This window comes from Triticum aestivum, chromosome 5D (genome assembly GCF_018294505.1).
Source record: "Triticum aestivum cultivar Chinese Spring chromosome 5D, IWGSC CS RefSeq v2.1, whole genome shotgun sequence".
NCBI classification, from domain to species: domain Eukaryota; kingdom Viridiplantae; phylum Streptophyta; class Magnoliopsida; order Poales; family Poaceae; genus Triticum; species Triticum aestivum.
Genome location: NC_057808.1, coordinates 251,778,474 through 251,850,562, shown reverse-complemented (window position 1 = coordinate 251,850,562; position 72,089 = coordinate 251,778,474).

The window sequence follows — 72,089 nt, the reverse complement described above, 5'->3', positions numbered from 1 at the left end:
ACATGCTACGCTACCCTAATGCAAGCAGTATAGAGAAGGGATAGGCGATATCTGGTGATCAAGGGGGGGTGGCTTGCCTGGTTGCTCAGGCAAGGAGGAGTCGTCAACAACGTAGTCGATCGAGGCAGCAGCGACGTCCGTCTCGTAGTCTACCGTAGAGAAGAGGGGGAAGAAATAATGAATACAGAGCAAGCAAAGCATCACAAAATATAACAAGGCAATACGCGGTGCTAGGGGTGATCTAACGCAGGGATAGGTGATACTTGTGAAGGGGGAAAACATCCGGGAAAGTATTCCCGGTGTTTCGCGTTTTCAGACAGATGAACCGGAGGGGGAAAGTTCCATGTTCGCTATGCTAGGGATGTGCGGCGAACGAATGGGCCGCGTATCCGGATTCGTCTCGTTGTTCTGAGCAACTTTCATGTACAAAGTTTTCCCATCCGAGCTACGGTTTATTTTATATTGATTTTAAAAGATTTAAATCACTTTTTAGCATTTATTTAATTATTTTAATCCAACATTATCCAGAACAGTGCACGCTGACGTCAGCATGACGTCAGCAGTCAACAGGGGCGTTGACTGGTCAACTGACGTGTGGGTCCCGTTAGTCATTGACTTTTATCCTAATTAACAGTTTTAATTAGTTTAGTTAGCTAATTAGACTAACTAACACAGGTTAATTAAGTTAATTAATTGTCCTAATTAATTAATTAATTATTATTTCAGACTTCATTTTTTTATTTTGTTCCTGGGCTGGGTCCCAATTGTCATTGGCCTATAGGCCATAGCGGGTATGCGGGTGCGAGCGAAGCCGCAGCCCGCCTGCTAGCAAGGCGAGGCCGGAGCGGGGCCTGCTCGGCGCAGCCGGTGCAGCCGGCCGGCGCGGGCGCGGCCGAGCCGTGGTCAGTGGCAGGAGGCAGGGCAGGCCAGTGCGGGAGGGGGCGGCGAGGCAATGGCAGGTCGGCGGCGCGAGGCGCGCTGCGGCGCCTGCAAACGACGGGACGGTGAGCGGCACGGCCACAGCTTGAGGAGCCAGCGGGGAGTGGGCGGAGCGAGGGCGGAGGGTGGGACGCGGCAGGGCTAGCACTACTAGAAAAAGGGCTATAGATGGGATTGACACTAATGGCGCACCAGACAAGCGGTGTGCCATTAGTATATACTAATGGCGCACCACCTTCTGATACGCCATTAGAGTTGAAACTACTAATGGCGCACCAGGCACAGGGTGCGCCATTAGTATCAATTTTTTTTTAACTAGTGCGCCTGTCCAAACATACTAATGGCGCACCACCAGAAGGTGCGCCATTAGTAACCTGGATTACTAATGGCGCATTTAGAGTTGGTGCGCCATTAGTAAGTGGGCAGCAACAAGATATTTTGGACAGCCTCTCCTACCCACACTCACTTTCTCCCCACTTCATTCTCTCCACCTCCTCCTTGTCTCGGGTGCCTCCTCTTTTTCACCTCATTTCCATCATAGATTCATTCAATTTAAGTGGTTAAATTACCTTGTTTTGATAGGTAAGTAAGGGGGGAAGCTATATTTATGTTGTTCTCCCTACAACAATGTGCACATGCACTTTTTATGGCCTAGCTAGATCTATGTATGTTCGTGGTGTTGCATATGTTTGTGGTGTTGCATATGTGTTTGTGTTTGGAGGTGTACCGGTATTTGAAATGCGATAGTTGCCAATATTTTGCCGGAATGTTGATTCATTTCCGTTTCGGCGAGAATTTTGGCATTAAGCATTCTTTTTGGTCCTATTTTTAGGGAAAGTCATGCCAAATTTTTTCTTGGTTCTAAAATATCGTTTTGCTCTACCCCGCAGGCGACCATGGTCCGCATGATGACCGAAGGCATCGTGAATAGGTTTTTGAGGTCCGCGAAGGCCGAGATGCTTCAAAAGAACGAGACGGAGATAAGATGTCCATGTCGAAGATGCAAGCTGAAGAGCCTTATTGCGGACCCGGAATCCTGGCAGGTGCGGGACCACCTGCTCTTGCGTGGTTTCATGGATGGCTATCGGTGGCAAGGTGATGAAGATGACTACGAAGTCGTCCATGGGGGCCGGGCAAGAAATGCGGAAGGGCAGCAAGACAACCACCGCGGCTCGGGCGGGCGAGAAGACGAAGAATCCCCAGGAGATGATCACGACGGTGATGCTGTACACAGTCATCATGTAGAAGATGTAGGACATGATGATGAGGAAGATGCCGGAGCAGACGACGGGCATGATCATGAAGATGATGATGCCGGCGGAGCAGACGACGCTGGACCATCGATGGGCTGGGTGCAGGACCCTCATATTCAAGAGTTGCTTCTCAAGCAGACGGATAACGCAAGAGCTACCGCCCGAGAGAAAGCCAAGATGGATCAACTTGAGTTAGACGCGGTTACTCCATTGTATGAAGGATGCAGGCCCGAGGATACCCGCCTGAAAGTAACGCTCATGGCTCTGGAGATGAAGGTAAAACACAAAATGACCGACGCATGCTTCGACGAGAACATGTCATTCTGGCACGAACGTCTTCCCAAGGGGAACAAGTGCCCGACCAGTTTGGAGGAGGCGAAGAAAATCGTGTGTCCTCTGGATTTACCGCACGTGAAATACCATGTGTGCATGAACAATTGCATCATTTATCGGGACGAGCACGCGGAGTCTACCATATGTCCGGTGTGCGGCGTCACTCGATACAAGAAGAGGAAGAAAGCTCCTCGAAAAGTGGTCTGATACTTTCCGATCACTCCTCGTCTGCAGCGGTATTTCGCGGACCCTAAGGTAGCAAAGCTCCTGCGTTGGCACGCGGATAGGGAGGAGAAGAAGCGAGAAGATGACGCAAATGATCCGGAGATAGATAAAAAAGACAAGATGCTGAGTCACCCTAAGGATGCGAGCCAGTGGCAAGCGTTGAACTTCGAAGACCTAGAATTTGGGAACGATCCAAGGAACATCATGCTGGGCGCGAGCACCGATGGAGTCAATCCGTTTGGCAGCCAGAGAAGCACACATAGCACCTGGCCTGTGTTTGTGTGGATGTACAACCTTCCCCCCTGGTTGTGCATGAAGAGGAAGTACATTCACATGAGTATGCTAATCGAAGGACCGAAACAACCAGGGAACGACATCAATCTGTATCTGGGGCTGCTAAAAGAGGAGCTTGACACGATGTGGAAAACGCCAGCCAATACGTGGGACGCCGCAGAGAAAGAATATTTCCCTATGAGAGCCGCGCTGCTCACGATGGTGCACGACTATCTCGGTTACGGATATGTCGCGGGGCAGGTGGTCCATGGATTTTCTGGATGCGTCAGGTGCATGGATGACACAACGTATCGCCAGCTAGATAGAGATCCCGGGTCTTCAAAAACCGTGTTCATGGGACATCGAAGGTGGCTTCGCGACGATGACCCGTGGAGAAAACGCAAGGATCTATTCGATGGTGAAACCGAACCCCGAGGACGCCCGCGTACGAGGAGCGGCGAGGAAATAGACGAGCTGTTGAAAAATTGGAAAGACTGCCCACTGCCGGGAAAGAAGCAAAAGGCGCCAGAGCCGGGAAAGAAGCGAAAGGCGCCAGAGCCGCTGCTGAAGGTATGGAAAACGAGGTCTGTTTTCTGGGACTTGCCGTACTGGAAGATCCACCGTGTGCCTCACAGCCTTGATGTCATGCATATCACGAAGAACGTGTGCGAGAGTCTGCTTGGTACCCTGCTCAACATGCCAGAGAGGACCAAAGATGGGCCGAAAGCAAGGGCAGACTTGAAATCAATGGGCATCAGGCAGGAGCTTCACGCTATATATGATGATGATGATGATGATGATGATGATGATGAGGCGAAGCAGGACACGGAAAGTCGTCGCAAAGGCAAAAAGGCCAAGAAGACTGGAAATGACTACCCTCCCGCGTGCTTCACTCTAAGTCAGGAGGAGATCGAGCAGTTTTTTACCTTCCTCGTAGGAGTAAAACTTCCTTACAGTTACGCGGGGAAGATAAGCAGATACCTAGACCTAGCGAAGCTGAAGTTCAGCGGGATGAAGTCTCACGACTGTCACGTGCTGATGACGCAGATACTTCCAGTTGCAATCCGTGGGATCATGGACGCGCACGTCCGTGAAACGCTATTTGGCCTATGCAACTTTTTCGACGTCATCTCTCGGAAGTCTATTGGCGTGAGGCAACTCAGAAGGCTACAGGAAGAGATCGTGGTGATACTATGCGAGCTTGACATGTACTTCCCGCCCGCATTCTTCGACGTTATGGTGCATCTGCTGGTCCATATCGTGGACGATATCATCCAACTCGGGCCGACGTTCCTGCACAGCATGATGCCATTCGAAAGGATGAATGGTGTCATCAAAGGATACGTTCGCAACATGTCACGTCCAGAGGGAAGCATAGCCAGGGGCTTTCTGACCGAAGAGTGCATCTCCTACTGCACGAATTATCTAGGCATCGAGAACCCCGTTGGTCTGCCCGTCAACAGGCACCTCGGCAGGCTCGCTGGATGGGGTCACCGTGAGGGTCGCCGCGAAATGCATGTCGACTTCGAGGGTCGACTCGCCGACTTTGAAAGAGCAAACCTAGTCGCGCTACAACACATAGACGTGGTCGATCCTTGGGTGGTAGAGCACAAAACCTTTATTAAGAAGACGTACAATGACCGAGGCCAACAGAGGATGGACGGAGATATACTCAAAGAGCACAACTCATGTTTCACGCGTTGGTTCAAGCAGAAGCTTCTGTCGTACCCTTTACATGAGGATTCTTCCGCGGAAGAACAACTCATATTCGCCTTGTGACAGGGCGCCGAGCACAACCTGATGACCTATGAGGCGTACGATATCAACGGCTACACATTCTACACCGAGGCCAAGGACATGAAGAGCGATGGTTATCAGAACTCGGGGTAACGATGGAATCCTACACCGGTAACGACAAGGACAGATACTACGGAAGGATCGAGGAGATCTGGGAGCTGAGCTACGCTGGAGAGAAGGTCCCGATGTTCCGTGTCAGATGGGCCAAGAGCGTCCTAAAAGAAGACCGGTATTTCACCACCATGGTTATACCCGAAGCCAAATCCAAGACCGCAGGCGCAAACGTCACCGCGAAAAATGAGCCATGGGTACTGGCTTCCCAAGTGGACCAATGCTTCTTCATTACCGACCCGTCAAAGCCCAGTCGTGTTGTCGTGAGGAGAGGCAAAAGGAAGATCATCGGAATGGATGGAGTAGCCAATGAGCAAGACTTCGTCAAGTACGGCGACCCGAGAATCGAACATGACGACGATGATGAAGTAGCAGCATACACCACAAGAAGAAGCAGGACCACCCTACCTAAAGGACGTCCGTTCCACAGAAGAACTCCATTTGCGAAAAAGAAGGGCAAGAAGATTGTGAACAGATAGCTAGCTAAGATCGATTGTATTTAAATCGTAGCCTTCATTTCTCGATTGTATTTCATGGGCACTTTTTGAACTATCATGAATATTTTTAAATTTCATGGACACTCGATCTCGATCCCCCTCCATCTCGATCGCTATCCCACCTCGCCAGATCCGGTCCCCCTCGCCGCCGAGCACCCCCCGGTCCACCGGCCCCCCGCACCCCGCGCACCCTCCCCCGCTCCACCGGCATTACTGTTTGATGATATTTTATAAATAATTATTACTGTCTTATAAAAAAAGATTACTGTTATGATTTAAACAAGTTTGAACATATTTAAACACAAATAAATATCAAACAGCATTTTAAATGCATAAAAAAAATTGTGGAGCCTGGGAATCGAACCCAAGACCTCCTGGTGTGAGAAGTGGCTGCTGACCAGTTGAGCTAGTAGAGGGAACTCGGTGTGGACCAGGTCATGTGGAAGATAACCTGTTGGCTCGAGCAGAAATCAAAAAAAAAATACTAATGGTGCACCAGGGTGAGGTGCGCCATTAGTATGGATGTACTTATGGCGCACCGAGGGGTGGTGCGCCATTAGTATTGTGCCCTCGCCCTCGCCTATCCCCGGCCCAAACCTATCCCCTCTCTCTCCCTCGCCCTCACCCTCGATCCCCTTCCCCTCTCCTCTCCCGACGCCGCTGCCCCGCCGCCTCGACGCCACCCCATCGTCCTCGTCTCCGCCCCGACGCCCCGACGCCGCTGCCCCTTCCCCTCTCCTCTCCCGACGCCGCTGCCCCGACCTCCTCCTCGCCCCTCGACGTCGCCCTTGATCCCCTTCCCCTCTCCTCTCCCGACGCCGCCGCCCCGTCGTCCTCGTCCTCGCCCTCCTCCTCGTCCGCGCCACCGCCGCGCCGCTCCGACCTCCTCCTTGTCCCCTCCGGCCTCCTCCGCCTCCTCAGGTACTGCCCCCACCTCTCCCTCCCCCTCCGGCCTCCTCCTTCCCCTTTGTAAATTTTAGGGTGTAGGGTTTGACTCTGAAGCTTCTTATATATGTTAGCAAGCTCTTTTATTCTACTTATGTCAAAATTGAGCACATCATCAAGTTGTGTATTTTTTTTCAAGTACCTGCACAAAGAGACACACAGGGAAAATATGGCTTCAGAGCAACAAAAGATCAAATGAAGCCCTTGTCCATGTCCAGAACTAGTTATATTGAATTTTGATGCTTCACCTAACATCTGACCACTTTATGTGGTCTAGGCGTTTACTGCATGAAGAAAAATAATCATGACTTTGTGCAAGACACTGACTGAAAATGGGTGTAGCTACACCCGGTAGTAGGATGCATTTTCCCGGTAAAAATAATCATGACTTTGTGCAAGACACTGATTGAAACTGGTTATGAATATGTATATATATATATGAATGTTAAAGAGGAAAATCATGAAGGGTAGCTGCCAAGAATTTTAGATGAAGCAAAGCAGTGTTGCCCTGTTCTTATGCTGCCAACAGTTAATTTGATTTGATGATTCCCCTTTGCAAGATTTTGATTTTGATTTTGAATTGCTGAATAGTGGTAGTAGTACTACCACATTGCACTTGGAATTGCATTTGGAGAGTGGAGAGTGTGATGATGATGATCAGGTAGCTAGCAATGTGAAGAGTGGGGTGTTGGTGATGAGCAAGCAGAGGATGAGTGTGTAGTGCAATGCAAACGAGTGTAAAGTGGCAAGCAAGCAAACAGGGGAGCAGGAAAAGGTATGGGGTACTGCTACTCCTCTCCTCTCCAGTAGGCATTGTGCTCACGTAAAGGGAGCTGTGATCTTCTTCCTCCTCCTCCTCTTCATATTCTTCTCTGTCTCTGTCCCTCTCTCTCTGCATCATCAGCATCAGCATAAGCATCATCACCATGGAAATAATCTAATCTGGGAGTATCTATCTATCTTTGTGTTGTGCAAGGGGAGTCAGAGAATATATTTGTATGTGTGTATGTGTGTGGTGTGGTTAGCTTGGGTATAGGTGGTCTGGCTGGCTGTTGCTCTACCACCAAGAAAGGAAGGACTCTCTCCCCACCCCTCCCCTGCTTCCTTTCTTCCACCCCATCACCTTCAAATATGCTCCCACATCTCACTCACTCCAAACAATCCTCCGATTCAAACCCCAAATCTAGCACCATTTTGTTTAGGTATAAAAAACAGTAGCAATTTTAAAAGAATAGTAGCAATTTTAAAAACAGTAGCAAAAAAATTAGGTATAAAAACAGTAGCAAATAAAAAAAGAGTAGCAAATATAGCTAGGGAAATTTTGTTTAGGTATAAAAACAGTAGCAAATAAAAAAAAGCAGTAGCAAATTAAAAAAATAGTAGCAAAAAATTAGGTATAAAAACAGTAGCAAATATAGCTAGGGCAATTTTGTTTAGGTATAGAAAACAGTAGCTACAATTTGTAAAAAGCATGAGCAACTGATCTGATTCATCTCATCCTCTCTCGATCTGCAGGATACAAGTGGAACAAGGCAGGGGCGTAGGTGCTTGCTACTCAGGCACGGCGGCAGAGCCAAGCACACCCTCCTCTCCCAAGGTACCAACCCCTCTTCCTCTCCCCCTGTATATACTGTTGTCCAGTACATTTTTTTGCTCAATTTGCTGCTGTCCAGTACATCTTGTTAAAATTGCTGCTGACCAGTACATCTTTGCAATATATGGTGTACCATTCTTGATAGGATGTATCAATTGTAGTAGATGGTCAAGAAGATGTATAGAAAAGAAAAATGATGGTTAGGGTGGTGGCCTAGTTGTATAGGATGGTTAGGGTGGTGGCCTAGTTCTTTGGGCTGTCTTTGGCTGCACTTAGAATAATCCGCAGTTCAAAAAAATACCATGTCAAGTGTTCTTTCTCTGAGATGTTATTAAATAGACATTGAGAAAAAAAATGGAACTAAGTTACCTGGAATGATCATATTGGCCAACTATCTTGAAGTAGAGTATTCATATTGGCGAGCTAGCAAGTATATATGATTGGTTCCCTCTTTGCTTTACTTGGTTGAAATTTCAAACTCTGCGTCTTTTTAGTGACAAATCCCAATACGAAAGGCGGAGCGTGCATGCATATTCAGCTCATTACACTTATTCATTGTGGTTGGGGAGTTTTCAAGTGTAGTGTTTTGTCCAAAATGTTGAATGATACTGCTTGGAGATGCATATATTGTTTCACCTCTTCACATGCCAATGTATTTTCCATGTTGTGATGGAGGCCTTTTTTGCCTTGTCCACCCGAGAGGCCCTTGAGTTTGCCGGAATGTCGATTAACTTCCGTTCCAGCAAATTCGGGTACTCCATATGTCCTATTTTCAGCAAAGGTCATGCTGAAATTTTCCGTGAATTTTAGCATGACTTTGCTAAAAATAGGACATATGGGGTACTTGTGACTAATGCATGGGCCGGGGTATCTTAGTAGTTAATTAAGTAGGATCAAGTGCCCCGGCGTACTTGTGACTAATGCATGGCTTTTAGGGTGCCTCGGTGTCGATAAAAACCGAAATGATGAAAGCTTAGGCTTTTAGGGTGCCTCGGCGTCGAAAAACCCTCAATGATAAAAGCTTAGCTTTTAGGATGCCTCGGTGTCGACAAACCCTAAATGATGAGACCATGATCTTGTTCCTTGACAATAACCAACTTTTTGACCAAACTTTGTTCCTATTTAGAGAGAAACATGGCCAACAACGATGAGGCCGGGGGTTCGAGCGTCAAGCCATTCTGGAAGCTGTCCCAGGAGATGGAGGAACAACCTCACTTGTATGAGGACGCCGCCTTCCCCACCGATCCTGAGACCACTGATGGTACCGCCGAGGATGACCCCACTGATGCCACCACTGATGGTGCCGCCGAGGATGCCACCACTGATGATGGCGGCGCACGCACAGATGGCAGCCAACCGAAGAGGCAACGGAAGGACCGGCGCCCGACCGTGCTCCGCACCCTCAAGGAGGAAGTTACTGAAGTGGACTCCGACGGGAATCCAACGGCGCCCGAACGAATAGTCAAGGGGTACTCGCTTCAGCTCGGGTGCATTCTCCGGAGCACCGTCTCGATCAACACCGAGAACCTGAGGCATCCTGACCGAGGGAATTTGCGCAACCTCCTCTTCACGAAGCTGCACGAACGATACAAGTTCCCCGCTGAATTTGAAAACACAAGCCTCAAAGGGAATAAAGTGAACAATGCTGCCCTCACGAAGATGAGCAAGGCCCTGTCTACTTGGAAAAGCAATGTGAAGAGAATGATCGAGAAAGGTGAGAGTTATGAGAAGATCAAGGAGAAAAATCCTTCGATCACCGAAGATGACTACAACGACTTCAAGATCAATTGCTCAAGCACCGCAAACTCCGAATCAAGTAAGTGGGGGAAAGAAATGCGGGAGCTGAACTTAGGGGAACACACACTCGGTCCCGGCGGTTACAGAGTGGCGGAGCCTATATGGGACAAGGAGGAGGCGGACCGTGCCGAGCAAGGCCTACCGCCCCTCTTCGATAAATACGGTGACAAGCAGACCAGGAACTTTGTCAGGGCCCGGTACAAGAAGGACCCGAAAACAAAGGAGCTTACCACGGATCCGAAGACCAGGGCGCTTGAGCTTGTTCTGGTAAGGAATACACCCCCTCGTAATTAGCTCCATATGGTTGCATTCTAATTAATGAAGCCAAATTTCTAAATGGTTCACATTCCTTCCGCAGGCGACTGAAAGCAGTAGCGCGGGGTCGACTAAGAGCAACCCTTGGGACACCACTCTAAATAGGGCGTTGAATGTAATGAAGAACAAGGATAAGCTCAGTAAGCCGACGTCAGCTGGTCGTGTGGCCGGCAAAGGCTTGTCGACAAAATGGTCGTCATACTATGACACTGCTGGGCGAAAGGAGAAAAAGACCAGCTCGGAAAGCCAGGCGCGCGAGGTTCAAGAACTCAGGGCACAGGTGGCGCGGATTCCGGAGATTGTCCAAGAGCAAGTGCAACAACAACTCGGAGCGACGATCACCGCCATTGTGCCTACCTTGATCCAGGGGATTAGTGCGTGGATTGCGGGCGGCCAACAGGGGCCGCCCCCGATTCCTAGCTTCACGGCCAGCAACTCGCAGAACGCGATGGCGGGGCCATTGGTGTCTCCGGCGGAGCCGGCATTGGTGTCTCCGACGCCAGCACGGGAGCTTAATGCACCCGGGTGTACGCCGGCCGGCACCTCTGCAGCAAGCGGCCCCTCCGTCAACTGCACGCCCGCCGTTGGCGGTGCCTCGACATTAGCCGAGCTCGACGCCATCATCACGGTAACTAATTAAGCCTCTCTCGGCCGAGGACTTCATCTCCTTGCCTTTGACTGGGCATCCCTAACGCCCTACATGTTTTCGCAGGGCGCCGCCGACGTTCCGTGCACTCTCCTGCACTTCGTGAACAACGAGTTGGTCGATGTTGCCAAGGGCAAAATCGTTCAACCGGGCAACCCCTTGTTCCACGGTACCCAGATGCCACCCAACTTGTTTAGGGTTCAACTGGTTCGGGTGCTGCCAGGCTGCGACGAGGTGTTACCTCCGATTCGACCCATCGGGGCCGACGATGATGACGTGATGAACCTCAGCGCCTGCCTGAGCTGGCCCCTGCTTTGGCCGAAGAGCCAGATTCGTTTGGGGGCGGGGGACACCACCCCAAAGACAACATCGCCAGTCGTGCCGGCGCCAAGTCGGCCCCATGGCAAGACCGCTGCAACGGTGCCGGACATCCCTATGCCACTGGATCCAAACATGCATATGGCACAGGATCAGAACGACGACGACGACGATACATTTGCCAACGTCGATCAGTACTTTGCCGATCATGGGGACGGTGGCGACTTCATGGGGCCTCCTTCTCAAGAACCCAACCCAACAAAAGACGTGTGCGATCTAGCTGGTACCGCGGAGAAGCCAAGTTGCAACAGGCGTCGTCTGCAGTTCAGCTCTCAGGAGACGCCTCCAGCTGCCGACTTCACCGAGCCTCAGATAGGCGAGGTGCGAAATATGATCAGCCCCAACACACTCAAGAAGGCGGTCTGTGAGCAGAACTCGGTCCCATTACAGGAGATCAAGAAGAAGGCACGCAAAAGAAAGACTAACAAGGGTGCGGGCCAGCCGGCACCGAGTACGATCCGTGCTCAGGACGGGCCACCTTCAACTGCGGATATCTCGAGGAGGGTGCATGTGGCGGGTAGGCCGATGCTACCGAGAAATATGCTCGATGCTGCAACCGGTGCTATGCGGAGTCTGCATGACAGTGTTCTTTCTTTGGAGAAGCGGCGTCTCCGAGAGAAGGATGTGGCATACCCGGTTTTCGCGGCCAAGGTGCCAGAGGGCAAGGGCTTTGTGGATAACTCCATCGGGGGTACGATCGTCCTGCGGTTTGATGACATCCACGCTATGTTGAACCTTCATCCGCTGCACTACACCTTCGTTCGGCTATTTTCGCTGAGTATGGAGATGCGGATCATTCGCGACAAGACCCCGGACATCGTGATAGTCGACCCCTTCTACATGCGTGCCAAGATCTTGGGCAGCGCTGGGGACCGGCAAGTCGCGAGTTCTTACCTCGAAGGCGTCATTCTGGCAAACCAAGATAAGGACAACTTCCTCGTGCCTTACTTTCCCGAGTAAGTCCTCCCCTCAACCGCCCCGTAACATATGAATTCTTAGATTTCGATCGTTTTTCTTTTAACATTCCGTGTTTTCTGCAGTGACACACATTGCACGCTCATCCTCCTAAGCCCCAAATATTCCATGGCCACGTATTTCGACCCGGACTGTCAGTCGAACGTAGACTACACAAATGTCAAGAAGGTTCTTGATGATGTTCTCCCCGGCTACGTCAAATCTGGAGGCACCTTCACCAGGCCTATTCGTAAGTACGGCAAGCACGTGTTCTCCCACAATACGACGTTCTGCTGCGTCAAGCAGCCGCCTGGCGGTCAGAAGGGTGCCTACTACGCCATCCATCACATGCGGGCGATCGTACGGGACCATCATCAACTACTACTACCGAGTAGACTCAAAGATTGGGCCGCGAGCGTGTCGGCAATCCAGGACGCGGACATCAGACAAGAATTCTTTCGCATCCAGTCGGAGTTTGCGGAAATCATCCATCAAGATGTCCTTCGTACCTCGGGGCAGTTCTACCTCAGAAATCAACCGTCCAACAGTGACATCGACACAATCCTACAAATGCAGGCTGACAACGCCCGTTGTTTCATGACTCCCACGATAGACGGCGGCTTCATCCACGCTCCGGTCCCTTGAGTCGAGTCGAAAGCAGTGATGCTGTGTCTAGTTCTGAAACATCGATTGGCTCATGTTGTAATTAAACTTTAATGAACTTGTAGTATGTCTCTTTGGTTTCGAGAGTCCTTCAACTTAGATGTAATCGATGCTATTAATGTCTTGCTTTTCTCTTCCGATCGTTCTGTTGCATACTTATATATTGCTTATGTATTGTCTGTGAATTGGTACTAACGTTTCGTTTGGCTACTGCATAGCGATGCCGTGGTATGTCGTGTACAAGGGTAAGGTTCCCGGAGTCTACGACGACTGGGAGGAGTGTCGGAGACAGGTTCACCGATTCAGCGGTAACAGTTACAAAGGGTACGCCACTAGGGCCGAGGCCGAATCTAGATACGCCCGCTATCTAGCGGGAGAGGGGAGGGAGCGTTGGAGGAACCGGATGAAGACGAGTTTCATCGTGATGATGCTCATCGTGATGACCGCAGCTCTCTTCTATGTGATGGTAGTTTAGATGATCGATATCGACTTGTAATGTGAAGACAAACTCGCGGTCTCGAGACTTGTAATATAATGTTCTATCTTTGTTCGGTCTTTTCAATTCGGAGACTAATATGATGAATTGTATTCGGAGACTAAAATGATGAATTGTATTCAGAGACTAATCTTCTATTGTATTCGATGAATCTGTTGTTGATGTGTGCTGTCTATATTTTGTCCAATTATACATTTTGTAACCTGTGCAAAAAACAGAAAATAAAAAATAAAAAAACCTAATATTCATACTAATGGCGCATCACATCATAGTGCGCCATTAGTATGCCAGAGGATACTAATGGCGCATCACTAAACAGTGCGCCATTAGTATGCCGAAGTTACTAATGGCGCATCCAGTTGTTGTGCGCCATTAGTATGCCAAAGCACCTGGGTATAGATGGCCCCCTGGGAGGCATACTAATGGCGCACTGTTGTATATACTAATGGCGCATCTGGGGTGCGCCATTAGTATACCAGATACTAATGGCGCACCAGTGGTGTGCCATTAGTAAAATATACTAATGGCGTGCTACTAATGGCGCACCACTAATGCGCCATTAATGGCCAAATTAGGTGCGCCATTAGTAGGCCTTTTCCTAGTAGTGTAGGCGGGGCAGCGCGGTGGAGCACACGCGCGGGACGAGCGGGCGGCAGAGGAGCAGCATCAGGGGCGCCAGGGCGCGACGGCGGGCGTGGGCGAGCGCGGCCTCGCGGGAAGGAGGCCGCGGCCATGTGCGCGAGCGGGGGCCGGGGGGAGGAGGAGAGGGAGGCCGTGGCCTCACCATGCGGAGCAGGGGTCGGGGACGACGGCGACGTTGGGGAGGAAGTCCGGCGAGACGGCGTTCCGGGCGGCGAGGGCACGGTCGGTGGCGAAGCTGTGGCCAGCACGGGGCCATTGGAGGCAGCGGCGCGGGGCACGGACGGGGCACCGAGGCCCAGGGTGACGACGTCAAGGTGGCGGGGCGCCGATTCGGTGTCGGGGGGGGCGTCGGTCGTCGGCGAGCGTCGGGGCGGCGGCGAGATTAGCTGCCCCGATCCAGAAGGGGATCGGGGGAAGAGGAGGGGCGAGAGAGAGAGAGAGACGTGGGGGAGTGGGGGTAGTGGGCTCTTGGGTTAGTGGGGTGGGGGTTATACCGGGGCACCGGGTGGGCCGGCCTCAATGGTTTCTGCCAGCTGGGTCGTGGCCCGGCAGGGGGGTTCCTTCTCCTTTTAATTTTCTTGTTTGTTTTTCTTTTCTTTTTCCTATTTTCTTTTATTCTGTTTTATTTTACTTTTAGTTTCTTTAGTTTTGTAAAATAGGACAATAGTTCCTAAATTAATGTCTCTAAATAACTCACTGCCTTAAAAGTTTGGCCCCTAAATAAATTGTTTAAATAATTTATAATTTATAAAAGGCATTTAATTAAAAGTTTTAGCTATTGTTTTACTTACATTACTGCATTGAACTATTTAATAAAAATGTGGTTTCTCCACCAACATTACCTAGGGATTATGTGTCACATGCAGAACATTTTAGTTTTAATATTTGAAAACTTTTGTTGTTTGCCTGTATTTTTTTGGGGAACGTAGTAATTTCAAAAAAATTCCTACGCACACGCAAGATCATGGTGATGCATAGCAACGAGAGGGGAAAGTGTTGTCCACGTACCCTCGTAGACCGAAAGCGGAAGCGTTAACACAACGCGGTTGATGTAGTCGTACGTCTTCACGATCTGACCGATCAAGTACCGAACGCACGGCACCTCCGAGTTCAGCACACGTTCGGCCCGATGACGTCCCTCGAACTCCGATCCAGCCGAGTGTTGAGGGAGAGTTTTGTCAGCACGATGGCGTGGTGACGATGATGATGTTCTACCGACGCAAGGCTTCGCCTAAGCACCGCTACGATATTATCGAGGTGTAATATGGTGGAGGGGGGCACCGCACAGGGCTAAGAGATCAATGATCTATTGTTGTGTCTATGGGGTGCCCCCTGCCCCCGTATATAAAGGATCAAAGGGGGGAGGTGCGGCCAGCCTTGGGGCGCGCCAGGAGGAGTCCTACTCCCACCGGGAGTAGGACTCCCCCTTTTCCTAGTTGGATTAGGACTTGGGAGGGGGGAAAGAGGAGAGGCTGAAGAAGGAAGGGGGGGGCGGCGCCCCCTTCTCCTTGTCCTATTCGGACTAGGGGGTAGGGGCGCGCGGCCCAGCCCTAGCCGCCTCTCCTCTCTTCCACCTAGGCCCACTAAGGCCCATTATGTTGCCGGGGGGTTCCGGTAACCTCCCGGTACTCCGGTAAAATCCCGATTTCATCCGGAACACTTCCGATATCCAAACATAGGCTTCCAATATATCAATCTTTATCTCTCGACCATTTCGATACTCCTCGTCATGTCCGTGATCACATCCGGGACTCCGAACAACCTTCGGTACATCAAAACATATAAACTCATAATATAACTGTCATCGAAACGTTAAGCGTGCGGACCCTACGGGTTCGAGAACTATGTAGACATGACCGAGACACGTCTCTGGTCAATAACCAATAGCGGAACCTGGATGCTCATATTGGCTCCCAAATATTCTACGAAGATCTTTATCGGTCAGACCGCATAACAACATACGTTGTTCCCTTTGTCATCGGTATGTTACTTGCCCGAGATTCGATCGTCGGTATCTCAATACCTAGTTCAATCTTGTTACCCGCAAGTCTCTTTACTCGTTCCGTAATACATCATCCCGCAACTAGCTCAATAGTTGCAATGCTTGCAAGGCTTATAGTGATGTGCATTATCGAGTGGGCCCAGAGATACCTCTCCGACAATCGGAGTGACAAATCCTAATCTCGAAATACGCCAACCCAACAAGTACCTTCGGAGACACCTGTAGAGCACCTTTATAATCACCCAGTTATGTTGTGACGTTTGGTAGCACACAAAGTGTTCCTCCGGTAAACGGGAGTTGCATAATCTCATAGTCATAGGAACATGTATAAGTCATGAAGAAAGCAATAGCAACATACTAAACGATCGAGTGCTAAGCTAACGGAATGGGTTAAGTCAATCACATCATTCTCCTAATGATGTGATCCCGTTTAATCAAATGACAAATCATGTCTATGGCTAGGAAACATAACCATCTTTGATCAACGAGCTAGTCAAGTAGAGGCATACTAGTGACACTCTGTTTGTCTAAGTATTCACACATGTATCAAGTTTCCGGTTAATACAATTCTAGCATGAATAATAAACATTTATCATGATATAAGGAAATAAATAAGAACTTTATTATTGCCTCTAGGGCATATTTCCTTCAGTCTCCCACTTGCATTAGAGTCAATAATCTAGTTCACATCGCCATGTGATTTAACATCAATAGTTCACATCACCATGTGATTAACACCCATAGTTCACATCGTCATGTGACCAACACCCAAAAGATTTACTAGAGTCAGTAATCTAGTTCACATCGCTATGTGATTAACACCCAAAGAGTACTAAGGTGTGATCATGTTTTTCTTGTGAGATCATTTTAGTCAACGGGTCTGTCACATTCAGATCCGTAAGTATTTTGCAAATTTCTATGTCTACAATGCTCTGCACGGAGCTACTCTAGCTAATTGCTCCCACTTTCAATATGTATCTAGACCGAGACTTAGAGTCATCTAGATTAGTGTCAAAACTTGCATCGATGTAACCCTTTACGATGAACCTTTTGTCACTTCCATAATCGAGAAACATATCCTTATTCCACTAAGGATAATTTTGACCGCTGTCCAGTGATCTACTCCTAGATCACTATTGTACTCCCTTGCCAAAATCAGTGTAGGGTATACAATAGATCTGGTACACAGCATGGCATACTTTATAGAACCTATGGCTGAGGCATAGGGAATGACTTTCATTCTTTTTCTATCTTCTGCCGTGGTCGGGCTTTGAGTCTTACTCAGTTTCACACCTTGTAACACAGGCAAGAAACTCTTTCTTTGACTGTTCCATTTTGAACCACTTCAAAATCTTGTGAAGGTATGTACTCATTGAAAAGACTTATCAAGCGTCTTGATCTATCTCTATAGATCTTGATGCTCAATATGTAAGCAGCTTCACCGAGGTCTTTCTTTGAAAAAACTCCTTTCAAACACTCCTTTATGCTTTGCAGAATAATTCTACATATTTCCGATCAACAATATGTCATTCACATATACTTATCGGAAATGCTGTAGTGCTCCCACTCACTTTCTTGTAAATACAGGCTTCACCGCAAGTATGTATAAAACTATATCCTTTGATCAACTTATCAAAGCGTATATTCCAACTCCGAGATGCTTGCACCAGTCCATAGATGGATCGCTGGAGCTTGCATATTTTGTTAGCACCTTTAGGATTGACAAAACCTTCTGGTTGCATCATATACAACTCTTCTTTAATAAATCCATTAAGGAATGCAGTTTTGTTTATCCATTTGCCAGATTTCATAAAATGCGGCAATTGCTAACATGATTCGGACAGATTTAAGCATAGATACGAGTGAGAAACTCTCATCGTAGTCAACACCTTAAACTTGTCGAAAACCTTTTGCGACAATTCTAGCTTTGTAGATAGTAACACTACTATCAGCGTCCGTCTTCCTCTTGAAGATCCATTTAATCTCAATGGCTCACCAATCATTGGGCAAGTCAATCAAAGTCCATACTTTGTTCTCATACATGGATCTCATCTCAGATTTCATGGCCTCAAGCCATTTTGCGGAATCTGGGCTCACCATCGCTTCTTCATAGTTTGTAGGTTCGTCATGGTCTAGTAACGTAACCTCTAGAACAGGATTACCGTACCACTCTGGTGCGGATCTTACTCTGGTTGACCTACGAGGTTCAGTAATAACTTGATCTGAAGTTCCATGATAATCATCATTAACTTCCTCACTAATTGGTATAGGCGTCACACAAACTGGTTTCTGCGATGAACTACTTTCCAGTAAGGGAGCAGGTACAATTACCTCATCAAGTTCTACTTTCCTCCTACTCACTTCTTTCGAGAGAAACTCCTTCTCTAGAAAGGATCCATTCTTAGCAATGAATGTCTTGCCTTCGGATCTGTGATAGAAGGTGTACCCAACTGTCTCCTTTGGGTATCCTATGAAGACACATTTCTCCGATTTGGATTTGAGCTTATCAGGATGAAACTTTTTCACATAAGCATCGCAACCCCAAACTTTAAGAGATGACAACTTTGGTTTCTTTCCAAACCACAGTTCATAAGATGTCATCTCAACGGATCTAGATGGTACCCTATTTAACGTGAATGCAGCTGTCTCTAATGCATAACCCCAAAATGATAGTGGTAGATCGGTAAGAGACATCATATATCGCACCATATCTAATAAAGTACGGTTACGATGTTCGGACACACCATTACACTGTGGTGTTCCAGGTGGCGTGAGTAGTGAAACTATTTCACATTGTTTTAACTGAAGGCCAAACTCATAACTCAAATACTCTTCTCCACGATCAGATCGTAGAAAATTTATTTTCTTGTTACGATGATTTTCCACTTCACTCTGAAATTATATGAACTTTTCACATGTTTCAGACTTCTGTTTCATTAAGTAGATATACCCATATCTGCTCAAATCATCTGTGAAGGTTAGAAAATAATGATACCCGCTATGAGCCTCAATATTCATCGGACCACATACATCTGTATGTATGATTTCCAACAAATCTGTTGCTCTCTCCATAGTTCCGGAGAACGGCGTTTTAGTCATCTTGCCCATGAGGCACGGTTCGCAAGCATCAAGTGATTCCAAAATCCCATCAGTATGGAGTTTCTTCATGCGCTTTACACCAATATGACCTAAACGGCAGTGCCACAAATAAGTTGCACTATCATTATTAACTTTGCATCTTTTGGCTTCATTATTATGAATATGTGTATCACTACGATCGAGATCCAACAAACCATTTTATTGGGTGTATGACCATAGAAGGTTTTATTCATGTAAACAGAACAACAATTATTCTCTAATTTAAATGAATAAACGTATTGCAACAAACATGATCAAATCATATTCATGCTCAACGCAAACACCAAATAACACTTATTTAGTTTCAACACTAATCCTGAAAGTATAGGGAGTGTGCGATGATGATCATATCAATCTTGGAACTACTTCCAACACACATCGTCACCTCGCCTTTTACTAGTCTCTGTTTATTCTGCAACTCCCGTTTCGAGTTACTACTCTTAGCAACTGAACCAGTATCAAATGCCGAGGGGTTGCTATAAACACTGGTAAAGTACACATCAATAACATGTATATCCAATATACCTTTGTTCACCTTGCCATCCTTCTTATCCGCCAAATACATGGGGTAGTTCCGCTTCCAGTGACCAGTCTGCTTGCAGTAGAAGCACTCAGTCTCAGCCTTAGGTCCAGACTTGGGTTTCTTCTCTTGAACAGCAACTTGCTTGCTGTTCTTCTTGAAGTTCCCCTTCTTCCCTTTGCCCTTTTCTTGAAACTAGTGGTCTCGTCAACCATCAACACTTGATGTTTTTCTTGATTTCTACCTTCGTCGATTTCAGCATCACGAAGAGCTCGGGAATTACTTTCGTCATCCCTTGCATACTATAGTTCATCACGAAGTTCTACTAACTTGGTGATGGTGACTAGAGAATTCTGTCAATCACTATTTTATCTGGAAGATTAACTCCCACTTGATTCAAGTGATTGTAGTACCCAGACAATCAGAGCACATGCTCACTGCTTGAGCTATTCTCCTCCATCTTTTAGCTATAGAACTTATTGGAGACTTCATATCTCTCAACTCGGGTATTTTGTTGAAATATAACTTCAACTCCTGGAACATCTCATATGGTCCATGACGTTCAAAACGTCTTTGAAGTCCCGATTCTAAGCCGTTCAGCATGGTGCACTAAACTATCAAGTAGTCATCATATTGAGCTAGCCAAACGTTCATAACGTCTGCATCTGCTCCTGCAATAGGTCTGTCACCTAGCGGTGCATCAAGGACATAATTCTTCAGTGCAGCAATGAGGATAATCCTCAGATCACGGATCCAATCCGCATCTTTGCTACTAACATCTTTCAACATAATTTTTCTCTAGGAACATATCAAAAATAAACACAGGGAAGCAACAACGCGAGCTATTGATCTACAACATAATTTGCAAAATACTATCAGGACTAAGTTCATGATAAATTTAAGTTCAATCAATCATATTACTTAAGAACTCCCACTTAGATAGACATCCCTCTAATCATCTAAGTGATCACATGATCCAAATTAACTAAACCATAACCGATCATCACGTGAAATGGAGTAGTTTTCAATGGTGAACATCACTATTTTGATCATATCTACTATATGATTCACGCTCGACCTTTCGGTCTCAGTGTTCCGAGGCCATATCTGCATATGCTAGGCTCGTCAAGTTTAACCTGAGTATTCTGCGTGTGCAAAACTGGCTTGCACCCGTTGTAGATGGACGTAGAACTTATCACACCCAATCATCACGTGGTGTCTGGGCACGATGAACTTTGGCAACGGTGCATACTCAGGGAGAACACTTTTATCTTGAAATTTAGTGAGAGATTATCTTATAATGCTACCGTCAATCATAGCAAGATAAGATGCATAAAGGATAAACATCACATGCAATCAATATAAGTGATATGATATGGCCATCATCATCTTGTGCTTGTGATCTCCATCTCCGAAGCACCGTCATGGTCCCCATCGTCACCGGCGCGACACCTTGATCTCCATCGTAGCATCGTTTGTCGTCTCGCCAACTATTGCTTCTACGACTATTGCTACCGCTTAGTGATAAAATAAAGCAATTACATGACGATTGCATTGCATACAATAAAGTGACAACCATATGGCTCCTGCCAGTTGCCGATAACTCGGTTACAAAACATGATCATCTCATACAATAAAATTTAGCATCATATCTTGACCATATCACATCACAACATGCCCTGCAAAAACAAGTTAGACGTCCTCTACTTTGTTGTTGCAAGTTTTACGTGGCTGCTACTAGGCTTAGCAAGAACCGTTCTTACCTACGCATCAAAACCACAACGATAGTTTGTCAAGTTGGTGCTGTTTTAACCTTCGCAAGGACCGGGCGTAGCCACACTCGGTTCAACTAAAGTTGGAGAAACTGACACCCGCCAGCCACCTCTGTGCAAAGCACGTCGGAAGAACCAGTCTCGCGTAAGCGTACGCGTAATGTCGGTCCGGGCCGCTTCATCCAACAATACCGCCGAACCAAAGTATGATATGCTGGTAAGCAGTATGACTTATATCGCCCACAACTCACTTGTGTTCTACTCGTGCATATGAAATCTACGCATAAAACCAGGCTCGGATGCCACTGTTGGGGAACGTAGTAATTTCAAAAAAATTCCTACGCACACGCAAGATCATGGTGATGCATAGCAACGAGAGGGGAGAGTGTTGTCCACGTACCCTCGTAGACTGAAAGCGGAAGCGTTAACACAACGCGGTTGATGTAGTCATACGTCTTCACGATCCGACCGATTAAGTACCGAATGCACGGCACCTCCGAGTTCAGCACACGTTCAGCCCGATGACGTCCCTCGAACTCCGATCCAGCCGAGTGTTGAGGGAGAGTTTCGTCAGCACAACGGCGTGGTGACGATGATGATGTTCTACCGACGCAAGGCTTCGCCTAGGCCCCGCTACGATATTATCGAGGTGTAGTATGGTGGAGGGGGGCACCGCACACGGCTAAGAGATCAATGATCTATTGTTGTGTCTATGGGGTGCCCCCTGCCCCCGTATTAAAGGATCAAAGGGGGGGAGGTGCAGGCAGCCTTGGGGCGCGCCAGGAGGAGTCTTACTCCCACCGGGAGTAGGACTCCCCCCTTTTCCTAGTTGGATTAGGACTTGGGAGGGGGGAAAGAGGAGAGGGAGAAGAAGGAAGGGGGGCGGCGCCCCCTTCTCCTTGTCCTATTCGTACTAGGGGGAGGGGCGCGCGGCCCAGCCCTAGCCGCCTCTCCTCTCTTCCACCTAGGCGCACTAAGGCCCATTATGTTGCCGGGGGGTTCCGGTAACCTCCCGGTACTCCGGTAAAATTCCGATTTCACCCGGAACACTTTCGATATCCAAACATAGGCTTCTAATATATCAATCTTTATGTCTCGACCATTTCGAGACTCCTCGTCATGTCCGTGATCACATCCGGGACTCCGAACAACCTTCGGTACATCAAAACATATAAACTCATAATATAACTGTCATCGAAACGTTAAGCGTGCGGACCCTACGGGTTCGAGAACTATGTAGACATGACCGAGACACGTCTCCGGTCAATAACCAATAGCGGAACCTGGATGCTCATATTGGCTCCCACATATTCTACGAAGATCTTTATCGGCCAGACCGCATAACAACATACGTTGTTCCCTTTGTCATCGGTATGTTACTTGCCCGAGATTCGATCGTCGGTATCTCAATACCTAGTTCAATCTCGTTACCGGCAAGTCTCTTTACTCATTCCGTAATACATCATCCCGCAACTAGCTCATTAGTTGCAATGCTTGCAAGGCTTATAGTGATGTGCATTACCGAGTGGGCCCAAAGATACCTCTCCGACAATCGGAGTGACAAATCCTAATCTCGAAATACGCCAACCCAACAAGTACCTTCGGAGACACCTGTAGAGCACCTTTATAATCACCCAGTTACGTTGTGACGTTTGGTAGCACACAAAGTGTTCCTCCGGTAAACGGGAGTTGCATAATCTCATAGTCATAGGAACATGTATAAGTCATGAAGAAAGCAATAGCAACATACTAAACGATCGAGTGCTCAGCTAACGGAATGGGTCAAGTCAATCACATCATTCTCCTAATGATGTGATCCCGTTTAATCAAATGACAACTCATGTCTATGGCTAGGAAACATAACCATCTTTGATCAACGAGCTAGTCAAGTAGAGGCATACTAGTGACACTCTGTTTGTCTATGTATTTACACATGTATCAAGTTTCCGGTTAATACAATTCTAGCATGAATAATAAACATTTATCATGATATAAGGAAATAAATAATAACTTTATTATTGCCTCTAGGGCATATTTCCTTCAATTCTAAATTGGAATTCGAATCGGTTTTGAACTAACGCGAGTTTCACAACAGTAACCGAGGTGATGTGGCATCATTAACGTGGAATTACTGTAGCCTAATTATCCGGGTGTCACAACACATCTACAATTTCTTCATTGGCCTATTGGGGACGGTCGAGGAGAAAGTTGTGGGCCTTCAGGAAGCATTTTGGGAGCAGGCTGGTAGGGTTCCCCAAGTGGAATATGACGGGCTTGCCCTAGCCTTTCTTCCCAAAGAGATCAATCAGGCTATGGCTAATACGAAAACTGACACGGCTCCAGGGCCCGACGGCTGGCTTGTGGCCTTCTTTAAAAGATTTTGGCTGTGCTTTAAACATGTCTTCTGTGACTTAGTTAACGGGTTTGCTCTTGGATCGGTTGACTTGGCACATATCAATTACGGTGCTATTAGTCTTATCCCTGAAGTGGAAGGCGCGGACAATATTCGGCAATTTAGGCCTATCACTTTGATCAACATTCCCTTCAAGTTGTGCGCAAAAGCTTATGCCTCGCGTTGAGCGCCGGTGGCCCAACGTGTTATCCTGAAAAGCCAAACTGCTTTTCTGAAAGGCCGCAACATTCTCGAAGGCTCCATTGCATTAGGATAGATTGTTCACGAGCTTAAACGTACTAAGAGGAAAGGGATCCTGCTTAAGCTAGACTTTGAAAAAGCCTACGATCGAGTAAACTGGGAGTTTATTTGGGAAGCCTTCCTCAAAAAGGGTTTTGAGGCGGGTTTGGTGCACCAGATCATGCACCTCATTTCATGTGGGAAAACAGCGGTCACTATTAACCGGGAAATGGGGTAATTTTTCCGCAACAAAAGGGGACTCCGACAAGGGGACCCCGGCTCACCACTAATTTTCAATTTCGTAGCGGATGTTTTCTCGGCAATGATCAACAAAGCCAGGGCGGCTAGTCACATCAAAGGTGTCGTGGCCCACCTTATTCCCGGTGGGGTCACACACTTGCAATATGCTGAAGACACGATGTTCCTTTTCGAGTCGGACCTACATAGTATCGTGGCGATCAAGTTGTTGCTTATAACCTTCAAACTCCTTTCCGTCTTGAAAATAAATTTCCTCAAGAGCGAGGTTATCTCCATTGGGGTCAGCCAACAGGAGAGTAGGCATGTGGCTAATCTAGGCTTCCCAATTAAGTATCTCGGCTTACCGATCCCACCGGAAATTGTCGATTACAGAATGGGAACCGTTATATGGCAAGGTGGCTAATTGGGTGAGCCCGTGGAGAGGGAGGTTCATGTCCTCGGCGGCAAGACTAATCCTAACAAATACTAGTCTTTCCTCCTTGCCCCTCTTCACCATGGGTATGTTTCTCTTAGCGGATGGGGTTCACGCAAAGATTGACACACCTTGTTCCAAGTTCTTTTGGGAAGGAAGTGGAACCAAAAAGAAGTACCACTTAGTTAGGTGGAAGGCGGTTTGTAGACCTAAAAAATTCGGTGGTCTGGGGATCATTAACTCTAAGTTGATGAATGTGGCCCTACTAACAAAGTGGTGGTGGCGACTGGCCCAAAAAGAGTCGGGGCTCTGGGCGGACATCCTTAGGGCTAAGTACTTCCTGGATGGGAATTTATTCACAGCCAGATGCGAAGGGTCGACGCTCTGGAATGGGATCCAGGCGGTTCGACCAGTCTTTGCAGTGGGGGCCAAGTTTGAAGTACATAACAGTATGTCCACGCGGTTCTGGCTTGATTGCTGGATCAACTCACGGCTGATGTGGCAGGTTTTCCCCACCCTCTACCAGCTAGTGATGGACACTAATGTTCTGGTTGGGGAGGCCCCTAGATCGTCGCCACCAGCCATCTATTTTAAACGCCCCTTGACAACTTCTGAACTGGGGAGGTGGAATGAGTTGTTAGCGAAAATTGGGTTGGAACCGCTTAGCTTGGGAGCTGATGTGGTCTCGTGGGGCTTGACGGCCTCTAGGAAATTCTCGGTGAAGTCCTTATACGCCAAGATGGTGGAAGGTAACACCTTGGATCTTGCCAGAGGGTTGTGGAAGGCAGGGATTCCACTCAAGATAAAAATCTTCGTATGGCAAATGTTTAAAAACCGCCTCCCAACGGCGGACAATGTGGCAAAAAGGAACGGCCCTTCCAATGAAACGTGTATCGTGTGTGGGAATCACGAGGATGCAAACCATGTGTTTTTTCAATGGGTGTGCTAGCTAGATTCGCGTGGAGTGCGGTGAGAGAAGCGTTCCATCAAAATTGAAGCCCGTCGTCGGGATCCGATTTGCTTCAGATAGTTCAAACCCAGAAAGGAACTAGTGGTCATATTGTTTGGCGATACGTAGGAGCGCTATTATGGGCTTTGTGGACTATTAGGAACAAAATGACGATTGAAAAGAAGTTCCCTGCTCACCCCGCTGATGTTATCTTTAAATGACATCTCTTCTTGCAGATGTGGACACTGTTGGGGAAGCACCGCGATGCTGAGCAGATGTCGGAGACCATGGAGAAGATCAGAAGCACTTTGACGACCGCGCGTCAGCCTCCATAGATGGTCTCTCTTTTTGGTGTAGAGGTAGCCGGAGGATAGGGGTGTGGACTATGTTGTTGATCGTTTGTTGTAACCCTGGCTCCTTGATGCCTCTTCGTTCTTTCATGTTTCATCACTTCTGGTGTGTAAAACCTATGAACTATTGTGATGGTGGCCTGGTGGCTTTATTAATGTAAAGCCGGACGCTTCTAGCGTCTTCGTTCCAAAAAACATACTAAAGTGCAATTCTAGTATTGTAAAGAAGAAATCTCGTGGGTGAAAAAACTGGTCAGCATCTCAAAGTGAACCATTCCAACAATAAAAACAACAAAGCCTTTAGTCCCAAACAAGTTGGGGTAGGCTCAAAGTGGACCATTCATAGCAGAAAATAATACGCAAGAATGTACTAATAATTATGCAATTCTGACACGAGCGACAATTATGTAAGACACAAATTTGGGTATATACTACTGATCATCTCCATAGCAGAACAAAACATCTCCTAGATTTAAGGAAGAACCACCCTTATAACCAATTATTGAGACTTCACAGATATAAGTCACTATCACAAGATTTGCTACAATTACAACCACTGGCAATATAGTTGTGGTTACTGACTATAAATGATAGATGTTCAACCCATACGGTCATGGAAAAATCTCGAGGTGCAGCCAAGCATCTCGGCTTGACACCACCTTTTGCATTGCAGTGATCTGCAAAGAACCAATGCTGAATCTTCAACAACAATTCTTGACCTTCTTTTGAATGGCCAATTGTCGACTTATTCAGAATCTATACGTCCATTTCACACTGTAGAAAAGACTAGCACAAAAGGCAGATCTCCTAACTTTTTAAGAAAAACTGTTGTAGCTAAGTATTTTGGCCTAACACCATCTTTTACATTGAATGGACCTGCAAAGAACAAGCGATGCTAAATCTTCAAACAACAATTGCCGACTTTTCACATAAGACAATTATCTGTACATCTATTTCATGTTGTGGTAAGATGATCATGAAAGTAAATTTTCCCAAGGGTATAATACTCATAGTGGTACGTTGAAGCTAGATATTATCCCCTACCTTCCTTCAAAATAAAAATAAAGAGTGAAGGCAAAGAACCATTGTTAATAAGGTGGTAAGATGATCTAAGATGAGCACCAACCGCCCTGATGCCTAAGTGACTAAAGCGGGCATAATTGCAAGGTGCTGCTAGGCCGCCTCGCCGCCTAAGTGTCCAAGGCTAAAAAAGCACCATGGAAGACATGAAAGATATAAATCATCTCAAGGCCCGAAACAATCTAAATGGCTTTTCTCTTGTGCAAGGAGCAATTCAGGGTACCTGCCCCCTTGCCCACCCACTTTTGATAATAAGTAGACCGCACAGGAGAACATCTAAAAAGGACTACACAAGAAATCCATGAAGTAGGCAAAGGAATGACAAACGTTACAAACCTAGACCTCAATTTTAAAAGCAAGCACCAGGGCATGCTTACCTCAACCTACATATTGCATGCAGAATATAGGTTGGATGGTAGCCCTCCCATGGTCACCTGAATGTCCTAATTGCTAAAATTCTTACATATGATAGAGAGAGCTTTTCTAGTTGTTAAATATTTTACATAGGTTCGAGCTTCTCGTGGGTGTGCTTGTTAAAATTTTACTACTCAATCTTACTCTCTGTTGTGCGCATATCAGTTCACTACTCAAAGAAATAGGCAAGTAACACTGAATGGTGATGTACTTGATTGTTATCTTATCGCAAAAGGACATGATATATTTCAAGCCATGCTCCATTCCATTTCAGTTGGATGTTGGGAGAGTGTCCAAACTTGCAGTCCTTTTTGGCTTATTAGTATATGATGAGCAATCAAAATTGTTTGGGGGTCAGGGTACTGTAAAATCTATGAACGATTCAGATATAGATGCTTTGGGGGTTAGGGTACTCGATAGCTTTTGTGCGGATCTTGCACCCTCACATCCCGAGACAGAGGAGGATGAGTGTTCTATATCCCCATGGGGTTCGAATCATGTAGATTCTCAGGCGGTTAGGTCCACCGAGCTCGGATGTGTGGACTGGGCAGAGGACCAAAACAAGCCTAAGCGCAAGTGGAACTGGAAGATTTATCCGGCTTCGGCTGTGCGTAGAAGTGCTAGGATCCAGACCACTAAAAACTTTCATGATGAAATATGAAAGGAACCTTTTGGAATAGCAGAGGTCTAACAGACTTGGCTAAAAGAAGGTTTCTAGACGATGCTTCAATAGAACACAAGTTGGATTTTATCGCCCTCTCTGAAACCAGAAGGGACAATTTTACCCCTCAGTTTCTTAGCACCTTATCGGCAGAAGTTCATTTTGATTGGCATTGCTTACCTCCAAGAGGAAGATCCGGTGGGACTTTACTTGGGGTTAAATGCGACACTTTGGAAGTCCGAATGTTGTAATGGGGGATTTTGCGGTTAAGTTTCGTGTCAGATCGAAGGTTGATGGTTTTCAATGGGCACTGGTGGCAGTGTATGGAGCCGCACAGCCTGAGCTTAAACCAGATTTTTTGGCGGACTTAGTTCGTATTTGCGGTAGCGAGTAGCTCCCAATTGTGGTTGGGGGCGATTTTAACATTATTCAAAGACGGGAGGAAAAACAATGATAACTTTGACAGCAGATGGTCGTTTATATTTAATACGATCATTGAAAGCATGGATCTTAGAGAGATCAAGATTTTTGGTAGAAAATTCACTTGGGCCAACACGTTACCAAATCCAACATATGTAGCGACCCGACCTCAGATGGTCAAGTCTCTGTGCTTAAGTGTCATCCCTGGATCGGTATGCTGACACACACAGTACTCGAGGATTTATAACAGAGGTAAATCACGTGTATAAAGTAACGTAAATACTATTACCTCAATCCAAATAGCGGAAATAACAAGGTTGTGGATTCGCATCAATACCAACGGCAAAGTTGAGTGTAGAAAATCATAACCCTAACGTATCACTTACTCGTCGAAAGAAGTCTTGCAACATGAGACGTTGCAGCCACAAAGGGTCAGTACATTGAATGTACTGGCAAATTCACACTGTAGAGCAATGCTGAAATATGGCTATCACTACATGCATATTTGGCTGGTGAAAAAGCTCTATGGTTATCAAGTTTTTGCGAAATGCCAATTTTTCCCTACTTCAAGGAATATAATTTATTTAACTACAAAGTTGGTTGAAAAATATTGAGAAGGTAAACCCCCTCTCAATCCCAATTAAATGTAATCATTAACAACCCAACAAATTATTTAAGTAACGTGATGAGATCAACATGATAATCCAAGAACCAGATACTCACGATGTCCATAACCGGGGACACGGCTAACCATGATTAGTTTGTACACTCTGCAGAGGTTTGTGCACTTTTCCCCACAAGACTCGATCTCCTTCGTTTGATTTCTCGCACTACATGATGTTTGAGAAACGGATGACCGAGACATAGTCTTTCAGAAGCGTTAGCACCTTACGATGGGTAGACCGTACCACCTACATCCCCTACATCTACTAGTCTACCACTGTAAGAGTTCACACGACTTAATCAACTATGCTAGAGCCCATAATAGCATGTGGCTGCACACGGAAGTTTCTAGTATGAATAATCTCATGATCCCTTTGAGCCTGGGTGGCGGTCCATAGGACAATCACACGGTACCCCGGGATTTCCAAAAAAATACAGGCAATCACTGGAATTCCCCAGGTGCCTTAATCCACCCAGATGTGTATTCAAGTTGCCACCTTAAGTTGAACCATTAATTAACAATCTCACATCTGTCATGAATACTCTGAAAACCCAATCCACGTCTACGAGCATAGCATGGCAATATAAGCATAACGTAATAGTAACTCCCAAGGTTTGAATGCAGGGCAATAGGTTCCTACCTCATCAACAACTTCCCAATATCCACATGTTATCAATCCTACTCATGCCATGTTTGAGGGTGAAACTAATGCATAAAAAACTGGGTATGAAAAGGGATATGATCGAAGTGTGAACTTGCCTGCAATGTTGATGAAGATGATTCGCACTCAACTCTGGATAGTTCTACTCTTCACACTCCAGTCAATCTATCATAAGCAAGCAATAATAACCACACATAAGCAATCACTCAAAAGATCGGGAAGAACGAAGAAGACGATTCGGAAAACATCAAAACCTAGCATATAACTCTTGCAACATAAAACAATTTCTAACAGTACCAAAATTATGTGAATTTGGCCTTATCAGAAAGTTTAGGTCAAGAGCTTCAATTTGCAAAAAGAATCAACTCAAAGGGAGCTACGAAACTCAAGTTACGATCAAATGAAGTTTGAATTCAAATCTGGTCTAATTCAAATTTTAAACTTTCAAAAACATGTTTGAGTTGGATTAATGGATAGAGGAGATCATAACAAAGAAGTGGGCGTTGGTTTTGTTGAATTTGGACAAACGAGTAAAAAGTAGTGACCGTTTGAAAATCAGGGACCAATCTGCAAATAAAATCATCACAAATAGGTCCTTGGCAGAAAACTAAAATAAAAGGAAAAAGTCTAAATACCGAACGCTAACGAACGAAATTGTTTGCTACCGAACCTAACGGACGAACGTCCACAAATTAAACTAACCTAAATAACTAAACTGAAAAATAAAAAAAAACGAATAGAAAAACCGGGTCGAGCGGCGGTTTATACCGGTTCGCGAGAATAAACCGGCGGCGGCGGATCCGATTGAGCTCCGGCGAGGGCGACGCGGCTCCGGCGAGCGGGGCGGGGCAAGGCGGCAGCTCCGGCGCAGAACGGAGGTGAGGGGCAAGGGCAGCGCGGGGAGCGGCGCGGTGGCGCAGGCGAGCGGCGAGGGGAGGCGGCGCGCTGCGGGAGATGCGGCGGCGGCGCGGTGCGCGCGAGATGCGGCGGCGACGGGAAGTGAGGAGCGGCGCGGGTCGAGGAGCGCGCTATTTAAGGGCCGGGGCGGCGGACGGCTTGCGGGAGGGGCAAGGAGAGTCCGGGGCGGACACGAACGCCGAGGTCGGCGCTCGGGAGGCGTGGGGCGGCCGGTCTCCTGCGCGAGGAGGGAGACGGCGCGGTCGGCTGGGCCCTGAGCCGGCCTAGTCGGCGGCGGAGTTTTTTTTAAACATTTTTCCAAACAAAAAGAATAAAAGAAAAATAAATAAAAATATTATATAGGCATATAATATATCAACATTTTCAAAAAACATTTTCTACAACGTGAACATTTTTGTAGCGCCAAATAAAATCCACAAAAATTTGAATAAAGCAAAGAGTGCTATTGTTGCAATAAAACCTCATAAAAATCATTTTAAAAATACCAAGATGAATTCAAATTTATTTCTCTCCAATTTTCTGATGTAGGGAATCATGTTACCCTATTTTCCATATATTTTATTTTTGGAGAAAAATAATTCGAATAAAACTCAAATAACTCCAAATTGATAATAAATTCAAAAGGGCTTTAAATTTGATTTTTGAAACTCCCAACTCATATTTCATATAATTTGAAGAAGTCATTTTATCTTCTCTCATGAAAATCATTGAGTTGCTTAAAGTTTCTGAATTTGAAAATATTTCCAAATGAAATTCAAATATTTTCAACACCCCTTGCCATTTAAATAAATGGAAGAAGTCATGTCATCTTCTCTCGAGGGTTTTGTGATGAAAAGTATTTGAATTCACAGAGATCAGAAAGCAAAGGTGAAATTTGGGAAAGTCATTTCATTCCCTCTCATTTAACTTTCACAAAGTTTCGAATATCACTCACTTTCAGTCAATCAATCACACAACAAATGAAATCTATCTATTTATTATAACATTCCAAAATTTCGAATTTTGGGATGTTACAAACCTACCACCCTTAAAATGAATCTCGTCCTCGAGATTCGGAGAGGCTAGAAAGAAATAGGTTAGGTTTGGGGTCTTCTCAAAATCCGTCGATCATCATAGGGGGTCTGGGGTGCTACCACCCTTAGAAACATGGTTACGGTTCCATCAAAACTTATATACTCCATCCATTATTCTTGACAGTGTCGGTCTTCTCAGATTCTCGGGAAAATTCCTTCACTGGGCTCTTCCGGTAGTGGCATAACCTTTACCGCAATTCTTCTATCCTTTATCTTAAAAGTTATTCCGAGATTGGGTCTTCTTAGCTGACGGGTCTGGCGCCAATACTAATCAACTATCGATATCACATGGTGGTCAACAATTTATGCTTTCTCCTGCAGGAAATGGGTCTGGGGTGAACCTCACCGTATATCCTACGATTGGCAACAACTGCCTTGTACAAGGGAAATACCTATACCATTCTATGGTTTAAACAAGGTTTTGATCGTGGTCTCTCTACTATAGGTAGGTCACTCAGATTTACCATCCCATATAGCAAGGCGAATAATAATAGTAAGTCGATATGGTGATCAATCCATCCCGCACCCAAATCATTACCCTGTATACGGTTTAGTGAATCTCCCATTCTAACACTCGGTCATCCTCACAAGCATTGCAGAATTTCTCTTGTCGACGAAACAAGTTCGGATAAATCCATAGATTCTGCAAGCCAAACAAACATCTATCTTTCCTTCACAACTCTTAGGTTTTGCGTAACTCCTATAAGATCGTCTGTCGATAAAATCGTAACTTCTTCTAGGGTTTTTCCTTCAGCAAGAATGTGCTTGCCTCTTGGCAGGTCCTGGGGCCTGTGGGTTATGGCCCATCTCATCACTTGTAGTCCTTGAACTTATCATCGAGCAACTGATCATTATTCCAACTTCCAACTTCCTAGTATTCTTAAATCCATCCAATTGTACTATCTTCCTTCCTTCTATTGGCACCAAACTAGGACATGATTACTCAGACTCATCATGGAATTTCCATTGATCCATATTTCCAACATCATACCTCCTTTATATCCAATAGTACTTCATCTCTTCATATTCTTGGGGTATCCAACATATCGAGATAAAATTCGTACTTATTTTGTCCGAAATCCACTTCGGGGAATAACATTATCCTTTCCAAGGGTCAAATCTCCTCACAGGGTACTACCACCCTTAAAATGCTCCAATTCCTCCATAGACCATATTTCTCATATCCTCGAAAATGGTCAAAATATTTCTTCATAGAGTAACAACTCATAAAATCCAAATCAATACCCATGATGCTAACTTTATTGATTCTCCAATTACTACAATCTCTTGCTTTTCCATTACATGCCTCAACTCAACACTTCAATGAAAAAGAATTGTTCCCACTACTACTACTACTACTACTACTGTATTCCTTTTGTTGTAAACTCCACTACTTAACCCAAGTCTCCTTCTCTTTGGGACAATCCCTGGCAAAGTGCCCTGCTTCATTACAACGAAAACATATTACTTCTGACAAGTATTGAGGTTTCCTTGTGATCATATAGCCTCCTTGGGTCCTCGGCTTCCTTTTTGGGCAACTGCTGAGGTAGTGCCCTGATTCCTTGCACCTGTAGCAGGTGATATGACTCAGGTCCTTCCTGGTCTCCAATCTACTTCTCTTCCTGGACTTTTCCGTTCCAATCAGGGCTTCTATTTCCTGTGGGTCATACTCTACTTCCTCCGTCGGGAATTCTACTAGATCCCCATTCAGACAATTCTAGGAGATGTGTCCTCCACATGAATAGCATGACTTGGTGCAGGGTTTAATTGGGTCTTCTTTGGATGTGTACACCACCTCCTCCTTCATCACGGGTTCTTCTAAAACTTCCATAAGGGCTCCTTTCATTGCTTATTTCTTCTGCTGGATGGTTCTTTGTACCATGGGGTAAATGTGACACTGAGCAGGGTAGTGGGTAGTCCCTTCACACAAGAAACAAGTAATCTGCCTAGTTGGGCATTCTTCAGCTGTGTGACTTCCTTCACAAATAGGGCATTCATCCTTGTGTTCTTTATGGGTGTGTCCCATTTCTCCACAAAGCTTGCATGCACAGGGTTTCTTCATATCCTTTCCAGATGAACTCAATTTCTAGGACACAAACCGAGACTTTAGCACAGTCAATTTAAATTCTTTCCAAGTGGTTACTCCTTGCCATCCATTGATGGTTCGATACATCCTCCACCAAGTAGCAGCACCTCTTTCAAAACACTTAAGAGCATGCTGGGTCATATCCTTTCCGGCTATAGGGTTATTCTCCATGTGATCCTCCATGTTCTGAATCCATCGGTCCGTCTCCAATTGACTCATCGGTCCAGAAAATATGATTTCATCTCCATTCATCCTCTAATGGGTCCATGGGTTTGGGGTGAGATAAGAGAGAGAGAGAGATGCACACAATACAAGCAAAAGTTTTGAAAAGGCAAATTTTATTTATGGCTGTCGGAAAAAAACATCAAACAAATGACAGCTCACAAACATCGCATCTAACGTAGGTATATAACAGGGGTTTGGGCTTCTAATGGTCAATAAATCTTCAAAGTCATCAAACTCTTCAAGTCTTGTTCATGTCTTCGATGGCTTCTTATGTTCGTGCTTGACCTTCTCAAGTTCTTTTGCCAGATCATCTCTGTTGTCGCAAAGTCTATCGTGACGTCCTTTAATATTTCTGGAGTTGCGTTCCAGACTTCTGGGTTTCATCAACCTCGACATGAACCATGATCCTACTGTCCTTCAGTTCCTGACGAATCTTTGATGTCTCAAAGTTTTGCTCCTCTAGCTTGGCTACTTTCAGCTTCTGGGTCCTGGGTTCTTCACGAAACGCTTCCTTATCAAATACGGCTTCCTGCAGGTCCATCTTAACTTCTTGATGTAACACTCAAGATGCTGGTGATACACCGGCTAAGGTTAAAACTTCATCTTGTTGATAGGTGCTCCATCAGTCTTCTACCATCCAATCCTTCCACGCATATGCATGCTTAACTCAGCACGGTGACAATAGCATAAGCGGGCGATAACATCATGGATAGCCGTGTTTCTACTCTTGTCATTTCCATGAGCTATCTCTCCATAGTTGATATCTCCTGCCTTAGGGTTTTCCTTGACAGAACTTTGAGTTTTTAACTCTCCATGCTCCGGTCTTTCTCCGATACACCTTGATCTCGGGTATTGACAACTTCCATAGTCTGCAAAGTTCCATAAGGGTAGCCTTCCTAGGTCATAAAAAATCTGGGAATTCTTCAGAGCCTTCAAATTCTCCTAGTCTTCGGAGTCTTCAACTGTTGTAGTCTCCAGTATTTAGATGCACGGTAAAATCTCCTTCATTTCATAGTGGTCGTGGTTGTCCGATATCTTGTACTTCTTGGAGTGGTCTCATCAGTCGAATCTTCGAGTGGTCAAAAGGGAAAAGGGGTATGGTCTCACTAAAAGGGAATATTTGAATAAGCTCAGAAGAGAAGAGAGGTAAAAGATCTTTTTGAAAAAGGAAAGTTTTAGAGAAAATCCTTCCTATGGGCTTGCCAGTTTCTAGGGTCACGTCCTACAGTCAACATGTGCTCTGATACCATCTTGTAGCGACCCGACCTCAGATGGTCAAGTCTCTATGCTTAAGTGTCATCCCTGGATCGGTATGCTGACACACACAGTGCTCGAAGATTTATAACAGAGGTAAATCACATGTATAAAGTAATGTAAATACTATTACCTCAATCCAAATAGCGGAAATAACAAGGTTGTGGATTTCCATCAATACCAACGGCAAAGTTGAGTGTAGAAAATCGTAACCCTAACGTATCACTTACTCGTCGAAAGAAGTCCTGCAACATGAGACGTTGCAGGCACAAAGGGTCAGTACATTGAATGTACTGGCAAATTCACACTGTAGAGCAATGCTGAAATATGGCTATCACTACATGCATATTTGGCTGGTGGAAAAGCTCTATGGTTATCAAGTTATTGCGAAAAGCCAATTTTTCCCTACTACAAAGGAATATAATTTATTTAACTACAAAGTTGGTTGAAAAATATTGAGAAGGTAAACCCCCTCTCAATCCCAATTAAAAGTAATCATTAACAACCCAACAAATTATTTAAGTAACGTGATGAGATCAACATGATAATCCAAGAACCAGATACTCAAGATATCCACAACCGGGGACACGGATAACCATGATTAGTTTGTACACTCTGCAGAGGTTTGTGCACTTTTCCCCACAAGACTCGATCTCCTCCGTTTGATTTCTCACACTACATGATGTTTGAGAAACAGATGACCGAGACATAGTTTTCAGAAGCGTTAGCACCTTACGATGGGTAGACCGTACCACCTACATCCCCTGCATCCGCTAGTCTACCACTGTAAGAGTTCACACAACTTAATCAACTATGCTAGAGCCCATAATAGCTTGTGGCTGCACACGGAAGTTTCTAGTATGAATAATCTCATGATCCATTTGAGCCTGGGTGGCGGTCCATAGGAGAATCACACGGTACCCCGGGATTTCCAAAAAAATACAGGTAATCACTGGAATTCCCTAGGTGCCTTAATCCACCCAGATGTGTATTCAAGTTGCCACCTTAAGTTGAACAATTAATTAACAATCTCACATCTGTCATGAATACTCTCAAAACCCAATCCACGTCTACGAGCATATCATGGCAATATAAGCATAACGTAATAATAACTCCCGAGGTTTGAATGCAGGGCAATGGGTTCCTACCTCATCAACTACTTCCCAATACCCACATGTTATCAATCCTACTCATGCAATGTTTGAGGGTGAAACTAATGCATAAAAAAACTGGGTATGAAAAGGGATATGATCAAAGTGTGAACTTGCCTGCAATGTTGATGAAGATGATTCGCCCTCAACACTCTTGATAGTTCTACTTTTCACACTCTGGCCAATCTATCGTAAGCAAGCAATAGTAACCACACATAAGCTATCACTCAAAAGATCGGGAAGAACGAAGAAGACGATTTGGAAAAACATCAAAACCAAGCATATAACTCTTGCAACATAAAACAATTTCTAACAGTACCAAAATTATGTGAATTTGGCCTTATCAGATAGTTTAGGTCAAGATCTTCAATCCGCAAAAAGAATCAACTCAAAGGAGCTACGGAACTTAAGTTACGATCAAACGAAGTTTGAATTCAAATCTGGTCGAATTCAAATTTTAAACTTTCAAAAACATGTTTTGAGTTGGATTAATGGATAGAGGAGATCATAACGAAGAAGTGGGCGTTGGTTTCGTTGAATTTGGACAAACGAGTAAAAAGTAGTGACCGTTTGAAAATCAGGGACCAATCTATAAATAAAATCATCACAAACGGGTCCTTGGCAGAAAACTAAAATAAAAGGAAAAAGTCTAAATAGCGAGCGTTCGTTACCGAACGCTAACGAACGAAATCGTTTGCTACCGAACCTAACGGACGAACGTCCACAAATTAAACTAACCTAAATAACTAAACCGAAAAATAATAAAAAAACCGAAAAGAAAAATCGGGTCGAGCGGCGGTTTATACCGGTTCGCGAGAATAAACCGGCGGCGGCGGATCCGATCGAGCTCCAGCGAGGGTGACGCGGCTCCGGCGAACGGGCGGGGCAAGGCGGCGGCTCCGGCGCAGAACGGCGGCGAGGGGCAAGGGCAGCGCGGGGAGCGGCGCGGTGGCGTAAGCGAGCAGCGAGGGGAGGCGGCGAGCTGCGGGAGATGCGGCGGCGGTGCGGTGCGCGCGAGATGCGGCGGCGACGGGAAGCGAGGAGCGGCGCGGGTCGAGGAGCGCGCTATTTAAGGGCCGGGGCGGCGGACGGCTTGTAGGAAGGGCAAGGAGAGTCCGGGGCGGACACGAATGCCGAGGTCGGTGCTTGGGAGGCATGCGGCAGCCGGTCTCCTGCGCGAGGAGGGAGACGACGCGGTCGGCTGGGCTGGGTTGGCGACGCGGTCGGCTGGGCCCTGAGCCGGCCCAGTCGGCGGCGGAGTTTTTTTTTAAACATTTTTCCAAACAAAAAGAATAAAAGCAAAATAAATAAAAATATTATATAGGCATATAATATATCAAATTTTTTAGAAAAAGATTTTCTACAAGTCAACATTTTTGTAGCGCCAAATAAAATCCACAAAAATTCTAATAAAGAAAAGAGTGCTCTTATTGCAATATAACATCATAAAAATCATTTTAAAAATACCAAGATGAATTCAAATTTATTTCTCTCCAATTTTCTGATGTAGGGAATCATTTTACCCTATTTTCCATATATTTTATTTTTGGAGAAAAATAATTCAAATAAAACTCAAATAACTCCAAATTGAAAATAAATTCAAAAAGGGCTTTAAATTTGATTTTTGAAACTCCCAACTCATATTTCATATAACTTGAAGAAGTCATTTTATATTCTCTCGTGAAAATCATTGAGTTGCTTAAAGTTTCTGAATTTGAAAATATTTCCAAATGAAATTCAAATATTTTCAACACCCCTTGTCATTTAAACAAATGGAAGAAGCCATGTCATCTTCTCTCGAGGGTTTTGTGATGAAAAGTATTTGAATTCACGGAGATCAGAAAGCAAAGGTGAAAGTTTGGGAAAGTCATTTCATTCCCTCTTATTTAACTTTCAAAAAGTTTCGAATATCACTCATTTTCAGTCAATCAATCACACAACAAATCAAATATATCTATTTATTATAACATTCCAAAATTTAGAATTTTGGGATGTTACAACATATGAGAAGTTGGATCGTGTCCTCGCCAGTGTCGAATGGGAGTAGAAGTTTCCTCGGGTGACGGTCCAAGCATTGTCGCGTGCGAGTTCCGGCTATACCCCATTGCTTGTTGACTTTGGAGAGGCAACTCATGTGGGAAATAAAAACACTTTCTCTTTCGAATTAGCATGGTTTGAAAGAGAAGGGTTCTTGGATCTGATAGCACGAGAGTGGGCTAAAGATTCATGGGGGACGTCGAATGTAGAGAGATGGCAGAATAAGATTAGACACCTAAGGCAGTACTTACGTGGTTGGGCCAAACATTTGACTGGGGTATATAAGGTTGAAAAGGAAAGGCTCCTTGACCTTATTAACTCCTTCGAATTAAAAGCTGAGTCCTCCATTCTAGATACCAGGGAGGTGGGAACTAAATTGGAGGCGGAAATGAGACTGAAAGAATTGCTTCGAGAGGAGGAATTGAAGTGGGCACTAAGAGCTAAAGTTTGAAAAATCATTCAAGGGGATGATAACACTCAATTCTTCCATATGATTGCGAATGGCAAGCATCGAAACAAGAGAATCTTTCAGCTCGAGCAAGATGAGGGGACGATTTTAGGACAGGAGAACCTAAAACTATACATCACCAATTACTATAAGCAACTTTTTGGGCCACCCGGGGATAATTTTGTGTCCTTGGATGAGTCGAGGGTTGAGGATGTCCCTCAACTTGCAACAGACGAGAACGATATGTTGACCGCCCCATTTTCGGACAAAGAGGTGTTTGAGGCAATTTCAGAAATGAAGAATAATAAAGTGCCTGGGCTGGATGGTTTTCCGGCTGAGTTTTATAAAACAGAGGCGGTGCGGATTGAGCAGTTCAGGCCTATCTGTCTTCTTAATGTCAGCTTTAAAATTTTCACCAAGGTGGGAACTAACAGACTTACATAGATCGCGCATTATGTGGTGCAGCCATCTCAAACTGCTTTCATGCAGGACAGAAACATCCTAGAAGGGGTTGTGGTCCTACATGAAACGCTCCATGAAATCCACACGAAAAAACTAGATGGGGTGGTTTTTAAGGTCGATTTTGAGAAAGCGTCCGACAAGGTGAAATGGCCATTTCTTCAGCAGGCCTTGCGGATGAAAGGATTCGATCAGTCCTGGAGAAACCAGGTAGATTCTTCCACGCAAAAAGGGAGTGCCGGAATCAAAGTGAATGATGACATAGGTCATTATTTCCAGACACACAAGGGTTTGAGGCAAGGAGACCCGATGTCACCTATTCTGTTCAACATAGTGGTAGACATGTTGACGATCCTAATAGGAAGAGCTAAGGATAATGGCCAAGTAGGCGGGCTCGTCCCGCATCTAGTGGACGGTGGAGTGTCCATCTTACAGTACGCTGATGATACTATCATCTTTATGGAGCATGATTTGGCAAAAGCAAGGAACATGAAGCTTGTGTTATGCCTTTTCGAACAATTGTCGGGGTTAAAGATTAACTTCCATAAAAGTGAATTGTTCTGCTTTGAAAGAGCTAAATATGAACAATAAGATTACAAACAATTGTTCGGGTGTGAATTAGGTTCATTTCCCTTTACGTGTTTGGGTATACCAGCTCACCATCGCAAGCTTTCCAACAAAGAATGGAAGTGCATTGAGGATCGATTTGAAAAGAAACTAAGCTGCTGGAAGGGCAAGCTTATGTTATATGGAGGCTGACTAATTCTCATTAATTCGGTGCTCACGAGTATGCCAATGTTTCTCTTGTCTTTTTTTGAGGTACCAGTTGGAGTTCGGAAAAGACCGGACTTCTATCGATCATGCTTCTTCTGGCAAAGCGATGAGTTAAAATGAAAGTACAGACTCACTAAATGGGATATAATATGTGGGCCAAAAGACCAAGGGGGTCTTGGTATCGAAAATTTAGAGGTGAAGAACAAATGTCTTCTCAGCAAGGGGTTGTATAAGCTATCTGTAGAGACCGATGCCACATGGGCCCAAATTCTACGTAATAAGTACCTGCATTCCAAAACCTTATCCCAGGTGATGGTCAGACCAATTGATTCACCATTTTGGAAGGGACTGATGAGAGTGAAATCAGTCTTCTTCAACAGGACAAAATTTATCATTGGAAATGGTACTACCACGAGATTCTGGGAGGATACATGGTTAGGGGAGACGCCCCTCGCAATCCAATATCCTTCTCTCTATAATATTGTTCAGCGAAGAGACGCTTAGGTTGCAACAGTATTACTGTCCAACCCTCTCAATATTTAATTCAGGAGGACCTTAGCGGGAAACCGTTGGGAAGCATGGCTCCATCTTGTGAGAAGATGGATGGATGTTCACCTTTCTCAATAGCCAGACCAGTTGCACTGGAAACTAACCAAGAATGGAGAGTTTTCGGTTAAATCCATTTACTTGAATCTTATCAACACCGGCCCTATACCTCGATCGAAGCATGTTTGGAAGGTCAAAGTTCCTTTAAAAATTAAAGTGATCATGTGTTTGTCCATAAACAAGTCATTCTAACTAAGAACAATTTGGCCAAAGGCAACTGGACTGGATCTAGAAGATGTAGCTTCTGTGATCATGATGAATCTATCAAACACCTCTTTCTTGACTGCCCAATGGCAAAACAATTATGGCGGTCTGTCCACATAGAATTTAACATTACTCCTTTGAATATCATCCACACGTTATTTGGGAGGTGGCTAGATGGAATAGAGTAAGAAACAGCGAGACATATCCGTGTAGGAGTATGTGCTTTATTATGGGCAGTATGGAACTGCATGAACGATTTGGTTTTTAACAGAACAACGCATATTCATTTCTTGTAGGTTATTTTTCGGGCCACTGCACTGATCCGTATGTGGTCGCTACTCACTCCGACGGATGCCAGGGAGCGTATGGTTACTGGGTCTATCCGGTGGGAGACGGTAGCATGGGCTATCTTCAACCGGTTTGGATGGTGGTCATGTAATAGGATAAATGTTTAGTTTCCTATCTACTTTTTGCCAGCCGGTGGTGGCTATCCTATTTTTTGTATTTTTGCTCTTTGTGAGCATTTTTACCTTTTTGAGACATGGAGACTTTGTTGAACCTTTTACTTATTAATAATATGGCCGTATGCATCATTTTGATGCAGAGGCTGGGGATAACCTCCTTTTCGAAAAAAAACTTGTAAATTTTAAGAAATCATGTTCAATAATATGCAATATTTACTTCCAACAACGAATAAATAAACAGATTAAAAATAAAGATGCAAAAGTAATTCAGATAAAGGATTAAAACCTCTTTTTCCTCCATACCACTTCCTGATGTCTAACGAGCTGCTATGAAGCGCCGATACGGGGACAGGGACACGACGATACTGTTACAGGGACACGGGATACAACAATTTATGAAAACAGTCATATGATGATACAATGTGTACGGCGTGTATATATAAATAATTAATAAAATGTCATGTAATAACTAATAAGGCAGTAAAATAACTGCTTTATGCTGAGATGAGATCAAAACACTGCCTCACTTATTGCCTTGATACCACTTATCAAGTCCTTGTGGTAAGTGTCCGCAGATGCCATGTCAGTATGTCATTCCCTAGCCGGAACAACAGCAGCAGCAGTATACAGCAAAACAAAGCAGCCAACATCAAAAGCCTGCAGGCAGTGATACGTCTCCAACGTATCTATAATTTTTGATTGTTCCATGCTATTATATTACCCGTTTTGGATGTTTATGGGCTTTATTTTACACATTTATATCATTATTGGGACTAACCTACTAACCGAAGGCCCAACCCGTATTGCTGTTTTTTGCCTATTTCAGTATTTCGAAGAAAAGGAATATCAAACGGAGTCCAAACGGAATGAAACCTTCAGGAGCGTGATTTTTGGAACAAACGTGATCCAGAGGACTTGGAGTGCAAGCCAAGAAGCAGCCAAGGCGGCCACGAGGGTGGAGGGCGTGCCCCCTATCTCGTGGGCCCCTCGGGCGGCCACCGACCCACTTCTTCCTCCTATATATACCCACGTACCCCGAAAACATCCAGGGAGCCAACGAAAAACAATTTCCACCACCGTAACCTTCTGTATCCGCGAGATCCCATCTTGGAGCCTTCGCCGGCGCTTCGCCGGAGGGGGAATCGACCATGGAGGGCTTCTACATCAACACCATAGCCCCTCCGATGAGTTGTGAGTAGTTTACCACAGACCTTCGGGTCCATAGTTATTAGCTAGATGGCTTCTTCTCTCTTTTTGGATCTCAATACCATGTTCTCCCCCTCTCTTGTGGAGATCTATTCGATGTAACTCTTTTTGCGGTGTGTTTGGCAAGATCCGATGAATTGTGGGTTTATGATCAAGTTTATCTATGAGAAATATTTGAATCTCCTCTGAATTCTTTTATGTATGATTGAGTTATCTTTGCATGTCTCTTTGAATTATTAGTTTGGTTTGGCCTACTAGATTGATCTTTCTTGCAATGGGAGAAGTGCTTAGCTTTGGGTTCAATCTTGCGGTGTCCTTACCCAGTGACAATAGGGGTTGCAAGGCACGTATTGTATTGTTGCCATAGAGCATAAAAAGGTGGGGTTTATATCATATTGCATGAGTTTATCCCTCTACATCATGTCATCTTTCTTAATGCGTTACTCTGTTCTTATGAACTTAATACGCTAGATGCATGCTCGATAGCGGTCGATGTGTGGAGTAATAGTAGTAGATGCAGGCAGGAGTCGGTCTACTTGTCGCGGACGTGATGCCTATATACATGATCATGCCTAGATAATCTCATAATTATTCGCTTTTCTATCAATTGCTCGATAGTAATTTGTTCACCCACCGTAATACTTATGCTATCTTGAGAGAAGCCACTAGTGAAACCTATGGCCCCCGGGTCTATCTTTTATCATATAAGCTTTCAATCTACTTTTATTTGCATCTTTACTTTTCCTATCTATATTATAAAATACCAAAAATATATTTATCTTATCATACTATCTCTATCAGATCTCACTTTCGCAAGTGGCCGTGAAGGGAGCCTCCTACTGGATTGATACCTTGGTTCTCAAAAACTAAGGGAAATACTTACGCTATTATTGCTGCATCACCCTTTGCTCTTCAAGGAAAACCAACGCAAGCTCAAGACGTAGCAAGAAGGATTTCTGGCGCCGTTGCCGGGGAGGTCTTCGCTCAAGTCAAGACATACCAAGTACCCATCACAAACTCATCTCCCTCGTATTTACATTATTTGCCATTTGCCTCTCGTTTTCCTCTCCCCCACTTCACCCTTGCCGTTTTATTTGCCTTCTCTTTCCCAATCTTCACCTCTCTCTCTCTTTCGCTTGCCTTTTTCCGGTTGCTCGTGTGTGAAATCATTTATCTTGTCGTAATGGCTAGTCCTCCTATCCTTGTTATCACTCCCGAACATGAAATTCTTAATTTTAAGCAAAGGGAGGGAGAAAATTTGAAAGATGCTTAGCATAGAATTTGCAATGCTCAAAATAAATCTACTAGGAAGCTTTCTACTTCCGTACTTCTTCGCAATTTTTATGTAGGCATTACTCCTTGGAATAGATGCGTTCTTGATACCGTTACCGGAGGGGATTTCTTGAGTAGCCATACGTTTGATGCTTATAATGCCATGTTAGATTTGTTTGTCCCACCACCTCTTTTGGTTAATGGAACTGTTTTAACTTTGGAACATGTGATGCAACGACTTGAAATTATTGAAAATAAAATTTCCACTGTTGAGTTGATTGAAAATTTGGATAAAAAGATTCATAATCACATTACCTAATATGGATCTAGGGTTGGAGTTACTTTGAAATTTTTTAAAGAGAAAGAACGTATAGTTAATGAAAAAATAGATCTAGACTCTGCAAGAATCAGTAAACTTGAGGATATCATTACCAACTTAGGGTCGGCGTTTTCTTCCGTGAAAAACACTCCAAATCATACTACAAAAACTGCCAAATTTATTTATGTTCCTAAAAATAAGGGTGAATCTTCTAGTAAGGGGAATGAGGATCTCAAATCAATAAGTGTTCATCCCAATTGTCTCTCTATCATTAAGGAACCTTTTGCTACAAATGAATTTCTTGATTTCTTGCCTAAGGGTTTAATCATTGCTAAAAAGGGAGAAAACCCTAAAAATTATAAGTGTTCTATTGAGGATTTGAGTGCCAAAGATGGCACTACTTAGATCTATCTTCGCATTTATGCCTAGCTAGGGGCGTTAAACGATAGCGCTAGTTGGGAGGCAACCCAATTTTATTTGTGTTTTTTGTTTTTGTTTCTGTTTAGTAATAAATTTTGCATCTACCTTCTGTTTAGATGTGTTTTTATGTTTTAATTAGTGTTTGTGCCAAGTAGAACCTATAGGATAACCTATGGTGATAGTTAATTTGATTCTGCTGAAAAACAGAAACTTTGCGCGCACGAAATTAGTTTTGTTAAATCACAGAAACGTGCTTTTGCGTTGATTCTTTTTGCTGTAGATCAATAGACAAATTGTCCAGGACTTCCTATTTTGGTAGGATTTTTAGAGTTCCAGAAGTTTGCGTTAGTTACAGATTGCTACAGACTGTTCTGTTTTTGACAGATTCTGTTTTTCGTGTGTTGTTTGCTTATTTTGATGCATCTATGGCTAGTATTAAGTGGTATGAACCATAGAGAACTTGAAATACAGTAGGTTTAACACCAATATAAATAAATAATGAGTTCATTACAGTACCTTATGTGGTGGTTTTGTTTTCTTTCACTAACGGAGCTTATGAGATTTCCTGTTGAGTTTTGTGTTGTGAAGTTTTCAAGTTTTGGGTAAAGATTTGATGGACTATGGAATAAGGAGTGGCAAAAGCCTAAGCTTGGGGATGCCCATGACACCCCAAGATATTCAAGAGTAGCCAAAAGCCTAAGCTTGGGGATGCCCCCGGAAGGCATCCCCTCTTTCGTCTTCGTTCATTGGTAACTTTACTTGGAGCTATATTTTTATTCGCCACATGATATGTGTTTTGCTTGGAGCGTCTTGTATGATATTACGTATTTGATTTTTAGTTTACCACAATCATCCTTGCTGTACACACCTTTTGGGATAAGCCGACTTGATTGAAATTTATTAGAATACTCTATGTGCTTCACTTATATCTTTTGACCTAGATAGTTTTTGCTCTAGTGCTTCACTTATATCTTTTAGAGCACAACGGTGGCTTAATTTTGTAGAAATTACTAGTCTCTCATGCTTCAGTTATATTATTTTGAGAGTCTCTTAGAACAGCATGGTATTTGCTATGGTTATAAAATTGGTCCTAGAATGGTGGGCATCCAAGTTGGGTATAATAAAAACTGTCATCGGAAGTGAATTGGATGCTATGATCAATTTGATACTTGATAATTGTTTTGAGATATGGAGGTAGTGATATTAAAGTCATGCTAGTTGGGTGATTATGAATTTAAAGAATGCTTGTGTTGAAGTTAGCAAGTCCCGTAGCATGCACGTATGGTTAAAGTTGTGTAACAAATTTGAAACATGAAGTGTCCTTGGATTGTGCATCCTTATGAGTGGCCGTCGGGGACGAGCGATGGTCTTTTCCTACCAATCTATCCCTCTAGGAGCATGCGCCTAGTGCTTGGTTTTTGATGACCTCTAAATTTTTTCAATAATTATATGAGTTCTTTTGACTAATGTTGAGTCCATGGATTATACGCACTTTTACCTTTCCATCATTGCTAGCCTCTTCGGTACCGTGCATTGCCCTTTCTCACCTTGAGAGTTGGTGCAAACTTCGCCGGTGCATCCAAACCCCGTGATATGATACGCTCTATCACACATAAACCTCCTTATATCTTCCTCAAAACAGCCACCATACCTACCTATTATGGCATTTCCATAGCCATTCCGAGATATATTGCCATGCAACTTTCCACCGTTCCGTTTATCATCATGACACACATTACTTTTGTCATATTGCCATTGCATGATCATGTAGTTGACATCGTATTTGTGGCAAAGCCACCATGCATAATTTTTCATACATGTCACTCTTGATTCATTGCACCATCCCGGTACACCGCCGGAGGCATTCATATAGAGTCATATCTTGTTCTAGTTTCGAGTTGTAATTCATGTGTTGTAAATCAATAAAAGTGTGATGATCATCATTATTAGAGCATTGTCCCCAAAAATAAAATAAAAAAGGCCAAAAAAAGGCCAAAGAAAAAAATAAAGGCCAAAAAAAAGAAGGGCCCAAAAAAAGAAGAAAAAGAAAAAGAAAAAGAAAAAAGGAAATAAAAAAGGGGGGCAATGTTACTATCTCTTTTCCACACTTGTGCTTCAAAGTAGCACCATGTTCTTCATATAGCGAGTCTCATATGTTGTCACTTTCATATACTAGTGGGAATTTTTCATTATAGAACTTGGCTTGTATATTCCTATGATGGGCTTCCTCAAAATGCCCTAGGTCTTCGTGAGCAAGCAAGTTGGATGCACACCCACTTAGTTTTCTTTTGTTGAGCTTTCATACATTTATAGCTCTAGTGCATCTGTTGCATGGCAATCGCTACTCCTCATGTTGACATCAATTGATGGGCATCTACATAGCCCGTTGATTATCCTCGTCAATGTGAGACTTTCTCCTTTTTTGTCTTCTCCACACAATCCCCATCATCATATTCTATTCCACCCATAGTGCTATATCCATGGCTCACGCTCATGCATTGCGTGAAAGTTGAAAAAGTTTGAGATTATTTAAGTACGAAACAATTGCTTGGCTTGTCATCGGGGGTGTAGAATTTGGGAACATTTTTGTGTGACGAAAATGAACTTTCTTTAGCCATGTTATTTTGAGAAGACATGATTGCTTTTATTAGTATGCTTGAAGTATTACTATTTCTTATGTCAATATGAACTTTTATTTCGAATCATTTGGATCTAAACATTCATGCCACGATAAATAAAATTACATTGAGAAATATGCTAGGTAGCATTCCACATCAAAAATTCTGTTTTTATCATTTACCTACTCGAGGACGAGCAGGAATTAAGCTTGGGGATGCTTGATACGTCTCCAACGTATCTATAATTTTTGATTGTTCCATGCTATTATATTACCCGTTTTGGATGTTTATGGGCTTTATATTACACATTTATATCATCTTTGGGACTAACCTACTAACCGGAGGCCCAGCCTGTATTGCTGTTTTTTTGCCTATTTCAGTATTTCGAAGAAAAGGAATATCAAACGGAGTCCAAACGGAATGAAACCTTCGGGAGCGTGATTTTTGGAAAAAACGTGATCCAGAGGACTTGGAGTGCAAGCCAAGAAGCAGCCGAGGCGGCCACGAGGGTGGAGGGCACGCCCACCCCTATAGGCCGCGCCCCCTATCTCATGGGCCCCTCGGGCAGCCACCGACCTACTTCTTCCTCCTATATATACCCACGTACCCCGAAAACATCCAGGGAGCCAACGAAAAACAATTTCCACCGCCGTAACCTTTTGTATCTGCGAGATCCCATCTTGGAGCCTTCACTGGCGCTCCGCCGGAGGGGGAATCAACCACGGAGGGCTTCTACATCAACACCATAGCCCCTTCGATGAGTTGTGAGTAGTTTACCACAGACCTTCGGGTCCATAGTTATTAGCTAGATGGCTGCTTCTCTCTTTTTGGATCTCAATACCATGTTCTCCCCCTCTCTTGTGGAGATCTATTCGATGTAACTCTTTTTACGGTGTGTTTGTCGAGATCCGATGAATTGTGGGTTTTTGATCAAGTTTATCTATGAGAAATATTCGAATCTCCTCTGAATTCTTTTATGTATGATTGAGTTATCTTTGCAAGTCTCTTCGAATTATTAGTTTCGTTTGGCCTACTAGATTGATCTTTCTTGCAATGGGAGAAGTGCTTAGCTTTGGGTTCAATCTTGCGGTGTCCTTACCCAGTGACAATAGGGGTTGCAAGGCACGTATTGTATTGTTGACATCGAGGATAAAAAGGTGGGGTTTATATCATATTGCATGAGTTTATCCCTCTACATCATGTCATCTTTCTTAATGCGTTACTCTGTTCTTATGAACTTAATACTCTAGATGCATGCTGGATAGCGGTCAATGTGTGGAGTAATAGTAGTAGATGCAGGCAGGAGTCGGTCTACTTGTCGCGGACGTGATGCCTATATACATGATCATGCCTAGATAATCTCATAATTATTCGCTTTTCTATCAATTGCTCGACAGTAATTTGTTCACCCACCGTAATACTTATGCTATCTTGAGAGAAGCCACTAGTGAAACCTATGGCCCCCGGGTCTATCTTTTATCATATAAGCTTTCAATCTACTTTTATTTGCATCTTTACTTTTCCTATCTATATTATAAAATAACAAAAATATATTTATCTTATCATACTATCTCTATCAGATCTCACTTTTGCAAGTGGCCGTGAAGGGATTGACAACCCCTTTATTGCGTTGGTTGCGAGTTCTTTGTTTGTTTGTGTAGGTGTGTGGGACTTTTGAGGAGCCTCCTACTGGATTGATACCTTGGTTCTCAAAAACTGAGGGAAATACTTACGCTACTATTGCTGCATCACCCTTTCCTCTTCAAGGAAAACCAACGCAAGCTCAAGACGTAGCAGGCAGCACCTAGCAGCAACCAACTACCAGCTCGGCAAGCACGTACCCAGCAGTTCGCAAGCACGTAACCAGCAAACAAGCGCCCAGCGCCAACGCACCAGAGGAGCATGATGGTGAGGAGGCAACAACATGGGAGGTCCGGAGGAGGGCACAGATTGGACAGAGAAGTTACCGTGCTGGCGGCTGGCGGCCGCGGCGGAGATGACTATATGCGGCGGCGAGGTGATTCCAGGTGGTGTCGAGCGACTCCATGATATGTCTCCAACGTATCTATAATTTTTTATGTATTCATGCCATGTTTATAATATTTCTACATGCTTTTGGTATGATTTGGTTAGAACTAACCCGGACTGACGTTGTTTTCAGCAGAATTACCGTGGTGTTGTTTTTGTGCAGAAATAAAAGTTCTCGGAATGCGCTGAAAATCAACGGAGATTTTTTCTGAAAAATATAAAAAATACTGGAATACAGAGTTACCGGAGAGGAGGCTCGTGGGCCCACGAGGGTGGAGGGTGCGCCCACCCCCTGGGGCGCGCACCCTGCCTCGTGGCACCCCGTGGGTCCTCCTGACTTGTTGTCGACGCCAAACCCTCCTATAAATACCCAAACCTCCAGAAAGAAACCTAGATCGGGAGTTCCGCTGCCGCAAGCCTCTGTAGCCACTAAAAACCAATCGGGACTCTGTTCCGGCACCTTGCCGGAGGGGGGATCCATCACCGGTGGCCATCTTCATCATCCCGATGCTCTCCATGACGAGGAGGGAGTAGTTCACCCTCGGAGCTGAGGGTATGTACCAGTAGCTATGTGTTTGATCTCTCTCTCTCTCTCGTGTTCTTGATATGTCACGATCTTGATGTATCGCGAGCTTTGCTATTATAGTTGGATCTTATGATGTTTCTCCCCCTCTACTCTCTTGTAATGGACTGAGTTTTCCCTTTGAAGTTATCTTATCGGATTGAGTCTTTAAGGATTGGAGAACACTTGATGTATGTCTTGCATGTGCTTATCTGTGGTGACAATGGGATATTCACGTGATCTACTTGATGTACGTTTTGGTGATCAACTTGCGGGTTCAGTGACCTTGTGAACTTATGCATAGGGGTTGGCACACGTTTTCATCTTGACTCTTCGGTAGAAACTTTGGGCTCTTTGAAGTATTTTGTGTTGGTTGAATAGATGAATATGAGATTGTGTGATACATATCGTATAATCATGCCCATGGATACTTGAGGTGACATTGGAGTATCTAGGTGACAATAGGGTTTTGGTTGATTTTTGTCTTAAGGTGTTATTCTAGTACGAACTCTATGATAGATCGAACCGAAAGAATAGCTTCGTGTTATTTTACTACGGCCTCTTGAATAGATCGATCAGAAAGGATAACTTTGAGGTGGTTTCGTACCCTACAATAATCTCTTCGTTTGTTCTCCGCTATTAGTGACTTTGGAGTGACTCTTTTTTGCATGTTGAGGGATAGTTATATGATCCAGTTATGTTATTATTGTTGAGAGAACTTGCATTAGTGAAAGTAGGAACCTTAGGCCTTGTTTCCTAGCATTGCAATACCGTTTGTGCTCACTTTTATCATTAGTTACCTTGCTGTTTTTATAATTTCAGATTACAAAAACCTATATCTACCATCCATATTGCACTCTTATCACCATCTCTTCGCCGAACTAGTGCACCTATACAATTTACCATTGTTTTGGGTGTTTTGGGGACACAAGAGAATCTTTGTTATTTGGTTGCAGGGTTGTTTGAGAGAGACCATCTTCATCCTACACCTCCCACGGATTGATAAACCTTAGGTCATCCAATTGAGGGAAATTTGCTACTGTCCTACAAACCTCTGCACTTGGAGGGCCAACAACGTCCACAAGAAGAGGATTGTGTAGTAGACATCACTCCAGGAAATGGCGGCGGCGGCTCCGGGGGGGGGGGGATTGGGGGCGATTCGAGCAGGGTGTGGGGCGGCGGGGGGAGGTAGTTATTGCTCAGTGGTGAATCTAGAAAGAAAATGAATGGTAGGCTCAAGTGAATGGCCAGAAAACTAAGCTATCTTTTGGAGAGAAAAATTAACCATGTTGTCAAAATAAGCTCAGAATTCCCCGAATTACTATTTTTTTGGCATTAACTAGATTTTTTATAGTATTTTTGAAAAAAATATATGAAATTTTGAATCAAAATTTGCATATATCTTGTAAAATAACCATTATCTCCCCATCTTGTCGTCCATATAAGTTGGAGGGATTACAATCACAATGGCAAAGGGAAGGGTATCTGGGTTCCTATTAGTTGGGATAGGTTTAGGTTCAGCGTGAGGGATACATACATGCATACTCATTTTTTGTACTCTTCTTTTTTGCAAATTGGTTAACAGTACATGAACTAGTAATTACACAGTAGATGGAGGTTGGACATTCGTTTGAGGTGCCTGTTCGTTGTGCATGTCTTCATAACATATGTACTATTGAGCTGGGATGAAAGTAGTAGTTACACAGTAGATGGAGGTTGGACATTCGTAAAAAAGTATTGTCTTTTGTAGGGTAGGATTGAGCCTGTTTAAGCCTGTCTAGTAGACTCGCCGCTGTTGTTGCTGATACTGAGCCAAGATCAGGAGGAATGCTCAGCGGGTTGGCTGGCCACCAGGATGGAGGAAGAACCAGGCGCACGACACTGACGGGATGAGCGGCGACAGACTATGGATGGAAGGTCGGCAGACCACCTCCAAATCGGCTTCTCTCCGGTGATCACGTACAGCCTCACACCCTCCCAAAATCGACTTGCGACAGCTCAGACCAAATGAAAAGAGGGCGGATGCGGCGAGAGGAGAGAGCTGGGAGGAGGAGAAGCGGCGGCGGTGGCTCACATCAACATCAGGGGAGAAGAGTTGTGTAACATCCCAAATTTCCAATTTGGAATGTTATACATTAGATCATCATTGCATATCATATTTTAATGCATTTTTGGTTGATCCTAAAAATTCTACGCGATTCAAGGACCCACGCAGAGATTTGGGGATTTCGTTATTTTCATATTTGAGTTTTCTCAAATTTTGAAAAGGGGATCATTTGGTTTAATTATTTTTCTCTCCGAATATTTCATATGTGAAAATAAAAGAGAGGGGATAAAATGACTTCCCAAAAATAAAGAAATATTGGAGGAAAATATGAAAATCAAATAAGATTTTATTCGGAGTTTTATTGCTATTTTATTTGAATTAGGAAAAAAATGCGTTTTTCAAAATTGCATTAGAGGCCCAAATAAATGTTCACCTTGTCCGCTATATTTTTAGAGGATGGGGAAAATTTATTTCAGGATTTTTGGAGTCCGTTTAGAATTCCTTTTATTTGATTTTCTGCGCGTCAGATTTTTTTAAAAAAGTCAACCGCCTTACCGGGCTGTGTCCGACTAGGACACTGCACCCGGCCGGCCCTTTAAAGGCCGCGGCCCAACCCCGCCACCAGCCCGTCCTACCACCCCGTCCCGAGCCCTAGCGCCGCCGCCCGATCCGCGCCGTCGCCGCGACGCCGCCGCCACCCCGTCGCCTCGCCCGCCGCAGCCGTCCACGCCGGAGGAGCCGCCACCGCCCGTTGTCGCCGACCCCGCCGCCGGAGCCGCCCGCCACCGACCCCGCCGTCGACACTGCCAGTTTTCGCGAGAAAACCGTATGTTTTTTTTGAAAAACCCTAGGTTATTTTTTTAGATCGGTTTTATTTTTTTTCCCGGTTTAGTTAAATAGCGGGCGTTTGTCCATACGTTCGTTTTAGCGAACGAAGTTCATCCGTTAGCCGCAGACAACGAACATTCATTCGTTAGCCTGTTCGTCAGTTTTTCTTTTTCCATGGTTTTTCCGCGATTATTTTCGATCGCGATTTCTGCCCTGACTTTCATTTTAGTTTATCTTTTGGCTCGTTTATCGGAATCAGGCGATTCAAGCGCCTAGATCTTCGTCTCGAAGCCCTCTTTCTGTTTAAAGAACTTGAACAAGATTTTGGTACTGTAAAATTTGACTTTAGTCCAGATTAGTAAACGGATCTTATTTTTTTCGCAGTTTGAGTTTCGTTGTTCCTTTTGATTTGATTCTTTTTGCATACCGGAGTTCTTTAGTTGAACTTTCTGGTTAGATCTCTTGTTTGAGTTTTCCCCGTGCTTCTAGTTGAGTGCTTATGTATGTTATTGTTTGTCTATGATAGAGTACCCGGAGTGCGAAGCGTGCTACTACGAGTCTCTAGGTTTTGCAGATCATCAGCAAGGCAAGTAACACTTTGATCATACCTCTTTACTACCCAGTTTTATTGCATTAGATCAACCCTCAAACATTGCATGGTCAGGATCTGTTTTAACATGTGAGTTTTGGGAAGTAGATGATGAGGTAGAACCTATTGCCTGTTTATTATCAAACCTTTGGGAGTTACTTCTACGTGATGCTTATATTGCTATGCTATGCTCGTAGACGTGGTTTGGGTGAGTGTATCCACGACAGATGTGATTATTGTTAATTAATGGTTAACTTAAGGGGGCTACTTAAATGCACATCTGGGTGGATTGCTTGAGGCACCCTGGAGTACCCAGTGGTTGTGAGGGCACCTGGAGAATCCAGTGTTGTCCTAATATATCCCGGAGTACCTGTGTGATCATCCTACGGTTCGCCACCCAGGCTCAAAGGGATCATAAGATTATTCATGCTAGAAACTTCCGTGTGCAACCACAAGCCAATATGGGCTCTAGCATAGTTGAGTAAGTTGCGCGAAGCTCTTGAGGAGGTAGACTAGCAGATGTAGTGGGTTGTAGGTGGTACTGTCTACCGAGAGTAGTGTTAATGCTTCAGAAAGACTGTGTCTCGAATCTCCGATCATGGATGTGTTTGAGTCTTGTGGGGAAAAGTGCACAAACCTCTGCAGAGTGTACAAACTAATCATGGTTAGCCATGTCCCCGGTTATGGACATCTTGAGTATCTGGTTCTTGGATTATCATGTTGATCTCATCATTCTAAATTAATTTTGATTGGGTTAATGATGATGGTTAATTGGGATTGAGTTGGAGGAACCTTCTCAATGTTTAACAATCACCATGATAGTTAAATAAAATTTATTCCTTTGTTGTAGGGAAAAATTGGCTTTATGCAAAACTATAACCATAGAGCTTTCCACCAGCCATATATGCATGTAGTGATAGCATTTATTCTATTCATTACTCTATGTGTTACATTGCCAGCATATTCCATGTGCTGACCCATTTCGGGCTGCAGCATTTCATGTTGCAGACTTTTTAGACGACGAGTAATGTGCCATAGGTCGTTTTCATTCACTCAGCTATGCCGTTGGAGTTGATGGACTCACTTTAGCTTCCAAGCCTTCCGCTGTTATCGTTTTTAGATGGCCTTAAGCCATATTATTGTAATAAGTTATCTTTTGAGACATTCGATGTAATAAGTGTGTGATTGAAACTCTGTTATAAATCCCCAAGTACTGTGCGTGTCAGCATTACCGATCCAGGGATGACACTGATGCACAGAGACTAGACTGTTTGAGGTCTCGTCGCTACAAGATGGTATTAGAGCACACGCTGACTGTAGGACACGACCACTAAGCTAAAACAATAGGTCACTCTTTTCTTCTCATTTCTGACTTCTCTCCTCTTTTCTACTTTATAGGATGGCGGATGCAAGGAACAAGTTCACACAACCGGATGAAGATACACCTTTTGGACGACACTTGAAGGAAGTTACTAGGTACCTGAACATCAGAATACCAAGCTTCATCGAGACCTACATCGCCACTTTACCAGAAGAGGAGCGTTGGATGATTCGAGTTCAAGTTCCAGGAAGGACATTCATGCTAGTCACTGAGCCCATAGAGTTTTCCTTTGATGCACCAACCCGGAGTCTAGGAAGAGCATGGCAGCCCACATCACCATGGGAAGCATTGGAGAAGTTTACCACAAGGATCTCAAGGATACTATCTATCAGATTTGTGGGCGCCGAGACGAGCAATGGGAGATGATCAGCACTAGGAGGGATAGGTCCATTGCAGCTTTCATCCAGGAGTTAAACCAGCACATTCATCGCCAGGAGAATTAGATGTGCGCAGGCATGATAGATCTGAAGAAGGCAATGACCAGGATCACGGAGCTGGAGGAAGAACTCAAGTCTACACGCGATGGGTATGAGGAGGAAATGACGATACTCGTGGAGAAGAATGACGATTTGACGAGGGAGCTAGGAGTATTCATGGGAGACCCCGCGCCAGGAGGAGAAGATGACGATTCTATTTGTCCGGAGAACTACATCATCATCGACGACACCGACTCAGATCCCGACGATAGCGATGATGACTATGTTGATGAAGCTGGAGCAGATATCATGGAGTCTTCCACCGATTAAAATTTCTAGACGACCACCATATTAGTAGTAGTATTCCCCCATGTATATAGTATAGTCCGAGCACTTTTGTAACGATAGTTAGATCGCTTGTATGCCCTTGTTTGAATTGATTGAAGTGATATGATTGTGTTTGTCTCATGTGCATATGGGTAGTGTTTTCCCTCTAGACCTCATTCTATTCTGTTTTCTCATCTTTTCCAAACCCATCAGATGCCGCCGAGACGTGACAATGGATTTGCTTTCCCGCCGGAGCTCACTTAGTTGATACAGCAGCAGAATACCCTAATGCAACTACTAGTCCAGAATCAGAACCAGTGGAACAACAACAACAACAACCCATCACCACCACCACCTATTGATCACTTAGCCCGTTTTCTAAGGCTGAATCCGCCGGTGTTCTCTAGTAGCACCGAGCCGATTGTTGCAGATGATTGGCTCTGCAAGATTGGAAGGGAGTTGACCACTACAGGATGCACAGATGCGGAGAGAGTGCGTTTTGCCACACATCAGCTTGATGGACCCGCATCATCATGGTGGGAGAATTTCACAGCCACTTACCCCATGGACACTGTTACATGGGACCAGTTTCAGCAGGCTTTTCGCACTGCCCATGTTTCAGCAGGAGCTATGGCCATGAAGAAGCGCGAGTTTCGCAACTTGCGCCAAGGAGGACGCACAGTGGGCCAGTATGTGGATGATTTTAGTAAGTTAGCACGTTATGCCCCTGATGACGTCGCAACAGATGCTGCTAAGCAGGAGAAGTTTCTGGAAGGACTAAATGATGAGCTGAGCATGCAGTTGATGGTGGCAACCTTCAACAACTACCAGGAGTTGGTAGATAGAGTTCTCATGATCGAAGGGAAGCAGCAGCAGATTGACAACTGCAAGAGGAAGTATGGACAAGGGAAGTACAATTCAGGAGCTCAGCAGAGGCCCCATTTTACCCCGAACTCGGGACGACACATTCACCATAACCATGGAGGCCATAATTCCAATGGAGGAAGTTGGCATAACCATAGTGGCCCCAAGAATGGGAATGGGAATGGAGGAAGCAACGGCCAGAACTGTTCCAACCCAGCAACACCCGCCAAGAAGGATCTAAGTCACATTACTTGTTTCAAGTGCGGGAAGAATGGACATTACGCCACGGAGTGTTCTGAAGCAAATAATGGAAATGGCAATGGAAGTTCTGGGAAGAAGCCCAAACCTTTCAACAGGGGACAAGTGAACCACGTTAGCGTGGAGGAGGTTGAAGCCCAGCCAGATGCAGTAATAGGTAAGTTTTTGGTCAAATCATTTACTGCAATCGTTCTTTTTGATACTGGTGCATCGCATTCATACATATCAAGGGGATTTGTGGATAAGTATAACCTGCCAACCCAAGCCCTTAGGTCACCCATGTTAGTAACCTTGCCAGGAGCAGAGTATATGGCTAGCCTATGGTGTGATCGGTTACCATTAAGGATTGGTAACTACGTGTTCCCCTCAGACCTAATGGTATTGGAGTCACAAGGACTGGATGTGATATTAGGCATGGATTGGTTATCGAAGTATGGAGGGAACATTGACTGCGCCAGTAAGTCGATTTTGCTCACCACCCCAGAAGGAAGAAGGATTAAGTATGTATCCCGACATGTGCCGAAGAGGACTCAAGTGAATTCCTTATCAGGAGTTGTACAGGAGGAAGTACCAGTGGTGAAGGATTTCCCTGATGTGTTTCCAGAGGAGTTGCCAGGCATGCCACCGGATAGAGACATTGTGTTTTTATTGAGCTTTTGCCAGGCACAAGGCCAATATTTAAGAGACCATATCGGATGCCCGCAAAGGATTTGGAAGAAATTAAGAAGCAGATTAAGGAGTTACTGGATAAAGGCTATATTCGCCCAAGTTCGTCACCTTGGGGATCACCAGTACTTCTAGTGGAGAAGAAGGATGGATCATTGAGGATGGTTGTTGATTATCGTGGATTGAATGAAGTGACGATCAAGAACAAGTACCCACTGCCAATGATCAATGATTTGTTTGACCAGTTGCAAGGAGATAAAGTATTTTCCAAGATCGACCTGCAATCAGGATACCACCAGCTGAAGATTCGAGAGCAGGATATACCTAAGACATCTTTTACCACAAGGTACGAGCTATATGAGTATACCGTTATGTCATTTGGTCTGACTAACGCGCCTGCCTATTTCATGAAATGATGAAAAAGGTGTTTATGGAGTTTTTGGATAAGTTCGTCGTGGTGTTCATTGATGATATTCCGGTCGACTCGAAGAATGAAGAGGAGCATAAGGAGCATTTGCGTTTGGTACTTGGGAATCTCAGAGAACATCAGTTATATGCCAAGTTCATCAAGTGTGAGTTTTGGTTGAAGGAAGTTGGATTCCTCGGACATGTTATATCCGGAGAAGGAATAGCAGTAGACCTCACCAAGGTTGTCACTGTGACTAATTGGGAATCACCCATGTCGGTTGGAGAGATCCGGAGTTTCCTTGGACTCGCAGGATACTACAAAAGGTTCATTGAGAATTTCTCTAAGATTGCAAAGCCCATGACGGAGTTGTTGATGAAGGACACCATGTTCAAATGGACTAAGGAATGTGAGGCCAGTTTTCAGGAGTTGAAGAAACGTTTGGTTACAGCCCCAGTGTTGATTCTTCCAGATCAACTCAAGGATTATCAAGTGTATTGCGACGCTTCTCGTCGAGGACTTAGAGCAGTGCTTATGCAGGAGGGAAGAGTCGTTTCATATGCCTCATGATATCTTAAACCCCATGAGTTGAATTGTGCTACACACGATTTGGAGTTAGCAGCCGTAGTGCATGCGTTGAAGACATGGAGGCATTTCCTCATAGGAAACCACTGTGAGGTGTACACGGATCACAAGAGTTTGAAGTATATCTTCATGCAGAAGGAGTTGAATCTCAGGCAGAGGAGATGGTTGGAGCTCATCAAGGATTATGATATGAAGTTACACTATCATCCCGGAAAGGCTAACGAAGTAGCCGATGCGTTGAGTCGCAAAAGTCATTTCAATACACTCATGACCGGAGGATTACCCAAGGAGTTAGCAGAGGATCTTCGCGAACTATGTTTGGAGATAGTTTCGAGAGGTTATGTAGCAGCATTGGAAATTCAGTCTACCTTGATGGATAATATCCAAGAAGCTCAAAGGACGGACAAAGAGATTGCCGAGATAAAGGAAAGGATGAGCAAAGGAAAGGCTAAAGGATTTCGTGAGGATGAGCACGACACCTTATGGTTTGAGGATCGCGTATATGTGCCTAATGACCCCGAGATCAGGAAGTTGATTCTGTAGGAGGCCCATGATTCGCCGTATTCGATTCACCCAGGAAATACCAAGATGTATCTGGATTTGAAGGACAGTTTCTGGTGGACCGGAATGAAGAAGGATATTGCTGAGTATGTAGCAGTTTGCGATGTATGTGAGAGAGTGAAGGCAGAGCATCAGAAGCCAGCAGGATTGCTACAACCATTGCTGATACCCGAATGGAAGTGGGATAAGCTAGGCATGGATTTTATCACGGGATTGCCCAGGACTCGTTCAGGCTATGACTCGATATGGGTTGTAGTCGATCGGTTGACGAAGGTAGCTCATTTCATCCCAGTGAAGACCACTTACACCAGTGCTAAGTTGGCAAAGATATACATGACCAGGATCGTATGTCTGCATGGAGTTCCGAGGACCATTGTATCAGATAGAGGAACCCAGTTTACCTCAAAGTTCTGGAATCAGTTGCATGAGACTTTGGGTACCAGGCTAGAGTTTAGTACAGCCTTTCATCCACAGACAGATGGACAGACCAAGAGAGTCAATCAGATTCTGGAGGACATGTTGAGAGCTTGTGCGCTAGATTATGGATCTAGTTGGGACGACAATTTGCCGTATGCAGAGTTCTCTTACAACAACAGTTATCAAGCCAGTTTGAAGATGGCCCCTTTCGAAGCTTTGTACGGAAGGAGGTGCAGGACACCGTTGTTATGGGATGAAGTTGGAGACCATCAGTTGTTTGGACAAGATTTGATAAAGGCGTCTGAAGAGAAGGTTAAGTTGATTCGCGATAGACTCAAGGTAGCCCAATCTAGGCAGAAGAGCTATGCGGATTCTAAACGCAAGGAGACAGTTTACAAAGTCGGAGATAGATTTTATCTTCGTGTGTCCCCACTTCGAGGAGTTAAACGTTTTGGAGTTAAGGGAAAGTTAGCACCACGTTTTGTGGGACCATACAAAGTTTTGGTGCGTATGGGAGAAGTTGCTTACAAGTTGGAATTTCCAAAAGGATTGTCAGGAGTTCATGATGTGTTTCACGTCTCCCAGTTGAAGAAGTGCCACGCAGAGATGGCCGATATTCCTCTGAGAGATACAGTGCCACTGGAAGCGATTCAGTTGGATAGCGATTTGACCTACGAGGAGAAACCAGTGAAGATTCTCGAGTTTGCCAGCCGAGTCACACGCAGCAAGGTTATCAAGTTCTGCAAAGTTCAGTGGAGCCACCATACCGAGGATGATGCCACCTGGGAACGAGAGGAAGACCTACGGAAGGACCACCCGCACCTATTTTCTAGCCAACCCGAATCTCGAGGGCGAGATTCATCTTAAGGGGGGTAGGTTTGTAACATCCCAAATTTCCAATTTGGAATGTTATACATTAGATCATCATTGCATATCATATTTTATTGCATTTTGGTTGATCCTAGAAATTCTAAGCAACTCAAGGACCCACGGAGAGAGTTGGGGATTTCGTTATTTTCATATTTGAGTTTTCTCAAATTTTGAAAAGAGGATCATTTGGCTTTAATTATTTTTCTCTCCGAATATTTCATATATGAAAATAAAAGAGAGGGAATAAAATGATTTCCCCAAAATAAAGAAATATTGGAGGAAAAATATTAAAATCAAATAAGATTTTATTCAGAGTTTTATTGCTATTTTATTTGAATTAGGGAAAAAAATGTGTTTTTTAAAATTGCATTAGAGGCCCAAATAAATGTTCACCTTGTCCGCTATATTTTTAGAGGACGGGGAAAATTTATTTCAGAATTTTTGGAGTCCGTTTAGTATTTCTTTTATTTGATATTCTGCGCGTCGGAATATTTAAATAAAAAAAGTCAACCGCCTTACCGGGCCGTGTCCGACTAAGACACTGCACCCAGCCGGCCCTTTAAAGGCCGCGGCCCGACCCCGCAGCCAGCCCGTCCCGCCACCCCGTCCCGAACCCTAGCGCCGCCGCCCCGATCCGCGCCGCCCCGCGACGCCGCCGCCACCCCGTCGCCTCGGCTGCCGCCGGAGAGCCGCCGCCGCCCGTTGTAGCCGACCCGCCACGGAGCCGCCTGCCGCCACCGCCACCAACCCCGCCACCAATGAGGTAGCCGCCGCCGCCGGTTTTCGTGAGAAAACCGTTTGGTTTTTTTGAAAACCCTAGGTTATCTTTTTAGATCGGTTTTATTTTTTTCCCGGTTTAGTTAAATAGCGGACGTTCGTCCGTACGTTCGTTTTAACGAACGAAGTTCATCCATTAGTCGCAGACAGCGAACATTCGTTCGTTTGCCTGTTCGTTAGTTTTTCTTTTTCCAGGGTTTTTCCACGATTATTTTCGATCGCGATTTCTGTCCTGATTTTCGTTTTAGTGTATCTTTTTGCTCGTTTATCGGAATCAGGCGATTCAAGCGCCTAGATCTTCGTCTCGAAGCCCTCTTTCTGTTTAAACAACTTGAACAAGATTTTGGTACTGTAAAAATTTGACTTTAGTCCAGATTAGTAAACAGATCTTGTTTTTTTCGCAGTTTGAGTTTCGTTGTTCCGTTTGATTTGATTCTTTTTGCAAACCGGAGTTCTTCAGTTGAACTTTTTGGTTAGATCTCTTATTTGAGTTTACCCGTGCTTCTAGTTGAGTGCTTATGTATGTTATTGTTTGTTTGCGATAGAGTACCCGGAGTGCGAAGCGTGCTACTACGAGTCTCTAGGTTTTGCAGATCATCAGCAAGCAAGTAACACTTTGATCATACCTCTTTACTACCCAGTTTTATTGCATTAGATCAACCCTCAAACATTGCATGGTTAGGATCTGTTTTAACATGTGGGTTTTGGGAAGTAGATGATGAGGTAGAACCTATTGCCTGTTTATTATCAAACCTTTGGGAGTTACTTCTACGTGATGCTTATATTGCTATGCTATGCTCGTAGACGTGGTTTGGGTGAGTGTATCCATGACAGATGTGATTATTGTTAATTAATGGTTAACTTAAGGTGGCTACTTAAATGCACATCTAGGTGGATTGCTTGAGGCACCCTGGAGTATCCAGTGGTTGTCAGGGCACCTGGAGAATCCAGTGTTGTCCTAATATATTCCAGAGTACCTGTGTGATCATCCTACGGTTCGCCACCCAGGCTCAAAGGGATCATAAGATTATTCATGCTAGAAACTTTCGTGTGCAACCACAAGCCAATATGGGCTCTAGCATAGTTGAGTAAGTTGCGCGAAGCTCTTGAAGAGGTAGACTAGCAGATGTAGTGGGTTGTAGGTGGTACTGTCTACCGAGAGTAGAGTGTTAATGCTTCAGAAAGACTGTGTCTCGAATCTCCGATCATGGATGTGTTCGAGTCTTGTGGGGAAAAGTGCACAAACCTCTGCAAAGTGTACAAACTAATCATGGTTAGACGTGTCCCCGGTTATGGACATCTTGAGTATCTAGTTCTTGGATTATCATGTTGATCTCATCACTCTAAATATATTTTGATTGGGTTAATCATAATGTTTAATTGGGATTGAGTTGGAGGAACCTTCTCAATGTTTAACAACCACCATGATAGTTAAATAAAATTTATTCCTTTGTTGTAGGGAAAAATTGGCTTTATGCAAAACTGTAACCATAGAGCTTTCCACCAGCCATATATGCATGTAGTGATAGCAATTATTCGTTCATTACTCTATGTGTTACATTTCAGATTTCCATGTGTGACCGTTTGGCTCACATTGCAGACATTAGAGGAAAGTGCTAGTAGATTGCTTGCAAGCAGCAATAGTAGCGTAGTGTTTCCCTCAGTTTTTGAGAACCAAGGTATCAATCCAGTAGGAGGCTCCTCAAAAGTCCCACACCACCTACACAAACAAACAAGAACTCGCAACCAACGCAATAAAGGGGTTGTCATCCCTTCACGGCCACTTGCAAAAGTGAGATCTGATAGAGATAGTATGATAAGATAAATATTTTTGGTATTTTATGATATAGATGAAAGTAAATTGCAAATAAAATAGATTGAAAGCTTATATGATAAGAGATAGACCCGGGGCCATAGGTTTCACTAGTGGCTTCTCTCAGGATCGCATAAGTATTACGGTGGGTGAACAAATTACTGTCGAGCAATTGATAGAAAAGCGAATACTTATGAGATTATCTAGGCATGATCATGTATATAGACATCACGTCCGTGACAAGTAGACCGACTCCTGCCTGCATCTACTACTATTAGTCCACACATCGACCGCTATCCAGCATGCATCTAGAGTATTAAGTTCATAAAGAATAGAGCAACGCATTCAGAAAGATGACATGATGTAGAGGGATAAACTCATGCAATATGATATAAACCCCATCTTTTTATCCTCGATGGCAACAATACAATACGTGCCTTGCTGCCCTTGCTGTCACTGGGAAAGGACACCACAAGATTGAACCCAAAGCTAAGCACTTCTCCCATTGCAAGAAAGATCAATCTAGTAGGCCAAACCAAACTGAGAATTCGAAGAGACTTGCAAAGATAACTTAATCACACATAAAAGAATGCAGAGGAGATTCAAATATTTCTCATAGATAAACTTGATCATAAACCCACAATTCATCGGATCTCGACAAACACACCGCAAAAAGAGTTACATCGAATAGATCTCCAAGAAGATCAAGGAGAACTTTGTATTGAGATTCAAAGAGAGAGAAAAAGCCATCTAGCTAATAACTATGGACCCGAAGGTCTGTGGTACACTACTCACAACTCATCGGAAGGGCCTTGGAGATGATGTAGAGGCCCTCCGTGGTCGATTCCCCCTCCGGCGGAGCGTCGGCGAAGGCCCCAAGATCGGATCTCGCGGATACAGAAGGTTGCGGCGGTGGAAATAGTTTTTCGTGGTGCCCCTCGATGGTTTTGGGGTACATGGGTATATATAGGAGGAAGAAGTAGGTCGGTGGATGCTCGAGGGGCCCACAAGGGTGGGGGCGCGCCCACCTGTAGGGGGCGCGCCGGGCACCCTCGTGGCCGCCTCCTCTGTTGCTTGACGTCCACTCCAAGTCCCCTGGATCACGTTTGTTCCAAAAAGATCACTCCCGAAGGTTTCATTCCGTTTGGACTCCGTTTGATATTCCTTTTCTTCGAAACACTGAAATAGGCAAAAAAACAGCAATTCGGGCTGGGCCTCCGGTTAGTAGGTTAGTCCCAAAAATGATATAAAAGTGTAAAGTAAAGCCCATAAACATCCAAAACAGGTAATATAATAGCATGGAGCAATCAAAAATTATAGATACGTTGGAGACGTATCAGTAAGGTGCCATAGGTCATTGTCGTTCACTCAGCTATGTCGTTGGAGTTGATGGACTCACTTTATCTTCCAAGCCTTCCGCTGTTATCGTTTTTAGATGGCCTTAAGCCATATTATTGTAATAAGTTCTCTTTTGAGACATTCGATGTAATAAGTGTGTGATTGAAACTCTGTTATAAATCCTCAAGTACTGTGCGTGTCAGCATTACCAATTCAGGGATGACACTGATGCACAGAGACTAGACTGTTTGAGGTCTGGTCGCTACAAGTTGTACCCATCAGACCTCCTCCCCTTAGACGAGGTGTTAAGCGCAGTAAATAGTTTAGCAATTTTAATCCCCAATGCATACTCCCTTCGTCCTTTAGACTAGCCACAATGGGGAGTAACTTGGACTAGTAAATAGTCTATGTTACTACCTCCACAGTGGGGAGTAACATATGTGTAGTATCATGCAACACTTCATTTATTATGTTATAGACTCATCTTATCTTGATATGTGTGATGTTACTCATACTAGTAGTAACTAGCTATGTTTCCACATGCCTCTCTTTCTTCATTTATTACTTGCCACATCATCTATTTTGTCTAGATATGTGTGATGTTACTACCTATGTTACTCCCATTGTGGGTAGTCTTAAAGAGTGTACTTCAAACTTTGTTGGAGGGTCAAACTATCTTAAAGTTTGACCGAGTTTGTGTAAAAATATATCAACGTTTGTGAAAGTGAAACCAAATATGTATATGATTAAAATATACTTTATCATGAATCTTATGCTACTAATTTGATGGCATAAATTTTAGTGTATTATTGTATAAATAAGGTCAAACATAAAAAAGTTTGACTTTCTAAAAAAGTTGAAAGTACACTCTTTAAAGGACGGAGGGAATAGGTGTTTAAGTTGTTGTTGCTAAGCTTCCTTCATTTAATGACTTAGCTACTAAACTCGGTGAGATTGCTTCATTTAAATGTTTGGCCTAGGTTTGTGCGCTTGGCATTGGTTCTTCTTGGGTCACCAAACCCATCCCATGTTTCGGTGAGACTCTCTATATGAAGAACATGGTGCTACTTTGAAGCACAAGTGTGGAAAAGGAGAGTAACATTGCCCCCTTTTTATTTTCTTTTTTTTCCTTTTTTTGGGCCTTTCTTTTTTTTTCTTTTTTTCTTTGGCCTTTTTTTGGCCTTTCTTTTTTTATTTGGGGACAATGCTCTAATAATGATGATCATCACACTTCTATTTATTTACAACTCATGAATTACAACTCAAAACTAGAACAAGATATGACTATATATGAATGCCTCCAGCGGTGTACCGGGATGGGCAATGAATCAAGAGTGACATGTATGAAAAATTATGCATGGTGGCTTTGCCACAAATATGATGTCAACTACATGATCATGCAAGGCAATATGACAATGATGATGAACGGAACGGTGGAAAGTTGCATGGCAATATATCTCGGAATGGCTATGGAAATGCCATAATAGGTAGGTATGGTGGCTGTTTTGAGGAAGATATAAGGAGGTTTATGTGTGATAGAGCGTATCGTATCACGGGGTTTGGATGCACCGGCAAAGTTTGCACCAACTCTCAAGGTGAGAAAGGGCAATGCACGGTACCGAAGAGGCTAGCAATGATGGAAGGGTGAGAGTGCATATAATCCATGGACTCAACATTAGTCATAAAGAACTCATATACTTATTGCAAAAATCTACAAGTCATCAAAAACCAAGCACTACGCGCATGCTCCTAGGGGGATAGATTGGTAGGAAAAGACCATCGCTCGTCCCCGACCGCCACTCATAAGGATGCACAATCTAAGAACACCTCATGTTTCAAATTTGTTACACAACTTTTACCATACGTTCATGCTACAGGACTTGCCAACTTCAACACAAGCATTCTTTAAATTCATAATCACCCAACTAGCATGACTCTAATATCACCACCTCCATATCTCAAAACAATTATCAAGTATCAAATTGATCATACCATCCAATTCACTTCCTATGATAGTTTTTATTATACCCAACTTGGATGCCCATCACTCTAGGACCAATTTTATAACCATAGCAAATACCATGCTGTTCTAAGATAGTCTCAAAATAATATAAGTGAAGCATGAGAGATTAAAAATTTCTACAAAATCAAGCCACCGCCGTGCTCTAAAATATTTAAGTGAAGTACTAGAGCAAAAACTATCTAGCTCAAAAGATATAAGTGAAGCACATAGAGTATTCTAATAAATTCCAATCAAGTGGGTTTCTTCCCAAAAAGGTGTGTACAGCAAGGATGATTGTGGTAAACTAAAAAGCAAATACTAATATCATACAAGACGCTCCAAGCAAAACACATATCATGTGGCGAATAAAAATATAGCTCCAAGTAAAGTTACCGATAGACGAAGACGAAAGAGGGGATGCCTTCCGGGGCATCCCCAAGCTTAGGCTTTTGGTTATCGTTGAATATCTTGGGGTGCCATGGGCATCCCCAAGCTTAGGCTCTTTCCACTCCTTATTCCATAGTCCATCAAATCTTTACCCAAAACTTGAAAACTTCACAACACAAAACTCAATAGGAAATCTCATAAGCTCCGTTAGTGCAAGAAAGAAAAACCACCACATAAGGTACTGTAATGAACTCATTCTTTATTTATATTGGTGTTAAACCTACTGTATTCCAACTTCTCTATGGTTCATACCACTTAATACTAGCCATAGGTGCATCAAAATAAGTAAACAACACACGAAAAACATAATCTGTCAAAAATAGAATAGTCTGTAGAAATCTATAACTCTCGAATACTTCTGGAACTCTAAAACTCCTACCAAAATAGGAAGTCCTGGGAAATTTGTCTATTGATCTACAGAAAAAAGAATGAACGCCATTGTGGATTGCCGGTGAACGAAGTCTGTGAAGGTTTGGAATTCTCCCTTGAAGACTTACTAGAGTGATTGGGCGAGGACTAAGTGTTCTTAGCTCAAGGGGAATAAGGTGAAGACACGGTCTTCTGAGTTGAATCTCAGCCTCCCTAACCAGACGTACAGTTGTCACAACAACTGGAACTGGTCCAACAAACCCCTTGTCCTCTCCAAGCAACTGGTTCTATCCTACCTCTCTCACCTTACTTACAGTTTGTCTTCGTGAAGTCTTTGCACACTTGCCTGATCTGATTGACTTCACTGTGTGAAGACTATTGTCTGTTTGGCTTCATACTATCTTCCATCCTAATCCATACTACCTAGTTGTTGATAGTCTTCGTGCTTTATCTACCTTGCTTACTTGACTATGGCATGTCTAGTGTAGTCTACCTTCCGCTGCATATCAATAGGTTCATTTCTATTTTTTGTCTTCAAACCACCCCTGCTTTGAAGACTTTCATAAATATCGCCTATTCACCCCCCTCTAGTCGAATACTAGCACTTTCAGCTAGCTCCTGGCTCAGTTCTTCAGGATCACCAAGGCTGCTACCAGAATCTTCAACTTCAGACTCAGAGACTACCTTGGCCTTTAGTGCACGTGGTCTTCCATAGCTCGGTCCATAGAGGTCTCTCTTCTCAGCAAGCTGGAACTCATGAGTGTTTAGCCTCTCGAGGATATCAGCGGGATCTAGTGACTTGTAATCAGCTCGCTCTTGAATCATCAGTGCAAGAGTATCGAATGAGGAATCAAGTGATCTCAGTAGTTTCTTCACCACCTCATGATCGGTGATGTCAGTGGCACCAAGTGCTTGAAGCTCATTTGAGATGTCAGTGAGGTGATCAAAGGTTTGCTGAACGTTTTCATTGTCAAGTCTTTTGAAGCGGTTGAAGAGATTGCGAAGAACACCAACTCGGGAGTCACGTTGAGTTGAGACTCCTTTGTTGACCTTGGACAGCCTGTCCCAAATTAGCTTGGCAGTTTCTAGGGCACTCACTCTGCCGTACTGTCCTTTGCTCAGATGGCCACATATGATATTCTTCGCTTGAGAATCGAATTGCTTGAATCTCTTCACATCAGTAGCATTCACACACGGAGTGACTGAGGGAACGCCATTTTCCACAACATACCAGAGATCGTTATCAATTGCCTCAAGATGCATGCGCATCTTGTTCTTCCAGTAGGGGTAGTCCGTCCCATCAAAGGTAGGACACCCAGCCGAGACCTTGATCATACCTATAGTCGACATAACTGAAACTCCAGGCGGTTAAACCAAAATCACATAGAACAAGGGAGTACCTCGCTCTGATACCAATTGACAGTGCATTAAGTCGACTAGAGGGGGGTGAATAGGCTATTTTTATAAATTCGTCACTGAGGAATTTCAGGGTGAGGAAATTCCTAAGTCACGAGCAGCTAGCAGCAGAATAAGTACTCAGGTATAAGCATAACAGAGCAATAGCACATACATCATGATGAAATGAAAGACAGACACAGAGTACAGAAAGCGTAAACACAGGATAAGCAGGCTGAAGACAATGTGACTGAAGAAATAGGATTGAGGAAATAGAGAAAGTCTTCAGTAAAAGTCTTCAAACAGTAATGATCAGGTTCATCAACACATGAATGAGGAAATGAAAGGGTTGAGGATTTGGGTTTTCCTCACTTGATGATTTTCGCTCAAAGTCCTCGGAGGATGGGATGCTCTCAATTGACAAGTGTCAGTTTCTCTCGGAGCAGCCAACCAGCTAGTGGTTGTAGGGGGCGGCTATTTATAGCCTAGGGAGCAGCCCGACATGATAAGACATAAATGCCCTTCAATGATATGACCGTTAGGTGGTAGGATATTTTGGACAGCTGGCGCGTAGCACAGCAACGGTCGGATTTGAGGCTCGAATTCCTCAGGGCTATCATGTTCCTCACTGTGTAGGCAATCCGCATTGGCGAATTCCTAACTCCTCAGTCAGAACAAATTCCTCAGAGACCAGAAGATCTTCGTCTCTGTCACTGAAGAAATTGACTGAACTGATATGAGATTTGTTGGAAATATGCCCTAGAGGCAATAATAAATAGGTTATTATTATATTTCCTTGTTCATGATAATCGTTTATTATCCATGCTAGAATTGTATTGATAGGAAACTCAGATACATGTGTGGATACATAGACAACACCATGTCCCTAGTAAGCCTCTAGGAGACTAGCTCGTTGATCAATAGATGGTTACGGTTTCCTGACCATGGACATTGGATGTCGTTGATAACGGGATCATATCATTAGGAGAATGATGTGATGGACAAGACCCAATCCTAAGCCTAGCACAAGATCGTGTAGTTCGTTTGCTCAGAGCTTTTCTAATGTCAAGTATCATTTCCTTAGACCATGAGATTGTGCAACTCCCGGATACCGTAGGAATGCTTTGGGTGTGCCAAACGTCACAACGTAACTGGGTGGCTATAAAGGTGCACTACGGGTATCTCCGAAAGTGTCTGTTGGGTTGGCACGAATCGAGACTGGGATTTGTCACTCCGTGTAAACGGAGAGGTATCTCTGGGCCCACTCGGTAGGACATCATCATAATGTGCACAATGTGACCAAGGAGTTGATCACGGGATGATGTGAGTTACGGAACGAGTAAAGAGACTTGCCGGTAACGAGATTGAACAAGGTATAGGGATACCGACGATCGAATCTCGGGCAAGTAACATACCGATGGACAAAGGGAATTGCATACGGGATTGATTGAATCCCCGACATCGTGGTTCATCCGATGAGATCATCGTGGAACATGTGGGAGCCAACATGGGTATCCAGATCCCGCTGTTGGTTATTGACCGGAGAACGTCTCGGTCATGTCTGCATGGTTCCCGAACCCGTAGGGTCTACACACTTAAGGTTCGATGACGCTAGGGTTATAGGGAAAGTATGTACGTGGTTACCGAATGTTGTTCGGAGTCCCGGATGAGATCCCGGACGTCACGAGGAGTTCCGGAATGGTCCGGAGGTAAAGATTTATATATGGAAAGTTGTTGTTCGGGTTCCGGGAAAAGTTCGGGTTTTTTCGGTATTGTACCGGGAAGCTTCCAGAAGGTTCCGGAGGATTCCGGAGGGGTCCGGAGGTCCGGAAAATGTTCCACCACGTCCAATACAGCAGCATGGGCTGTAAGGGGGCGCCCTAGCCTTAATGGGCCAGGGGCACCAGCCCCCCCAAGGCCCATGCGCATGGGAGAGGGGAAACCCTAAGGGGGAGGGCCTCCACTTGACTTGGGAGGCACTCCTCCCCCCTTTGGCCGCCCCCCAAGCCCCATCTAGGGCTGGCCGCACCCCTTGAGGGGGAAACCCTAGATGGGGGCGCAGCCCTCCCCCTCCCCTATATATATTGAGGTTTTGGGGCTGCCATAGACATGAGAACGTCTCCTTTTGGTGCAGCCCTACCCCTCTTCTTCCTCCTCCTCTCCCGCGGTGCTTGGCGAAGCCCTGCGGGATTGCCACGCTCCTCCACCACCACCATGCCGTCGTGTTGCTGCTGGATGGAGTCTTCCCCAACCTCTCCCTCTCTCCTTGCTGGATCAAGGCGTGGGAGACGTCACCGGGCTGCACGTGTGTTGAACGCGGAGGCACCGTTCTTTCGGTGCTTAGATCGGAATCAACCGCGATCTGAATCGCTACGAGTACGACTCCCTCATCCGCGTTCTTGCAACGCTTCCGCATCGCGATCTACAAGGGTATGTAGATTCACTCCCCTTCCCCTCGTTGCTAGATTACTCCATAGATTGATCTTGGTGATGCGTAGAAAATTTTGAATTTCTGCTACGTTCCCCAACAGTGGCATCATGAGCTAGGTCTATGCGTAGTTTCTATGCACGAGTAGAACACAAAGTAGTTGTGGGCGTCGATGTTGTCAATTCTTCTTGCCGCTACTAGTCTTATCTTGTTTCGGCGGCATTGTGGGATGAAGCGGCCCGGACCGACCTTACACGTACGCTTACGTGAGACAGGTTCCACCGACTGACATGCACTAGTTGCATAAGGTGGCTAGCGGGTGTCTGTCTCTCCCACTTTAGTCGGAACGGATTCGATGAAAAGGGTCCTTATGAAGGGTAAATGGAAATTGGCAAATCACGTTGTGGTCATACGTAGGTAAGAAACGCTCTTGCTAGAAACCTACAAACCACGTAAAAAATTGCAACAACAATTAGAGGACGTCTAACTTGTTTTTGCAGCAAGTGCTATGTGATGTGATATGGCCAGAAGATGTGATGAATGATATATGTGATGTATGAGATTGATCATATTCTTGTAATAGGAATCACGACTTGCATGTCGATGAGTATGACAACCGGCAGGAGCCATAGGAGTTGTCTTTATTATTTTGTATGACCTGCGTGTCATTGAATAACGCCATGTAAATTACTTTACTTTATTGCTAAACGCGTTAGCCATAGAAGTAGAAGTAATCGTTGGCGTGACAACTTCATGAAGACACAATGATGGAGATCATGATGATGGAGATCATGGTGTCATGCCGGTGACAAAGATGATCATGGTGCCCCGAAGATGGAGATCAAAGGAGCATGATGATATTGGCCATATCATGTCACTATTTGATTGCATGTGATGTTTATCATGTTTTTGCATCTTATTTGCTTAGAACGACGGTAGCAAGTAGGATGATCCCTTATAATAATTTCAAGAAAGTGTTCACCCTAACTGTGCACCGTTGCGAAGGTTCGTCGTTTCGAAGCACCACGTGATGATCGGGTGTGATAGATTCTTACGTTCGAATACAACGGGTGTTGACGAGCCTAGCATGTACAGACATGGCCTCGGAACACACGCAATACACTTAGGTTGACTTGACGAGCCTAGCATGTACAGACATGGCCTCGGAACACGGAGGACCGAAAGGTCGAGCATGAGTCGTATAGAAGATACGATCAACATGGAGATGTTCACCGATCTTGACTAGTCCGTCTCACGTGATGATCGGACACGGCCTAGTTAACTCGGATCATGTTTCACTTAGATGACTAGAGGGATGTCTATCTGAGTGGGAGTTCATAATCAGATGAACTTCATTATCATGAACATAGTCAAATAGGTATTTGCAAAT